Source organism: Clarias gariepinus, chromosome 7 (assembly GCF_024256425.1).
Source record: "Clarias gariepinus isolate MV-2021 ecotype Netherlands chromosome 7, CGAR_prim_01v2, whole genome shotgun sequence".
Taxonomy (NCBI): domain Eukaryota; kingdom Metazoa; phylum Chordata; class Actinopteri; order Siluriformes; family Clariidae; genus Clarias; species Clarias gariepinus.
The window spans coordinates 6,771,769-6,843,857 of record NC_071106.1 but is presented as its reverse complement, the minus strand read 5'-3'; the positions used below and the strand labels follow the sequence as shown (position 1 = coordinate 6,843,857).

Sequence of the window (72,089 nt, the reverse complement as noted above, 5' to 3'; positions counted from 1 at the left end):
GGTATATCATTCTTCCTGAAAAGCTATTACTTACTTTCAAGCTGTGTAGACTTTTTATCTTCCCTGGAGGGAAAAGCTTTTTAGGCAGCAGGTCAGGTTGGTGCTCCATTGCACACCATGGCGGTTTTGCACGCCTACCAGGCTGACCTGCTGAGAGACTTGAGTACTGGCGGGGCTCTTTAAGGTAGGGGGTATTGGATTTATGCCAGACCACAGACATGTCTCTTCGTGCAACAAAGCAGACGGCTCGTGCTATCGGCCGTTTTATGGCTGTGATGGTTTCCGTGGAGAGGCACTTGTGGTTGAATCTCAGGGGCATCAAGGAGAAGGATCGTGCATTCCTCCTTTATGCCCCCATCTCGCCTCCTGGCCTACTTGGCTATGTCATTAACATAGGTCGCCACTAAGTTCATGAGGCGAAGTTATATAACAAGCCTACGGGAAATTCCTTCCCCGCCGTGCTCAAGAGTCAGGACTTTTTCCTGCCATGTTTCGGGATGCCAAACATCTAACATTCCCCCGTTTAACCAAGCCGCAGAGACTTTGCCCCTTTCTGAGAAACCGGCAGCGTGGAAGCTACTGCCAAGTATATCTCCTTGGGTACTAAGCACTGTAGAGAGAAACTACAGGATTCAGTTCTCACATCACCCTCCGCGTTTCAATGGCGTGGTCTCCACTTCCATGAAACCGGAAAGTACACATCTGCTGACAGAAGTTGCTGGGAAATGAGGCCATGTAACATGTTTACATTTACATTTACATTTGGGCATTTGGCAAACGCTCTTATCCAGAGCGACTTACATTTTTATCTTATTATACATCTAAGCAGTTGAGGGTTAAGGGCCTTGCTCAAGGGCCCAACAGGGCCCAACAGTGGTTGTGGGGTTTGAACCTGGGATCTTCCGAACCGTAGTCCAATGCCTTAACCACTGTGCTACCCCTCCCCTACCAGACAGAGAGTCAGGCTACTACATTCTGTATTTCTTGGTTCCCAAGAGGAATGGGGGGCTGCGTCCAATTTTTAGACTTTGCGGGCTTTACCGCTATCTAAAAATAAATCAATAGAAATATTGCCACAACACAGAAAGTTCCTGAGGTTCGCTTTCGGGGGCGAAGCTTATCAGTATCGGGTCCTTCCATTTGGTCTAGCTAACCTGCACATTAGACGACTAGCTATGCTAGTCTACCCACTAGGGTAGTCTTGTACATAATTGCTGGGGCAAACTGTGCTTGCGCCACTTGAATGAGCTAGCGCACCAGTTTCTGCTTTGGGCACATGGCGAGTCCCTGTCCCTCAGGGCGATTTACACTTCAGGGCATATGGAGGTGGAAGCCTTGGTAAATTCAACGCATTAGAAGAACGTATGCCCTCAAGGAGAGGGTATTTAAAAGTGGTGCATGGCGGAACATGTAGACCCAGTCCACTGCCGAATTGTTTTAGTGCTGGAGTTCTGCAAGAAGTTCCTCGGGCTTATGCCCTAGTACCCTCGGGATGTACGTAGCCACTATTTCGAGATGCTATTGCTCTAGCCTACGAGGCGCGTGGTCTCACTGTGCCTCGAGGAATCAGGACTCATCCGACCAGGGGGATTGCCTCATCTTTTGTGCTGGCAAGAGGGTTTCCCCTGCAGCAAGTGTGTCATGTCATGTGGCAGGTTGGTCCTCTCCGCACACATTTGTAAGATTCTATAGTCTGGATGTTCATGCTACTCCGGGCTCACAGGTCCTCGAGTCAGCCTGCCAGAGATAGTTCTGAGACCTCCTCGGCCTTTGTGCGCACACGCTTCAAAACCTTGGGGTCCAGAAACTTGCAGTGTAGTTTACTTGCAGTGTACTTTGCTGTAACCCTGTTCCCTAAAAAGGCGGAAACGAGATGCTGCGCTATAACCTGCAGGTGCGCTTCATCAGATGATGTCATCTGACCAAGGTTATATATGCTAAATTTGGCGTGTTTGATACACACATGCTTCACAACTGGCAACACAGAAAGATGTTCCCATAGCGTTTTCACTCAGCATCTTGTTCCTGCCTTTTCAGGGAATAGGGTTACAGCAAAGTAACCTGAGATGTTCCTCTAACAAGTTTCCTTAGCTGCAAGGTCTTTCTTGTTACGCATAGTAGCAGAGCAGCTATGCTCATATATACATAGAAATAGCATATATCAACTGTATCAGTCAGGATTTAGGCCTCATCACAACACAGAGAGATAGCACTCGTTAACACTAGAAGCGCCGAGCAGCGGTCATTTGACCGCAAGGGGGTAAAAAAAAAATAATACTTCACACTCGTTCAATTTCCAGGACCCTCCTTCCATGACTTTTCCTAGATCTGTGAGCTTAATCACCCTGTATGCTTAAATTTTCAAAATCGCACCAGTAAAAGCCAGTATAAAGCTATTTTGCTCTTATTTACGTGAAATCGCTGACAGCTGCGCGCCGGTCATGACGTTTCCTGTCTTTTCCAACCTGCGATTCTCATTTCTCTCAGCAGATGGCGCAAGGAATCGCGCATACTATCTATGCGTCATTCAGTGTGTAACTGTCTCAGGTTTCATTCCATATATGCAGTTTATTATTTATATATATATATATATATATTGTGGCGTGGGCGGGGTTTTGGGACTAGTAACCATCATGCTTTGCGGGAGGGGTTGTTAGGTGTTCACCCTGTTGGGGAAAGGTGGTTGGATTAGTGGCTTCGGCCAGGGTGTGTGTGTGTGAGTTAGAAGTTTGTCTTGTGCTTATGTGACTTGTTGAATGTGCCGTTTCTGTGCTATGCCGAATAAAATACTCCCAGCCATTTGCATTGGGCAGCAAGGAAGCTCACTCGTCTCTCCTAATCCCTTCGTGGCGGTGAAAAACGCTACAATATATATATATATATATCCGTGAAATATTGACAATTCGCCATTCATTCTGGCGTTGGAAGTCAGCGATATTTTATAAGGAGATTTAGAGGATTTAGCTTTACTTTATTTTATAACGTTTCGAGAAAATTCATTAGTTTGTTCATTCTGTTTAAAGATTTCTGTTGCAATTATCTCTAAAAAATGCAATGACCCATCCTGAGGATATAAAGCTTTATTAATGTGTTTGAATAAATCAGATCTACCACAGCAGATAATAAACTATGCTATGTCATAACCGAATCAAACACCACGACTATGCCTCGTTTCGTTCGTCGGGAACGTGGTTCACTTGGCCGCGGTGTATTATAAACCTGCGGAATGTTTCACTGTTTATGCCCACATAAGATTCATGTAATAAAAGCGAGTGAAATGTGGAAGTGGCCACTCAATGAGAACTAAATCAAAGATTTCGGTAACTACACTGAGTGTATAGTGATACTAAACAGCTGAACAACTTTATCGTTTACCTCTGAGAAAAAAAGCTGTATTTTGTTTGTTTATATTTAGAATTTTTATAACAGTACAAGCAGACACACACACACACACACACCTCCCCTGAGCCCTCGGTAAACATCCAATCACCGTCGGTATGCAAATGAGTCAAGACGTAGCCTAACGTGGTGTCGTGTCTGATTTCAGCGGTCACGGAGAGGAAAGACTTTGAAACACGTTGTTTCACTGGTTATGACATAGTGACACTAAACAGCTGAACAACTTCACTTTTTTGAGAAAATAGCTGTATTTTGTTTGTTTATATGTAGAATTGAATAAATAAATGAATAACACCTTCATATCCCCTCTCAAGAGAGTGCCATAGTCTATTGTTAGTTTTAATGATTTGGCTGAAACTAATTATCACTACATAAGTACCCCAACACCATTGATCATGAGTTTCAGCTGAAACTAATTCATATGTGTGTGTAATATGTGTGTGTGTGTGTGTGAGTAATCGAGGCCGGCTCTACGCAGGGCAAGAGGGGCAGCGCACCCTCAAATATATTTGTCTGCACATGTTAATATATTCCTAAAATTTATATATTAAATATATTGTTGATATAAAGTTGCTAAACTGATCTGCAGTAGCGGAAAAATCCGCTAAAAAAGGGACAGGCTGCAGCGCACGCACGCGCGCACACACACGCGCGCACACACACACACCTCTCCTGAGCCCTTGGTAAACATCCAATTACCGTCTGTCGGATTTCAGCGGTCACGGAGTGGACCAGTTTATATATTAATCTAAGCTTGAACTTATCAGCATTGTTTCGTCCAGATTCCGCTTAAGTGTGCACACAAAAAACAGAAACGTTTCTTGTAAATCAACTGCATATGTGTTTTATTTACAGCAATTCTTTAAAAAATGAATATACATTGTACAGTACAAGGTAAACACGAGAAAGATTACAAAATGAAAAAACAAACAGTGTCTACTTTATACACAGCTTAGTATATTGTGCGTCGAGATGCTAAAATCCCTTGCATGTTGCCCCTATATTTTGTGCTTCCATTCCAAGTGAAGAGATATTTGACCGGCAGCCTAGAAACAAAAGAACTGTAGGTGTGATCACAACCCCCTCCGAACGACCGTGCCATCAATCACTGACCACCTCAGAAGTTCCCTCCAATGTATTCTGATGTTTTGCAATTTTTTTAGCACCATTCAAAGGCTTACAATTCATTTAACCTAAGTAAATGAATATAGTCAAATTTACCTCGTGTTTTCTACTATAAGATTATAAACCAATATAAACCAAATCTAAGCTAAACGTTACATTTTAAGTTACAAGTCCTTGGAATCCACTATAGTAAAAGCCTGAATTTGACTCTTTATATATATATATATATATATATATATATATATATATATATATATATAAATAAACATATGATCAGTTTTATGGCCCATCTGCTTAAAATGTAATGTATATGTAAACAATTTCTTCACCTCGTTGGGACTTGCAAACAATCTTTTGGCGAATAAAACCACTATTGTTGGCACAATGAATAAAATCAGACGAGAAATGCCCCCTTGACACAGGCACAGTCTGAACGATATTCAACCAGGTTGTTGAAGGCTGGAAAGGCCACGCTCACGATTTATCAGGCAAAACGAAAAAAAAAATGTATGCGTTCTGAGCACAATGCATCAGGCAGTTTCAACTGATAATGGCGAAAAAAAACTGCCTGAAACAATTTCCTACTACAACAGCACTAAAGTTGGCGTTGATGTTATGGATCAAACATCATGGCACGGTCGTTCGGAGGGGGTTGTGATCACACCTACAGTTCTTTTGTTTTTAGGCTGCCGGTCAAATATCTCTTCACTTGGAATTGAAGCACAAAATATAGGGGCAACATGCAAGGGATTTTAGCATCTCGACGCACAATATACTAAGCTGTTTATAAAGTAGACATACTGTTTGTTTTTTTCATTTTGTAATCTTCCTCGTGTTTACCTTGTACTGTACAATGTATATTCATTTTTAAAGAATTGCTGTAAATAAAACACATATGCAGTTGATTTACCAGAAAGGACGTTTCTGTTTTTTTGTGTGCTAAACTAAACTTCAGGGTCAAGTAATACGGATTTTATTTGTTATATAATATATATAAATACACATATATATAATATGTGTATAATAGTTTGACACAAAAATGTGGGGAAAGATTAAGAAACACACTGAAGCGGAATCTGAACGAAACAATGATGATAAGTTCAAGCTTAGATTAATATATTAATATTAAGATTAATATATAAACTGGTCCACTCCGTGGACGCTTCTTTAATATATAAATTTTAGGAATATATTAACATGTGCAGACAAATATATTTGAGGGTGCGCTGCCCCTCTTGCCCTGCGTAGAGCCGGCCTCCATTACTCACACACACACACACATTACACACACATATTACACACACATATGAATTAGTTTCAGCTGAAACTCATGATCAATGGTGTTGGGGTACTTATGTAGTGATAATTAGTTTCAGCCAAATCATTAAAACTAACAATAGACTATGGCACTCTCTTGAGAGGGGATATGAAGGTGTTATTCATTTATTTATTCAATTCTACATATAAACAAACAAAATACAGCTATTTTTCCCAAAAAAGTGAAGTTGTTCAGCTGTTTAGTGTCACTATGTCATAACCAGTGAAACAACGTGTTTCAAAGTCTTTCCTCTCCGTGACCGCTGAAATCAGACACGACACCACGTTAGGCTACGTCTTGACTCATTTGCATACCGACGGTGATTGGATGTTTACCGAGGGCTCAGGGGAGGTGTGTGTGTGTGTGTGTGTGTCTGCTTGTACTGTTATAAAAATTCTAAATATAAACAAACAAAATACAGCTTTTTTTCTCAGAGGTAAACGATAAAGTTGTTCAGCTGTTTAGTATCACTATACACTCAGTGTAGTTACCGAAATCTTTGATTTAGTTCTCATTGAGTGGCCACTTCCACATTTCACTCGCTTTTATTACATGAATCTTATGTGGGCATAAACAGTGAAACATTCCGCAGGTTTATAATACACCGCGGCCAAGTGAACCACGTTCCCGACGAACGAAACGAGGCATAGTCGTGGTGTTTGATTCGTTATGACATAGCATAGTTTATTATCTGCTGTGGTAGATCTGATTTATTCAAACATATTATTGTTTTAGCGATAATTTCACGGAAGCGAGTTCAGAACTAAATCGCTGCTCCTGCTCCATCCAAGACGTTCAGAAGTTTCAAATAGAATGAAAAAACGAATAAATGTTCTCCATACGATATAAAATTAAGTAGAGCTTTTCTCAGTTGAATATGAAAAAAGATATCACTGATTATCAACGCGAGAATGAATGGCGCATTGTCCAAGTGCAAGTTGATCTTGGAGCTAAACTATTTGCTTTGTGTGAAAGCGCCATCTAGCGATCATTGTGTGTCAGCAACAGCTTCCCATTCAAAACAATAGGCGGTCAAAAGACCGCTGAACCGCGCTTTTAGTAGGTGACACTGGCGCGGCGCTTCTAGTGTTAAAGTAGTAAATGACCTCCTATTGGCCTCTGACCAGAGTTGCATCATTATGCTTGCTTTACTCAACCTCAGTGCAGCTTTTGACACCATTGATCATAGTATGGTAGGAATTAAGGGAACAGCCCTCTCCTGTTTAGAACCTATTTGACTGATTGTTATCAGTATGTAGATTTAAATGGTGATTCTGCATGTTCTCCAGTGGAGTTTGGTGTTTTACAGGGTTCAGTTTTAGGGACACTGCTTTTTTTCTCCTTTACATGCTTCCTTTGGGCAACATAATCTGTAAGCATGGTATTAGTTTTTTATTGTTATGCTGACAACACACAATTATATGTCTCAGCAAAACTGAGAAGTTACACATGTCGTTCCTGAGCTGCCAGTGATCCAGAGTCCCTTTGCCCTATGGACCTGTCTGACTCATCCTGGTGCCCCGCTTCTGGTTGGAGATCTCGTCACATGGATGCCCTGGTGTCTCTTTGGGATGCGTCTGGTGTCTGGGGATGTTTTCACGCTACCATGAAGACGGTTCTGGTCTCGACAGTAGCTGTTTCTCTGAGGACTTGACTTGGCTGCAGTCGCTAGATAGTTTAGACTGAAATTTCTGAAAGTCTACCTGAAGTGGAGTACCTGGACTCCATATTAACATTAATGAACATTAACTGTTATGCTGAACTGCTTGCCACCTAACACACAGTATAAATGCAGATCAATTCCTGCTTTCTGTTTCACCCAAATAAGGATGTGTTCCCTGTTGAGTCCAGTTCCTCCCAAGCTATTGCCATCTCAGGGAGTTTTTCCTTGCCCCTGTCACCCTCGGCTTGCTCATCAGAGACTCTCTGACCATTTTTATTCATACACATTCACATTCCATACAAACCTAAATAATTCTTTTGATTGTGTAAAGCTGCTTTGTGAATTTAATTGAATTGAATTTGAGTGCCTGGCTCTCTGCACTCTTTCCTGTAAGGTTAACCCTACTGCTGCTGCACGTGGGTGCATGCTTTAAATGGCCGCACCAGTACTCACCATAGATCAAAAGCACACAGCTAATAAGTACACAAACCATGATGAATCAATGTTCATTAATCGTTTCTCAGCGTCTGCGAACAGCACTTCTTCAATCACAGTGTATTAGTACCACAGACTAAAGTATAAACCAATCTGCATAAGCTGCTTGGGTTTTTTTTTTAAAAAAAAACATAATATTCAAATGCAGTTTATGATGAATCACTACTCATTAATAGTCAGTCGAATGAAGTATGTGAACAGAACTTTTCAAAGGCAAAAAGATCATGTAAACAAAAAATATGTAAATATCCATCACCCTACGTGCGTACATGCAGTAATCAGAATGAAGATATTACGTCTACTTCAAACAGTAGTCTCAAACACAAACACCTGAAAATAAGAAAAAAAAAGATAAGAAAAAAGGTAAAGTAAAATCAGACTTATTAGAAGAAATCCAATACAAACCTCAGGGACTTAAAGCGCCTGCACGAAAAGACGGATTGAAACGGCAATCTCTCCCAAGTTAATTTAGCTTAGTAGCAATCAACCTATCCGGTCTCAGATTAGGGGAGAAAGGCAAAAAGGGAAGTACTTGATCCAACCAGATGTTATATAACAGCCGGCCCCTAAAGTCTGTCACCTGAAATTGTTGTTATTCAAGATTCAAGAATTAAAGAACTTTATTAATCCCAGAGTGAAATTGCTTATACTTGGTTACAGTTGCTTACAGTCGTTTTCCAGGGAAAAAGCAAAAGAGTAATAAATAATAATTAAAAAAATAAACAAAAATGTGAATACTTAGTTGCACACTAAATATAATTCTATATACAGATATTGCACATGTGAGGGGAAAAGAAAAAGGCATTGCACAAGTTATCTGGGTAAGTCAGAGATTGCACTTGAAAGTGGTATGGCCCAAGAGCATTGTTAAATAAGTATTAGGTATTGAGAATAGGCAGAAGAATGGCGTCATTTAGAATAAGAGCGTGAGGACGGTTTAAGTGAGGTTGAAATATATCGTGGGTTTTTCAAACATATCAATGTTTTTTTGTTTAGTGATTTATCATCTCTATTTCAGAACAATATTGACGATTTCAAAACTGCGAAATAACACATATGGGATTAAGTAATTAAGTAACAACAACAGTTTTCATTTTAAGACCATAAAATTATTTGATCAGGTAACAGACACAGCTCAAATGACTGTTCAAATGACATTATTGCATACTTCAGAATTGTTCCATAAGGTAGAAAAAAATAAAAAAATAAAGAAACACCATGGAATTTTAAGATGTGTCCATGTATTTAATTTAAAATTCACCAGAGGAAAAATTCTAAACCCATTAAATGCTGGAAGCATTGGAGATAGAAAGCAGTCAATAGCTCATTCACATTTATTATTTAAGCAATTGGGTATTGGGAGAAGTAGTTAATAAGAGGAGATTATTATTTTTTTTTTTCAAATTTAAATGGCCATCAAAACAGGCACGAGATAATGATCAACATCCAGAGATATCTCAAAAATAGTTATTAGGAAATAAACAAACATAAACAACAAAAGACAAAGAATAAATTAATAATTATCTTGAGGTGACCAAAAAAAAAAGAGCTAAAAAAGCAGCCTAGTTATTTAGTCACACCTCTCTGGTCCCACCAGTGTAATGTTTCTATAGAGATTTTTTTTCCCATTTCTATAAATCCCACAAAACATTCTGATTTAACACGCTAAGACAACAGCCCTAGCAGCCATAATTCACATCACGATTATATATCTAAATAGGTAAATGGAGCCTTTACTCTTTACATTTTTACACATGGTAATGTCCATAATCAATTTTTCCAGAGGTAATGGGACAACCTGTATACTGCAAGGAGATCCTGCATATCCACAGATATGGAAGGATGGCGATATCATAATTGGAGGGGCTTTCCCTTTTCATAGTAATTGGGAGACCACAGACTTGTCTTATTTGGTAATGCCACAACAAATGAAGTGTGTGAGGTAAGAACTTTATGATGTGAGGTCTGACACAGTTCATCTATAATATATAACAGCATTATATAATTAGAATTGAGATAGTGGTGCATGTGTTCATGTCTCATTTTAAAAACAGTATTCTAATTTTCTTTAGATTAATTTATTAATTTATTAATTTATCTTTTTATGTATAAAGTCTTGATTTCAGAGCCTTTCAGTATTCACAATCCTTGATCTTTGCAATTGAAGAGATTAACAACAGTTCGTCTTTACTTCCTGCAATATCATTGGGTTACAAGATCTATGACACCTGTAGTTCACCAACATTGGGAGCAAAAGTATCTATGGCACTTGTTAATGGAAATGAGAACTCTGTTATGGATGAGATCTGTACAAAGCCAGCAGAGGTGCAAGCAATAATCGGCGAGACATACTCTTCAGTGTCCATGGCTATTGCAAAAAGTATAGGACCTTTAAGCATTCCCATAGTAAGATTTTTGCTATATATTTTTTAAATGTAAAAAACTGTAATAATAAAAATAGTAGTAATAAATAATAATAAACAATCAGTTTAAAAATAAAAATGTTAAAACACCTGGTACAATTATTGAGATATTTTGTGCCATGAAATGGGCATAATTTTAAGGCATACAAATATTATTAATCATAATCCCTGTGTTTTTTGTAAATATAATTTTAGATCAGTCATTACTCTACCTGTGAATGTCTCAGTGACAAAAGGAAATATCCCTCATTTTTGCGCACTATTCCTAGTGACTTGCACCAGTCAAGAGCTTTGGCAGAGATGGTCAAACACTTTGGCTGGACCTGGGTTGGAGCAATAAGAAGAGATGATGACTATGGAAACAATGGAATGGCTGCATTCACTGAAGCAGCAACACAGATGGGCATCTGTTTAGAATATTCCCTTCCATATTTTAAAACTTACTCAAATGAAAAAGTTCTGAAAATCATACAGCAAATCAAAAGCTCCACTGCTCGAGTGATAGTGGCATTTCTTGCTCATGGGGACTTGGAAATCTTGCTGCATGACTTTTTTTATTACAACATCACTGGATACCAGTGGGTGGGAACTGAGGGTTGGATCTCTGATTCAGAACTACCCACAAAAGATACTCATCATATACTTCAAGGAGCCATAGGACTAGCTATCCCTAAAACGACAGTGGCAGGTCTAAAGGATTTCATTCTAAATATAAAACCTCTGAAATCTGTTAGTAGGCCCATTTTTACTAAATTTTGGGAAGCATTGTTTAAGTGTAAATATGAAATGCAAAATGACTCCAGTGGCTTCCAGCTGTGTACGGGTGATGAGAAACTCTCTGAGATGGAAAACACCTTCACTGACATGTCTCTGATGCCTATTTTTAGTAATGTGTATAAAGCAGTATATGCTGTTGCTCATACATTGCATGAACTTCTTGGTTGCAAACAAATCTGTCCTACAAAGAAGCAGCCTGATCCTTTCACAGTGAGTTTATAGTGCATCTCAAACACAATGTTATCATTTTACCTAAATCAAGTATTCAAATGCTACTCTTTAAGTAAGAATATACTTGCAATACTGTACTTTTAATATAAAATAGTTATTTCAATTTTTTCAGTTCCTAGAAAATCTTAAAAGAGTTCATTTTAAAACCAAGGAAGGTGAAGAAGTGTTTTTTGATAAATATGGTGACCCTGCAGCAAAGTATGACATAATTAACTGGCAGGTGAATAAAGAACTTAAATTAGTTACTGTTGGATTTTATGACTCATCCATAACTGGTCATCATCGATTATCAGTAAATATGACCTCTATTTCATGGGCACAAAATACCAACAAGGTGAAGGCAGTGCATTTGCCTCAATAAATATTATTAATACATAAAAGCACTGAAATAAAATACAGAATAACCTAAATGCCATTCTCAATCACAGGTGCCAAAATCAATCTGCAGTGAGAGCTGTCCTCCTGGCACAAGGAAAGCTGTACAAAAAGGAAAACCTATCTGTTGTTTTGACTGCATACCATGTGCTGAAGGAGAGATCAGTAATTTGACAGGTAAGGTACATCTTTTGAAAACTCTTAAGACTAAGCTTCATACTAGGGAATGCTCTCCCTGAGTATCTGAGGCCGCCACAGACTGTTGATGCTTTTAAATCTGGTCTTAAAACTTATCTTTTTATTGTAGCACTTTAAGATTTGCTTCAAATATAAAGTGCATTATACATAAAATGTATTATTATTATTATTATTATTATTATTATTATTATTATTAATAATATTATTATTATTATTATTATTATTATTATTATTAAGACTTATAAAAAGGCAAACAAACTACAAAATCATTTCTGCTGTGAATGTTCTAACAGATATGCTCGATCACAAAAAATCTACATTGTGTACAATATGTTTTGTTGTTTACAAATAAGGCAAATAGAATGTATATTTGTGACAGTCTTCTTTATAGAATTGTATTTGTATTATTTCATGCAGCCGATTACTGCAGCATGTTTCTAAACCTACTTTTTGTCATATATTTTTTCCTTGTGACAGATTCCATTGAATGTAATCAATGTTATCCAGAATACTGGTCGAATCATCAAAGAGATCAATGTATTAAAAAGGAAATTGAATACTTGTCCTATCAGGAAACTATGGGAATTTTGCTGACATCTGTTTCTATTTTTGGTGCATTTATGACAACGGTAATCACAATCATATTATTTAGACATAAAAATACACCCATAGTCAAGGCTAACAACTCTGAGCTGAGCTTCTTGCTGCTCTTCTCTCTGACTCTGTGTTTCCTTTGTTCACTGACTTTTATTGGTCAACCCTCTAGTTGGTCCTGTATGCTGCAACAGACAGCATTTGGGATCACCTTCGTTCTTTGCATCTCCTGTGTACTGGGGAAAACAATAGTGGTGTTAATGGCTTTCAGGGCTACACTTCCAGGCAGTAATGTCATGAAATGGTTTGGGCCTCCACAGCAAAGGCTTAGTGTTATAACTTTTACTCTTATACAAGTATTAATTTGTGTGCTTTGGTTGACAGTATCTCCTCCTTTCCCCTTTAAAAACCTAAAGAGCTACAAGGAAAAGATAATTTTAGAATGTAATGTGGGCTCACCTATTGGTTTCTGGGCTGTGCTGGGCTATATAGGGTTTTTGGCTATTTTATGCTTTGTTTTGGCTTTCCTGGCACGGAAGTTGCCTGATAATTTTAATGAAGCCAAGTTTATCACATTCAGCATGCTCATATTTTGTGCAGTTTGGATCACATTTATTCCAGCTTATGTCAGCTCTCCTGGAAAATTCACTGTAGCTGTGGAGATATTTGCAATTTTAGCATCAAGCTTTGGCTTGCTATTCTGTATATTTTTTCCAAAGTGTTACATAATAATACTCAAACCTGAGAAGAACACTAAAAAACAACTCATGGGGAAAATGTAATTTCCCCAAACTAGTAACCTGTATTATTATATCGGACCATGCTTCGCTTCTTCTTGATCTGACTTTTTCGAATTTGCCCTCCCCTAGGAGGAACTGGCGTTTTAATATTTCACTTTTGGCGGATGAGAACTTTGTTTCCTTTGTCGCTGACCAGATTTTTTTTCCCTAAGCATCAATAAATCGCCGGAGGTCTCAGACTCAGTAGTGTGGGAGACTCTTAAGGCATATATAAGAGGTCAAATTATTTCATATGCCACTACTAAAAGAAAACTTTCCAAAGAAAAACAAATATCCCTGGCTAATGAGATTTCTAAATTCGATTAACAAAATGCCAGGTCTCCGACACCAGATCTGTATAATAGGCGTCATAAATTGAAGTCTGAGCTCAATTTACTTTCGAGCAATGAGATAGAGGGTCTTTTGAGAAGAACTAGGACTGTTTTTTAGGAAAGCATGAAGAAATCGGGCAAATTATTGGCTAATCAGTTGCGTGGGCTCCAGGCAAAACAAATTATAAGCGGTCTTCGTCTAGATAATGGGGAGATCACAACAGATCAAAATATTATTCATGAAAAATTTAGAGATTTTTACTCCACTTTGTACACTGCTGACCCCTTCTCGCAGAAGGATACTAAACAATTTCTTGATCAATTAAATGTCCCCATACTATGTTCTGATGCCCGTAATCTTTAAGAAAAGCCAATTTTGGGGGAGGAGGTAATAGCTGCCATTATTTCCTTACAATCTGGGAAATCCCCAAGACCCGACGGTTTTCCGTCAGATTTTTATAAAAAATTCTCTGCACAGCTTGCTCCCTTTCTGTTTTTTCAGAGTACTTTAAGACCGGTATTCTTCCATGCTAAATCAAGCATGCATCTCCTTATTGCTTTAAAAGGATAAGGACCCTTTGGATTATGCTTCATATAGGCCTATTTCCCTACTTAATTGTGACGTAAACATTTTAGCTAAGGTGCTTGCCTGAAGACTTGAAGGTGTTCTCCCCACCATCATATCATTCATCAACTCCTCAAAGTACTCCTTACATTTACATTTACATTTAGGCATTTGGCAGACGCTCTTATCCAGAGCTGCATAATTATGCAACATTTGCTTGTCTGTCACCCTGCATATATAAAGATAATTGTGTGACATGACTATTCTAATCGTGATAAGCATTGTTTATTCACTTACTGTGAGAGAATTAGGCTGATGCTTTGTTGGACATGTTTTATTGCAGCCAAGAATTTTGTGTAGAGTATGTGCAATGGCATAAACTCATTTATACACATTATTAAAAAAGGACATCAGCGACATGTCAGTGAATGTGTTTTGCACATCAGACAGCTTCTCCTCTCCTGTGCACACTGGCACACCCTCTGAATCATTCTGCACTGTATATTTACAGTTAAACATAGCCTTCCAGAATTCAGGGAAAATAGCACTGCCTAAAAATTTCAATGGTTTTACATCCAGAATGAAATCCTCCAGACCTGTCACCTTCGCTTTACATTTAGGCATTTGGCAGACGCTCTTATCCAGAGCGACTTACATTTTTATCTCATTATACATCTGATTCTCTGTTGAGGGTTAAGGGCCTTGCTCAAGGGCCCAACAGTGGCAACTTGGTGGTTGTGGGGTTTGAACCTGGGATCTTCCGAACCGTAGTCCAATGCCTTAACCACTGAGCTACCTCTATCTTCTGATCAAACAGAATTTATAAAGAACCGTCAGTCTTTTTTTAACATTCGCTGTTTACCTAATGTGGTATATTCTCAGCATCACTCTGTCCCAGAATGTGTTGTCTCTTTGGATGCTGAGAAGGCGTTTGATAAAGTAGGGTGGGAATACCTTTTTTTAGGTTTGGGAAAATTTGGGTTCGGTCCGGCCTATCTTTCTTGGATCAAATTACTTTATAGTGCTCCAACCGCTGTAGTTTTGACCAATGGCCTGTCTCTAGCTCTCTGGCTATAAACTCAATCTGCATAAAAGTGAATGTTTTCCAATTAGTAAACATGCAGTTACAGTACTCCAACATACCACTGAAGATAGTCAAAAATAAATTCATTTATCTTGGTATCTGTATTACCCGCCAACATAATCATCTTTTCAAACATAATTTTGGTATTCTCTTTTGAACAAATCAAGAAAGATCTTTCCAAATGGTCCCCCTTTAAGATTTCTCTCATTGGGCGCATTACCTCCATTAAGATGATGGTGCTTCCTAAATTTCTCTATCTCTTTCAGTGTTTACCTCTGTTCATTCCTTTATCAATTTTTACATTTTTGGACTCTGTCCTCTCTTCTTTTATTTGGAATGGTAAACACCCTTTTCTGCGTAAAGTATACCTTCAGAGGTCTAAACGAGATGGTGGTATGTCCCTACCTAATTTTAAGTTTTATTACTGGGCAGCTAACATATGAAATATACTATATTGGTGGCATTATCACCTTCTACCTAATAAACCATACTGGGTGGACATGGAGATGCATGCACATAAGCAACTTTCCCTTCCTGCACTTCTTGCAACCAAACTATGGCTAGTTTCTTATAATTTTTCCGACTGCCCAGTGGTAAAACACTCGCTGAGGATTTGGACTCTATTTAGGAAATCATTTGGTCTTAAAGATCCTTCTTTTCTTAGCCCTGTTGCACATAATCACTTTTTCTTGCCTTCAATGGCAGATGAGTCATTTAGGAGCTGGTTTAACAAAGGAATAAAATGCTTTAAAGATTTATTTATTTATTTGTTTTCTTTGAACAGTTAGTGTCACAATTTGGTCTTACTAAATCTGATTTCTTTAGAGTGTTGCAAGTTAGAGACTATGGTACAGTTGTTACTCATGCGGAATGTCTATGACTGCCACACACTCTGTCGTGGCAAATGGCAACAGCCAAAATAAATCAGTCGCAACTCATAGTAATTTGTAAAATGACCGCCAGGTGGCGCAAGGGGACATTTTGCAAACAGCTGCAATTAATTTTGTTTAGACAGACTCTGTTTCTCTCTGTCTACTGTTATTTTTATTATTAAAGAAAATAGCACAAACAACAGCTCAAGGGCTTGTAAAAACATTTTTATTTTTAACGGTAAAAATGTAAATTTTGAAGTCAGTGGTCCGAGCACAACGTAATAATCCTTCGTATGATAAAATTACTCGTGGCATGAATCAACACGGAGCAGTTTCAATATAATCATTCAATAACATGATAATAATAATCAAAAGTAAAATAATATTGTCCTTTTTGCTGTTTATGTCCACCATTTAATAATTTTTTAATTATCAATAATTAAAGCTGCTCATATCGCGCACGCTTTCACTTTAAATCGTGTCGGCTCATATCGGAAGCATTTTGATCAAAGGGGAGATTAGAAGTGGAAAGGTAAAAGTGTGTACAAACAACATAGCACAATGCATGTGTGTGAATGGCCTAAATGTGGTTGTGAATTAATCTTTTAGTGAATGTAAAATGTTCGCGTGAACCCACGATATGAGAGATTTATAAGAGATTTCTCTTTCCCAGAAATACAACAAACACACATTTATACGTGTAAAATAAGCACTGTCTTTGCGGCGCTGTGTGAAACGCACGCCGATGTGATCCGCCTTCCTATCTCAGTCATAATATACAGTACAAATATGTTTTTGCTGTGTAGTGGACCACGCGCGCACAACCTATCACAGGCGAGACTCTAAATACACTTTTTTAACAGGGGTGGGGATAAGAAACACCGCACCGGCAGAACTAGACTAATGATTATGAATGCGTCGGGGAAAACAGCAAGGAAACTAATTGGCCATTTTAATAATTCATTGATAAATTGATGTCTTTTCGTGTGAGTGGATGCGCTGTAGTAATCCACGTTTCATACGAATTACATAAGCTGATTTTTTTCCCCATTAGTTTATATAAAAGCAGACATTTTGCTTTCTGTAAGTATATATTTTTCACGTCTGTGAGGCGAGTATACACGGAGTTCCAGTTTATTTTCTGACGCGCTTAAGTTCACAGAAACAGATATAACAGAATAGCGCTGTATCCCTGTTTGCTTTCATTATTTTACAACATCATAATGTCGTCATTGTGCTTGCACTTAAATAAAGGTAAAGTCTTATAAAGGCTGTGTAGCTTATATAGGTTTATTATATAGTTTTTGCCCATTAATCTGACGACCCCTGTGACTCACCCAGGTTTTCTGATAAACACACCCAGAGTTTTCTGGCTATGCGAGTGTTACACATGATAAAATATAAAGGCTCACTGTGTTAACATTTACTTTGCTTAAATTTAATGGAAATAAGAAACCCCTATATTTAAGTTCTAAATTTGTACTGTAATTTTAGTACTGTGATGATAAATTCGTTTGATGTTTCACTTGTATTTTATATTTTTACCCCAGCGCTGGGATGTGAAAATGTAATTTGTTAAAATGTTTTTATTATTTATTAAAGAACATTATCATGATCATAACAGCCTACTGCATTTAATTATTATAATAACGCAAAAACACATCGACATCTGCTGACGCAGTAGCATGGCCTGACAATGTTTTAATTTTTATAGTAATTAATTTTCGTTTATTTTAATTAATAAATCTACTACAAATTTAAAGAACACAAAATATAAGATGACGAAAAACATACATGCGTAGCTTTTCTAATTACACATGATAAAATCTAAAGACTTACTGTGTTAACGTTTACTTTGCTTAAATTCGATCCTAATAAGATTTAATTTAATTTAAATTCTACATTTGTACTGTAATTTTAATACTGTGATTATGAATTCGTTTAACTACAACGTTTCACTTGATTTTATCCGCTACTATGTGCAGCTCTAACGGAGCGCGGCTCATTAATTCTTGAGAGAATGAACTGATGCCCGAGGCGTCAGTCTAAAGTTATATAGCGCCACTCAGCGGTAGAAGCCAGCAAACGCACAAACCCAAATGTCGCCACCGTGAGGCGTGACGATAAAACCAGAATACCGCATGAGTAACATCTGTATTACAAATAAATATATATTTTTAGATCTTCTTCTGTTACAGCCTGCTGGAGCTAAATCTGTCTGGAAACCCTGCTTACTGGAGCTTTATAGCAATGGAGTCACTAAGCAACCGTAAAAAGTGAATAACTAAGACTCAACCGTTTGTTTACAGAAGAATACACAAGATTACAGAGAAATACCTCACAGAACATTTAACATATTACACTGTTAGGCTGCAGTATGGATTATTTGTTTATTAATTTGTTTGTTTAATTGATTAATAAATATTTCAATGTACATTTTTAAATAAATGATTACACAGACAATTCTTGTGGCAAGAAACAGATAATTTGTTAAATGAGAGTTAGGGTGTTTCTTTATTATTAAAATCATAATAATTGTGAAGATATAAGATACAGCGCTATTATAAGATACAGCGCTATTCTGTATCGGTTTCTGTGAACTTGAGCGCGTCAGAAAATAAACCGAAACTCCGTGTATACTCGCCTCACAGACGTGAAAAATATATACTTACAGAAAGCAAAATGTCTGCTTTTATATAAACTAATGGGAAAAAAATCAGCTTATGTAATTCGTATGAAACGTGGATTACTACAGCGCATCCACTCACAGCCACGAAAAGACATCAACTTATCAATGAATTATTAAAATGGCAAATCAGTTTCCTTGCTGTTTTCCCCAACGCATTCATAATCATTAGTCTAGTTCTGCCGGTGCGTTGTTTCTTATCCCCATCCCCGTTAAAACAGTGTATTCAGAGGCTCGCCTGCGAGAGGTTGTGCGTGCGCGGTCCACTACACAGCAAAAACATGTTTGTATATTATGACTGAGATAGGAAGGCGGATCACATCAGCGTGTGTTTCACACAGTGTCGCAAAGACAGCACTTATTTTACACATATAAATGTGTGTTTGTTATATTTTTGGGAAAGAGAAATCTCTTATAAATCTCTCATATCGCGGGTTCACGCGAACATTTTACATTCACTAAAAGATTAATTCACAACCACATTTAGGCCATTCACACACATGCATTGTGCTATGTTGTTTGTACACACTTTTACCTTTCCACTTCTAATCTCCCCTTTGATCAAAATGCTTCCGATATGAGCCGACATGATTTAAAGTGAAAGCGCGCGGTATGAGCAGCTTAAATTATTGATAATTAAAAAATTATTAAATGGTGGACATAAACAGCAAAAAGGACAATATTATTTCACTTTTGATTATTATTATCATGTTATTGAATGATTATTTGAAACTGAAGCGCTCCGTGTAGATTCATGCCACGAGTCATTTTATCATACGAAGGATTATTACGTTGTGTTCGTACCACTGACTCCAAAATTGACATTTTGACCGTTAAAAATAAAAATGTTTTACAAGCCCTTGAGCTGTTGTTTGTGTTATTTTCTTTAATAATAACAATAACACTAGACAGAGAGAAACAGAGTCTGTCTAAACAAAATTAATTGCAGCCGTTTGAAAAATGTCCCCTTGTGCCACCTGGCGGTCATTTCACAAATTACTTTGATTTGCGACTGATTTATTTTGGCTGTTGCCGTTTGCCGTGACAGAGTGGGTGGCAGTCATAGACATTCCGCGTGAGTAACCACTGTAGCTTCTCTGTCTACTTTAGAGTAAGAAAATATGTGATTTGTCATTTCCGTGTGTTTATTTCTTGATAAACAAATAAGATCAAATCTCGGTTCACCTCCATTGCTCAAATTTCCCCCTCTTGGTTGGCGACTGCGAGTAACGTCACTCCCCACACAATCCCGCCCCTCACGCTGACTGACAGGTTTCCGTGTAACATGTTGAAAATGCAATTGCAAATGGATTAGAGATTGCGTTTGAATTTTGGTCGGCTTGACGCAGAGAAGGTGAAAAAGCAAACATGGTCATTAATTTTGCTGTTTAAATATGACAGGTTTATGACTTGTAAGACATCAGAAATACAAATGGACTTTTCATTTGAAATTTGGCAGTCAGTGTGCGTTCACGAAGGCGAAACAGCAAACGGTAATGCAAAGTTTGCAATTGCATTTGAATTATGGCACACTTTGTGCATCCACATATGGGAAACGCAATTGCAAATATAATTTGCAATTCGTTTTAAATATTGTCCGGGATATCGCTCAATAGATCCCCTTTCGCAGGGTCACTTTGTCAGATGTCACACCCCCTTCATTGCTTTGAGGTGTCAGCTGTTTATTAACATTCCATTTTGGTACTAATTAGTCTATTAACAGAAAACAGCAATAAAGCATGTAAGCATATTGTTTTATATGAAAGCTAGATGTTTTGTTTCATATAATATGGAGTACAACTAGGGACATACTGCAATAAGCCATGCTCAGCATTTATTTAAGCACATGCTAAATAAATAATACTAAAGTAAAACATTCTTTTTTTCAGTTTGTGGAAATATCTGTAATGTAAAGTCTTGCTTGGACATGTGACATGTACAGGATGGGGAATCCTGAAAAAATATCATTCTGGTACCTGTGAACTAAGGACAGAAAACCAAAAAAAAAAGAGGATGCATTTTTTTCATACCATTATTATATAATTAATTTAATATTTTTAAATAATACGTCTGGCATTTGTCCTTAGATTTATTGCCAAATTATTTATTTTTGTTTCAGAACTGTTCATTTCTGTATTTCTTCTTTGAATTGTGGAGTGTGATACCTCCACCGTGGCAGAAGCTTACAGTAAAGCATAGGGATCTGAGAGACTCCTTATTGTGAGGGCTAGAAAGCTCGATTAGAGCATCTTCAAAATGCAGGTTTTCTGGAATGTTTCTGGTATGCAGCGCTTAGTACCTAACAAAGGTAGTCCTTGGAAGTTGTGGGCATCAAGGCTCATTATACGGGAAGCAATGGCTGGCCTGTTTAGGTCAATCCTACAGATCCAGCTGTAGCACTATGGATCAATTCTACAGATCCAGATAGCACAAATATAAAAAAGGTTACATTTCATAGAATATGATAGGAAGGTGACAGGACCCACATTGAAGCTTGCTGTGAATGGGGCTGCATAACTACAGACTTGTCAGAGTGCCCATGGTGACCCCTGTCCACTGCTGAAAGCTCTTAGAATGGGCATGTGAATGTCAAAACCGTATCTGGATTATGGAGAAACCTGTCGGATCCAGCTAGTTCCTTTCAAGGTTTCTTCCTACTGTCATCTCAAGGAGTTTTTCTTTTCCACCCACGCCCCTGTTTTGCTCATCATAAACAAACTGATACTGCAATTATGATTTATATATTTTTTTCTTTTATTTTCCTATTTGACTTCCATACTTTTTATTTTGTTTAAAAAAGCTTCTTTGCAACAATGAGCAGTTGTTACTATCATTAGTTGTTACTATTTTTCCCCCAATCAGGGTAACTCTCAGTCGTTGTTTTCGTTCATGTTTTAGAAATAATCTTAGTTAGTGACTGATATGAACTGTTTCTTTTTACTCTATTGTTTTACAGCCTCTTGACTATGGAGTAAAAAAAAGATTTGTGTGTAATTCTGTCTTTTGTCTGAGTTGGATTCCAAAAGTCTATGCCACGACTCTGACCATTTACAGACACAAAACTCATTTTTACAACTCCCCTGTGTTATGGATGAATTGCGAAATTACGCCCACGAGTGCTGTGTGTTAAACCACTGTCAAAAATACGTCATAAAGGCCACATGCACAGGCATTACTATCCGAGAGAAGAGGAATCGATTCGGCGCATGCGCCCCGCCACCTTTTAAAATCTTACCTACTATTGTTAAAACATCTCTGTAATTTTACTTCTCTTAAACATGTCCGAATCTGTGGAAAAAAAAAAAAAAAATTCTGATCTGGCATTTTGGCGCCATTGGTTTAAAAACGTGGCGGGAGCATGCGCTGAATCGATTCCTCTTCCCTCGGATAGTAATGCCTGTGCATGTGACTTTGATGACGTATTTTTGACAGTGGTTTAACACACAGCATTCGTGGGCGTAATTTAGCAATTCGTCTGTGTAACAGAGGAGTTGTAAAAATGGGTTTTGTGTCTGCAAACGGTCAGAGTTGTAAATTTCAGAGTTGTATTGTAACAAATTTCAAATGTAAGACTTTTCCTCCAAATACTGCTGCAGGAAAACACACATTACACATTATCATGAATTCACTTGCAAGGCCTTCTTGTCACACTTCCACAAGAATCAGATATGTCCTAACCCCACCCTTAATCCCAGATAAACCATTATTTGTCTTTTGCAGTGTCACTTGCAACTACAGCTCACTAATTTACTGTATCTGGGAAGCAACAATTACAGGATTTTTTATAGTATGTACTAAAATCTTACCTGAACTTAACTTAAAAAATCTACTCCAACATTGCAGAACTTTTGCTTGCACATATTTCTTGATTTTAATTCAATGCCTGCAGCATTAATTGTGTAGGAGTATAGATTTACATTTAGGCATTTGGCAGACGCTCTTATTACATTTTTTTTTTTTTAACTCATTACACATCTGAGCAGTTGAGGGTTAAGGGCCTTGCTCAAGGGCCCCACAGTGGCAGCTTGTTGGTCGTGGGGTTTGAACCTGGGATCTTTCGAACCGTAGTCCAATGCCTTAACCACTGAGCTACCCCTGGCCCGATAAGGAGTATTGATGGTTTTTCACAGGTATGGGCACAATTTATTGTTTTCTGTTGAAAAATAATTAGTGGATCACTTTAGATATATTGGTTATGGTAGTAGTTGTTGGGATTCAAATGTATGTTTATTTATTTATTTATTTATTAGTTATTATTATAGATGCAAGCAACCACAAACTTGGACTAACTTACATATTACACATCTTACACACATCTTCTCTCTAAACATCTAGCCAATGCTGCCATCCCAAGGTAAAAAAAAAAAAATCTCCTAGCCCCAAAACACACTGTTGTTCACAATTAATTTGTAGTGAGAAGCATTTCTTTACCAACAGAATTTTTAATGTTCTAATATGACTTCTTCAAGGATGAATTGTCCGGAAAATTTCCAGGACACTGTGGCTTGCTACCATGGTTATCACAGATATTCCAGCTCATGCCCAAACTTATTGTGAGATGCACATTGTCCTGTTTACTGTCAAACCTACACTTAATGCAAAATAGCTCATATATATGTGTGTGTGTGTGTGTGTGTGTGTGTGTGTGTGTGTGTGTGTACTTAAAAATAAATGTGAACAATCAGAGAATCCAAATAATAACAATTCTTGATATTACAAGAATACCTTAAGTAAATTTTCAGAAATAAAGTAAGATTAATAAAAAAACATAATCAAAAATATATTGTCTCCTATTTATATAATCTTAGGTTTAATGTTCTTGAAAGAAAGGAAGGAGATAGGGAGGGAGGGAGGGCTGAAAGGAAGAAAGGAAGGAATATTGTACAAATTGTTCATATTGGACTGTCAGATAATTATAAGCATGCATTATAACTGCATATAATAAAATAGCTTAAGAAAAATAAATAGTACAAGTAAAGCTTATTTTTATGTTTTGGGGTTAAGTGTAATTACTTTTTAAACTTTTTGGTCGTATTGTTTTGCATTCCCGCTTAGGAAAGATGGACCATTCAGTGCTTTAACATGAGTCCCAGTCATTAGATTTGTGAAAAATAAACAAGCAATATTTAGCTGATTTTCAATTATAATATTATTGCTTTAACATATATGCATTTACTTTAAAAAGACTATAGTTCAAAGGACTTTGCACATAATTTGCTTTTTAGTATTCTTTTCAGGCTTTAGTATTATTATGTAACACTTTGGAAGGAATATACAAAATAATAAGCCAAAGCTTGATGCTAAAATGGCAAATATCTCCACAGCTACAGTAAATTTTCCAGGAGAGCTGACGTAAGCAGGAATAAAAGTAAGCCAAACTGCACAGAAAATCAGCATACTAAATGTGATAAATTTAGCTTCATTAAAATTATCAGGCAATTTCCGTGCCAGGAAAGCCAAAAGAAAACATAAAAGAGCCAAAAATCCTATATAACCTAACACAGCCCAGAAACCTAGGTTTGAGCCCAAATGGCATTCTAGAATGATCTTTTCCTTGTAGCTTTTTAGGTTTTTAAAGGGGAAAGGAGGGGATATTGTCAACCAAAGCACGCAAATAAGGACCTGTATGAGAGTGAAGGCAAATACACTGAGTCTCTGCTGTGGAGGCCCAAACCATTTCATGACATTACTGCCTGGAAGTGTAGCCCTGAAAGCCATTAACACCACTAATGTTTTTCCCAGTACACAGGAGATGCAGATGACGAAGGTGATCCCAAAGGCTGTGTGACGGAGCATACAGGACCACTCAGACGGCTGACCAATAAAAGTAAGTGAACAGAGGAAACACAGAGTCAGAGAAAAGAGCAGCAAGAAGCTCAGCTCAGAGTTGTTGGCTTTGACGATTGGGGTATTTTTATGTCTAAAGAATATGATTGCTATTACCATTGTCATAAATACACCAGTAATAGAAATAACTGTAAGCAAAATTCCCATAGTTTCTTTATAGGATAAATATTCAAGTTCTTTCTTCACACATTTATCTCTCTGAGAATTAGACCAGTAATCCTGGTAGCATTGTTGACATTCAATGGAATCTGTCACAAAATATAAGACAAAATATAGAACAGAATGACATTAAATACTTGACATACGGAGAAAAAAAATCAACAGGCATTACAAAAAAAATTGAGGAAAATTGCTGGTGTTACAAGAATTACTGTAAATAAATAGTCCCTTTTATATTTAAGAATCACATATCTTATAGAATATGAAGTGATAAAAGGAATAAGTTTTAGTACCCGTCATATTACTGATCTCTCCTTCAGCACATTGTATGCAGTCAAAACAGCAGATGGGCTTTCCTTTCTGTGCAGCCTTCCTTGTTCCAGGAGGACAGCTCTCGCTGCACACATATATTGGCACCTACAGTATAGTCAAGAAACATATTTAATAATGTAAACTGATTATTTGGCTGCAACCTTTCAGTACCTTCATAAAATCTGTATATATTTATGGAAAATGTGTATAATTTGTTTTTAGTACCTTGTTTGTTTTTTGTGCCCACATAAGAGAGGTTACGTTCACAAATAAATGTTCTTGACCGGTTACCGATGAGTCATAATGCCCAACAGTGACAAACTCATGCTGATTGTCTTTATTTAAATGCCAGTTTATTATCTCATACTTTGCTGGAGGGTCACCATTTTGGTCAAAAAATACATTTTCACCATCTTTGGTTTTGAAATGTATTGCCTTAAGATGTTGCAGAAACTTAATAAATAAATAAATAAATAAATACCACAATAAAATGTGTACACAGTTGAGTACACAGTAAGGAATAGTAAATTCTTTAATCAAGCATTTTTATTGATTTAATAGCACTGTTAACTCACTGTGACAGGATCAGGCTGTTTATTTGTAGGACATGTTTGCTTGCAGCCGAGAAGTTCATGTAAGGTATGAGCAACCGCATATACACCTTTATAGACGTTGTTGAATATTGGCATTAGGGTCATATCAGTAAAAGTGTTTTCTACCTCCGACAGCTTCTCATTACCAGTACAAACTGTAATTTCCTCTGAATTATTTTGTATTGCATATTTACAGTTAAACAAAGCCTCCCAGAATTCTGTAAAAATTGCACGACCTACAGATTTCAGTGGATGTATATCTAAAATAAAGTCCCGTAGACCTGTCACCTTTGATTTGGGGATAGCTAACCCTATAGCTCCCTGCAGTATATGATGTTTATCCATTGAAGCCAGCTCAGAATCAAAGATCCAGGCTTCGGTTCCAACCCATTGAAATCCAGTAATGTTGTGCTCAAAAAATACTGGCAATAAACTCTCTAAGTCCCAGTTATCAAGAAATCCAATAATTACTCGAGAAGTAGAGCTTTTAATTTGCTCAACAATTCCTAGCACTTTTTCTCGTGAATAGGTTCTAAAAAATGGAAGGGAATATTCTAAGCAGATGCCAAACTGTTCTGCAGCTTCAGTAAATGCAGCCATCCCACTGTTACCATAGTCATCATCGCTTCTCATTGCTCCCACCCAGGTCCAGCCAAAATGCCTAACCATTTCTGCCAGTGCTCTGCTTTGGTAATAATCACTAGGAATAGTGCGCAGAAATGATGGATATTTCCTCTTGTCACTGAGACATTCACATGTGGAATAATGACTGATCTAAAAAATTTACAAACAAAAATCTTAGGCATTGTATCCAATCATGTTGTTATTTGTAGCTACACATACCAAAGGAGATTAAAGTCATTCACATAGTAAAGCTCCAACTCTTATTTCTTTTATCAGTATTGGATACATTATATAAAATGCACACATTTTGTACATTCTTACTAAGGGAATGCTGAAAGGTCCAATACTCTGTGCAACAGCCATGGACACAGAAGAGTATGTCTCGCCAATTATGGCCTGCACCTGGGCTGGTTTCATGCACATTTCATCCAAAACTGAGTTCTCTTTTCCATTGACAAGTGTCATTGCAACTTGTGCTCCCATTGTTGATGAACTGCAGGTGTCAAATATCTTGTAGCCCAACGAGATTCCAGGCAGTAAAGTGGGACTATTGTTGATCTCTTCTATTGCAAAGATCAAGGACTGTGAATACTGAAAGGCTCTGAAATCAAGACTAATTCATAAAAATCAGAAAAAAATACAGTTTTTAAAAACAACAAAGCTGTCTAAGAATTTAGGTATCATCAATCAATGATTATATGCAAAATTTCTTACCTTATACACTTTCCTGTTTGTGGCATGACCAAATAAGACAAGTTTGTGATTTCCCAATTACTATGGAAGGGAAAGATTCCTCCAACAATTATATCGCCATCCTTCCATAGTTGTGGATATGAAGACTCTCCTTGCAGTATGCAAGAAGTCCCATTACCTTTAGAAAAAGTGATGATGGCCATTATCATTTGTAAAAGGGTAAAATTGGGCTCCATTTATCTATCCAGCTACAGAACCAGACAGGCTTGGTGTCTTCCTAATTAAAATGCTTTAGTAGTATTTATACAGATTAAATAGTAAATTCCCTATGGTAATATTACTCTGGTGAAAAAAAGGAGGTGTGATATGAAAATGTAAGTTACACTACCATGAAATATACATAAATTATAGCCTGTGTTTTCCCAGAGGATGTTGTGCAGCCTCCTTTGTAGTTTTTGTCATTTTGCTGCCTCATAACAATAATAATAATAATAATAATAATAATAATAATAATAATAATAGTATGGACAGTATGGAAATTGGCAATAGGAGGCACCATACTTTATTTTGTAGTATATTGAAAACTCTACAACAAAACTCAATTAGATTATTTTTTTTATGTGAATTAAATTCTTTGTTAAAAATATGGACTTATTTCACATATGGAGGCCACAACATCCTTTAAAAAAGTTGGGACAAAAGATTGTTTACCAGTGTGTAACATCACCATTTCTGTTGTTAACACTTTTTAAGTATTTGATCACCGACGACACTAGTTGGTCAAATTTACCTAGCAGAAGTTTCCCACATTCTTCCATTATGCGTGGCATCAGCTGCAAAATTGTTATTGATTGTCATTGATATACCACACATTCTCAGTGTTTTTCTGCATTAATGGCGCGTCACAAATACTCAATTTACCAACGCCACGGGCACTAACACATCCCATACCTTGACTGATGCTGGCTTTTTGACTGCCTTTGACTTGATGCTGATAACAGCTTGGATGGTATTTTTCCTCTTTGACCCAGAGAGTTCTTAGCAGTGGTTTCTAAAATTTTTTGAAATGTTGACACATTGGACCACAAAACACATTTCCAATTTGCCACTGTTCTCATTTGGGACAGAGCCCCAAAAAAATGTACGCCAAAAAAATAATAATCAGATGGTGTCCTTCTAAGTGTGTGTGTGTGTGTGTAGGATTGTGTTTATTAGTCCAAATGCTTTAGCTTTTCTTTCTCCAGATGGCAGGATGGTGAAGAGTGTGTGTGTGAGGGGTGTGTATAACCAGCCCCAATTCTGGTGGATTTGTGGATGCAACCTGTGGTGTAGATGTCTGTAACAGATGGAAAAATGCTTAATAAAGGGAAGAATGGGTAGAATACTAAGGGCTTTATTATTACTATTTTGTTGTTGCTGTTGTTTATTTATTTTTTATTTTATTTTATTTTTTTAGATGGGGTTAAAGTCATAGGGTAAACAAAACCTTGAGGTGTCCTTTAGGATTAGTGATGCTTTGAAAGTCACACCCCCATTTGGCTTTTTTTTGCCTCACAAATTTGTATAAAAGCAGCACATCCTCTGTACTTACTATCCATGTAACTAAAAAAAAACTGTATTGAGCATGCTTTTAAGGATTTTACTGCTGGATACATAGATGGAGCCAGTCTTTCCTATACTGCATGTTGTAATAGTTGTCCTTAATTTTTTAAGAGTGAATGCAACTGCTTGTAAACTACAAGGACAACCATTATATCCACAGCTGTGGAATGATGGCGATATCATAGTTGGGGGTATTTTCCCCTTACACAGTCACTGGGAGATCATAGATTTATCTTATTCGGTTGTGCCACCTCCAGTGAAGTGTCTGAGGTAAGCAGCTTGATAGAAGTAATACTCAAAAAATTGGTCAAATATGTATTACTTTAGAGTTTCTGCAGGGAAAATCTTATAATTTTGATTTATACACATTTACATTTCATACAAACTTAAATAATTATTTTGATTGTGTAAAGCTGCTTTGCGACAATGTTAATTGTTAAAAATGCCATAGAAATAAAACTGAATTGAATTGAATTTAAATGTTGCATGACCTTAAAAAAGGTGAATTAATGTTAAACAAATGATTTTTCTTTTGACCAGTCTTGATTTTACAGCTTTACAATCATCACTGACCCTGATTTTTGCAATAGAGGAGATCAACAACAGTTCACTGCTACTGCCAGGAGTCAGACTAGGCTACAAGGTTTATGACACATGTAGTTCTGCATTAGTTGGGGTTAAAATGGCTATGGCACTTGTGAATGGATATGAGAACATAATCTTGGATGAATCCTGTACAAAGCCAGTACAGGTGCAAGCTATAATAGGTGAAGCATACTCAACTGTGACAATGGCTATAGCAAAGAGCATAGGACCTTTTAGCGTTCCTTTGGTAAGACATTATTTATTAATAATTAATTTTATTAGAAAACAATTTAACTAAACAAAATGATTAAAAAACAAAAATGTATTTTACTCATATTATTCCATACACTATTTCAGATCAGTTACTTTTCAACCTGTGAGTGTCTCAGTGACAAAAGGAAATACCCCTCCTTTCTGCGCACTATTCCCAGTGATTATTTCCAGAGCAGAGCACTAGCAGAGATGGTCAAACACTTTGGCTGGACCTGGGTTGGAGCAATTAGAAGAGATGATGACTATGGAAACAGTGGGATGGCTGCATTTACTGAAGTTGCAAAGAAATTGGGCATCTGTTTAGAATATTCCCTTCCATTTTCCAAAACGTACTCACAAGAAAGAGTATTGAGAATTGTTGAGCAGATCAAAAGTGCCACGTCTCGAGTGATTGTGGGATTTCTTGGCACTTGGGAGCTGGAGATCTTGCTCCATGTGTTCTTCGAGCACAACATCACTGGATTCCAGTGGGTAGGAACTGAGGGTTGGATTTCTGATTCAGAATTGGCTGCACTAGATAAGAACAACATACTAAAAGGAGCCATTGGGCTAGCCATTCCTAAAACGAAGGTCACAGGCCTAAAAAACTTTTTTCTTGACCTAACATCACTAAAATCTTCAGGCAGTGGAATATTTAAAGAATTCTGGGAAACACTCTTTAAGTGTAAATATACAGTACAGAATAATTCAGAGAACATTTCAGTGTGCACAGGAGAAGAAAATTTGTCTGAGGTGGAAAACATCTTCAGTGACATCTCCTTGATGCCAATTTTCAGTAATGTTTATAAAGGAGTATATGCTATTGCCCATACCCTCCACAAGTTTCTTGGGTGTAAGAAAACCTGTCCTACAAAAAATCAGCCTGATCCTTTCACGGTGAGTAAGCACTGTTAAATATTCATGTTTTTGCACAGAGCAGTTTAGGCTGTAATGTTTGACACACACACACACACACACACACACACACACACAACACACACAACGGTAAGGCGCATATATATATATATATATATATATATATATATATATATATATATACACAGCAGTACTGTTAGTACGAACATACATAAAGAGCAGGATTTAAATAACATTAATTACAATATATACTTGCTGTGTCTTAACAGTTTTTACAGCACCTTAAAAATGTGCATTTCAAAAGCAAAGAAGGTGAAGAAGTATATTTCGATGAAAATGGTGACCCTCCTGCAAAATATGAAATAATAAACTGGCAAGTTAATGCAAAAAATCAACTTGAGTTTGTGACTGTTGGACTTTATGACTCCTCTTTAACTGTTAGTGAGCATCTAATGATAAATATGGCATATATTGTATGGGCACAAAATTATACTAAGGTGAGAAACAAATGAAAGACACAACACATGAACACAATCCTCTAATGAAATGAGTACTTGCAGTATGTATTTAAATGTTTGCAGTTTAATTTGCCATAATATGTTTAAGGCTATTAAGTGTAGTTTATTATCATAGGTACCAAAATCTGTATGCAGTGAGAGCTGTTCTCCTGGCACAAGGAAAGCTGTACAAAAAGGAAAGCCTATCTGCTGTTTTGACTGCATACCATGTGCTGAAGGAGAGATCAGTAACATGACAGGTACAAATACCCTGGAAAAAATTTATGAAGTAGAGTTTTACTACAGCTGTCACTAGACCTTTTAAAAATGTTTAGGTTTAGATATATCCAGATCTACTGCTTTCTGCTGCTATTTATTTCCCTTCTTACCTCACAGATTCTATTACATGTGAACAATGCCAGCAAGATTACTGGTCAAATCCTAAGAGAAATGAATGTGTAAAGAAAGAAATTGAATATCTTTCTTATGAGGAAACTATGGGAATTATCCTGACAGCTGCTTCTCTTATTGGTGCATTGATAACAGTGATAATGACCATAATATTATATAAATATAGAAATACTCCAATAGTCAAAGCCAACAACTCTGAGCTGAGCTTTCTGCTGCTTTTTTCATTGGTTCTGTGTTTCCTCTGTTCACTTACATTCATTGGTCAGCCCTCTGAATTGTCCTGTATGCTACGTCACACAGTCTTTGGGATCACCTTTGTCCTTTGTGTCTCTTGTGTCCTGGGGAAAACAGTAGTGGTGTTAATGGCCTTCAAAGCTACACTTCCAGGGAGCAATGTCATGAAATGGTTTGGCCCTCCACAACAGAGACTCAGTGTACTTGCATTCACTCTTATGCAAGTCCTTATTTGTATTCTTTGGTTGACAATATCCCCTCCTTTCCCCTTAAAAAATTTTAAGCGCTCCAAGGAAAAGATTATTCTAGAATGTCACTTGGGATCAGCTATAGGGTTCTGGGCTGTGCTTGGTTATATAGGATTTTTAGCATTACTATGTTTTATTTTGGCTTTTTTGGCCCGGAAGTTGCCTGACAACTTTAATGAAGCCAAGTTCATTACATTCAGTATGCTTATATTCTGTGCAGTTTGGCTCACTTTTATTCCAGCTTATATCAGCTCTCCTGGAAAATTTACGGTAGCTGTAGAGATATTTGCCATTTTAGCATCAAGCTTTGGCTTGCTATTTTGCATCTTTTTCCCAAAGTGTTACATTATAATTTTAAAACCAGAAAAAAATAATAAGAAGCAACTTATGGGTAAAATATCAGAGAGCTAAAGCAATACTATAGGTTCACTTTCATTAGTGACATAAATATGTCTTTAAAATCCAAGCTAAAATGAATGAGTTCAAACAAACAAACAAAATTAACCCAGACTAACTAATTATTATTATTATTTATTTAATATTGTACAACATTTATTTTACTAGAATTGTCCTGTATGCTACGGCACACAGTCTTTGTGATCACCTTTGTTTTTTTGGGTCTCCTGTGTCCTGGGGAAAAAAACAGTAGTGGTGTTAATGACCTTCAGAGCTACACTTACAGGGAGCAATGCCATGAAGTTCTTTGGACCTCCAAAACAAACACTCAGTGTTCTTGCTTTCGATTTTATACCAGTCCTCGTTTGTATTTGGTTGCCAATACCCCCTCTTCCCCTCCAATAATTTAAAGCGCTTCAAGGACAAGATTAATCTACAGTAGATTGCCACTCGGGATTAGCTATAGGTTTCTGGGTTGTGCTGGGTTATATAGGATGTTTAGCTTTATTTTGGTTTATTTTGGGTTTTCTGTCCCGGAAGTTGCCTGACAACTTTAATGAAACTAAGTTCAATACATTCAGCCATCACAGGGTAAAGATATAAGGGGTAAAATAAAAATATTAGTTTAGACACCTACTTAGGTTATTAATTCAGTGGTGCTGAAAATGCTGAAATGTCTTTTAATTTATCTAAGCACAAGGTCTCTCAACATTCTGTTAGTGCTCATGATTGACTATAGCTGGTAGCTTTTCTGTGTCACCATGTAAAAAAGTGTTCTGGCAGGCTCCTCTCCAAGAAAAAAACCCTGCTCCCAAGTTGACATCTGTAATCTCGATTGATGCTTGCAGCTGATGTAGTATGTACAAAGTAAAAAATCTTTGGAAGAAGGTTTTGACCACTGGTATGATTGGAGAATTAAATCTAAGGCATTTTACACTAAGAACACTGTACCATCTATTAAGCATTGTTGTAGTAGCTTGCACATAGTGGATGTAATAATAAAGAAGGAGGACTACTATGGGATTCTTCAGAATAACCTCAACCATCAGCTACATGGTTGAGACAAAATTGAATGTTTCAACAGAAAAAATTACCCTAAACACAGATAAAAGCTGGCTGTGAAATAGATAAAGCATGCTTACTTTACGAAAAAATTGTTAAAGATAATTAAAAGTTGGGTCTTTGTCACGAAAGAAAGAAACTTATTTAATATTAACATGGGACATTTAACTAAATGTTATTTTGCTGTATTTATAGTATATTTTTGACCCTGTATATATAATTCTAACTCGGTGTTGATTGCTGGAACCTGTTCACCAAATTGTTTTTTTGTTTTTTTTAACTCAACATTTTTGAGTTAATGACCAATATCTATATGGGCTGCACATTTATTGTTTATTTTATGCCTGGAATATACAACTGAGTATCACCAAAATGGTCTTGTAATTTATTGCAAACACTAACTTTAACACACTTGAACCAAGAAATCAACATGCACACTCACACACAGTGTTATCCTGAATGCAATAACTTCAATGAGAATTAAAATGTTTTCAAAAGGATCCAGGTGATCTGTCAGAATAATTCTATATTGATTTGCAGTCACCCATCACTTAACATGGGGCTACAGTGGCCCAGAAGGGCAAATCATCTTTCCCGTATATGTGTATGTGTGCTTTTTCCCTTAAAAATGTGCTTTTTTCCCCCTTGCAAATGTGTGCTTTTTCCCTTGAAAATATATACATTTTTCCTTGTAAATGTGTACTTTTTCCTGTGTAAGTGTATGATCCCTTTCAAAGGCTACACTCGATGCTGCGTGAAAACGCTATGGGAACATCTTGTCATGTTGCCGGTTGTGAAGCATGTGTGTACCAAACACGCCAAATTTTTGGCTTTTATAACCTCGGTCAGGTGACGTCATCTGATAGGACGCACCTGCAGGTTATAAATAGGAGTGAACCGGAAACATTCCTCAGATTCTTGTCTTCACCTTGTCTAGTTGTAAGCGTGTGTGTCTAACCAGCAAAAATAAGTGTTTAACTCACCGATAATGGCAGAGTTTAAACGAGATGTCCCTCCGTGTGTATAATCCATATCGGAGGGCGATCTCTACACTTTACTGCTTCGATTAAGTGCTACGCGCGCGCCTCGCATTCCTTGAGAATCTTCGAGCCGCCGCGCATTCCTGGGGCTTAAACACGTGCATCCGGCAGAGCAGTGAGAGACGGATTTAAAACTCCTTTCTTTCGCGTTCTCATCGGATCGAGAAATCCCTCTGTCCGCTCGCAAGCGCGCGCCGCGCTTCTTGTGAATGGGCAAGGATAAACATCCTCTCTTGCTTCCGCGGAGATGGTAATAGGCTCTAAGCACTTAAAAATAATAATTAAAAAAAAAAAAAAAACATAGACGGCAGGTTCTGTCGGGTGGCCGGGGGTGGAGCCTCAACGACGCTCTCTCCCCTTTTCTTAGCAATCTCCATATAAGTTAACCCTTTCATGGAGTAAGCTGTATTCATCCCGTGTTTTCCTGCCATCAACTTATTTATTTATTTAAATATAATTGAGGTAGAAACGCGGAGTTATATGATGACACCCAGATAGAAGAGACGCTTCCAGGCTATCTCTCTTCTGGGACATCATCCTTCCTGAAAAGCTATTATTTCCTTTCAAGTTGTGTAGACTTTTTATCTTCCCTGGAGGGAAAAGCTTTTCAGGCAGCAGGTCAGGTTGGCGCTTTGCACACCATGGCGGTTTTGCACGCCTACCAGGCTGACCTGCTGAGAGACTTGAGTACTGGCGGGGCTCTGCAAGGTAAGGCGTATTGGATTTACGCCGGGCCACAGACTTGTCTCTTCGTGCAACAAAGCAGACGGCTCGTGCTATCGGCCGTTTTATGGCTGCTATGGTCTCCGCGGAGAGGCACTTGTGGTTGAATCTCAGGGGCATTAAGGAGAAGGATCGTGTATTCCTCCTCGATGCCCCATCTCGCCTCCCGGCCTACTTGGCGATGTCGTTAACTCGGTCGCCACTAGGTTCATGAGGCGAAGTTTGTATAACAAGCCTTCGGGAAATTCCTTCCCCGCCTTGCTCAAGAGTCGGGACTGTCGGCCACCCAGTCTCGACCGGGATCCGCCTCAAAAGAGGTCAGACTATATTGTCTTCACAAAAAAGCCCTGAGGTTCATGTGCCCAGGACCGTGGGGGGTGGCCCCCCAATGGGGATAGGCACGCAGAATTCCTCTTAAAGAATAAAGTGTTCTCCCTGGCACCCCCAGGAGGTTGGTGTTCTTGCTCCGCCACCACTGGTGTTTCGGGCAACTCCAGTCTCCAATAAAATGTTAGTTCTTCGGGTTTTTCCTGCCGTGTTTCAGGATGCCGAACATCTAACATCCCCCCCCCCCCGTTTAACCAAGCCACTGAGCTTTGCCCCTTTCTGAGAAACTGGCAGCGTGGAAGCTACTGCCAAGTATATCTCCTTGGGCACTAAGCACTGTACAGAGAAACTACAGGATTCAGTTCTCACATCACCCTCCGCGTTTCAATGGCGTGGTCTCCACTTCCATGAAACCGGAAAGTGCAAGAGGAACGGGGGGCTGCGTCCAATTTTTTAGATTTTGCGGGCTTTACCGCTATCTAAAAATAAATCAATGGAAATATTGCCACAACACAGGAGGTTCCTGAGGTTCGCTTTCGGGGGCGAAGCTTACCAGTATCGGGTCCTTCCATTTGGTCTAGCTTTTTCACCCGCACATACACAAAATACATGGATGTATTTCTGGCTCTTACGACTCCAGAGCATCCGTATTGAATTACATGACTGGCCGGCCCAGTCTCAGTAGCTAGCGCTTCGACATCAGCATGTCGTTCTAGCTAATCTTTGTTTCCTAGGATTGAGATCCAATGCCATGAAAGCATGCTCTTTCCTGTTCAGAGGACAACATTTTTGGGTGTCACATGGAATTTGAGCGTAAGCGGGCACAGCTGTCTCCCGCTCGTGTCGAATCCATTCTCAACACCATCAAGGAAATCAAGCTAGACCAGAAAGTGACCATCACTTTCAGAGATCTTAGCTCTCATGGCAGCTGTATCCACGGTGACACCTTTGGACCTTCTGCACATGAGAGCATTTCAGTTGTGGCTAAGAACCAGGGGATTTTACTCTAGGGCCAATCCCCAATAAGGGCTACGCGCCAGGTGCTTCGTACCCTTCCTATGTGGTTCAGACCCCGGTTTCTGACTCTGGGTCCCACTCTAAGTTCGTCTTGTCGTCGCAGATGCTAACGACAGACGCTTCCCTCATGGGCTGGGGTGCGGTCTTAAATGACCATCCAGCCCAAGGGAGCTGGAGAGGCCATCTTTTTGCGCGGCACTCAATTGCCTCAAAATCATGGCTCTATTTCAGGCCCTAAAGCACTTCCTCCAGCAGTTGAGACTACCATGTCCTAGTGCGGGTGGACAACACTATGGCAGTCTCGTATATTAATCGCCAGGGCGGACTGTGCTCGCGCCGCTAAATAGCTAGCGCACCAGATTCCTGTCCCTCAGGGCGATTTACATTCTTGGAAAATCTCATGTAGCGTAGGTGGACCTCTTTGCCTCGCAAGATCAGCAAATGTCCCCTTTACTACTCTCTGACTCTAAGTCAAGCTGGTCTTCCAGCCAGCGTAATTAAGACTATTCTAAGTGGTGTTACCTCTCTAAGAGGATCGGACAACTATTGCCCTCTCCTATGAGGCGCGTGGGCTCACTTCGCCTCTAGGAATCAGGGCTCATTCAACCAGGGGAATCGCCTCATCAATTGCATTAGCAAGAGGTATTCCCTTGCAGCAAGTATGTGACACGGAGGGTTGGTCCTCTCCACACACATTTGCCAACATGCATCCTATTGTTTTTAAGCCTTCTGTCCTCCGCCTTTACAGCTTCGGAGCAGGAGAGACATCACTTACTGTGTCCAGTACATGCTCTTCAGATTTACATCCACCGCATTAGCCAGTGGCGTAAGTCAGAGCAGCTTTTACATGTTTGAAGCCGCAAGCTGCGTGAGAGATGCTATTGCCCTCTCCTATGAGGCGCGTGGGTTCACTTCGCCTCTAGGAATCAGGGTTCATTCAACCACGGGAATCGCCTCATCAATTGCACTAGCAAGAGGTATTTCTTTGCAGCAAGTCTGTGATGCGGAGAGTTGGTCCTCTCCGCACACATTTGCCAATATGCATCCTATTGTTTTGAAGCCTTCTGTCCTCCGCCTTTACAGCTTCGGAGCAGGAGAGACTTCACTTACTGTGTCCAGTACGTGCTCTTCAGATTTACGTCCACCGCATTAGCCAGTGGCGTAAGTCAGAGCAGTTTTTACATGTTTTGAAGCCGCAAGCTACGTGAGAGATGCTATTGCCCTCTCCTATGAGGTGCGTGGGTTCACTTTGCCTCTAGAAATCAGGGTTCATTCAACCAGGGGAATCGCCTTATTAATTGCACTAGCAAGAGGTATTCCTTTGCAGCAAGTCTCTAATGCGGAGGGTTGGTCCTCTCCGCACACATTTGCCAATATGCATCCTATTGTTTTGAAGCCTTCTGTCCTCCGCCTTTACAGCTTCGGAGCAGGAGAGACTTCACTTACTGTGTCCAGTACGTGCTCTTCAGATTTACGTCCACCGCATTAGCCAGTGGCGTAAGTCAGAGCAGTTTTTACATGTTTTGAGAAGAAAAAGAAAAGCCGCAAGCTACGTGAGAGATGCTATTGCCCTCTCCTATGAGGCGCGTGGGTTCACTTCGCCTCTAGGAATCAGGGTTCATTCAACCAGGGGAATCGCCTCATTAATTGCACTAGCAAGAGGCATTCCTTTGCAGCAAGTCTGTAATGCGGAGGGTTGGTCCTCTCCGCACACATTTGCAGTACGTGCTCTTCAGATTTATGTCCACCGCATTAGCCAGTGGCGTAAGTCAGAGCAGCTTTTACATGTTTTGAAGCCGCAAGCGGCGTGAGAGATGCTATTGCCCTCTCCTATGAGGCGCGTGGGCTCACTTCGCCTCTAGGAATCAGGGTTCATTCAACCAGGGGAATCGCCTCATCAATTGCACTAGCAAGAGGTATTCCCTTGCAGCAAGACTTCACTTACTTTGTCCAGTACGTGCTCTTTAGATTTACGTCCACCGCATCAGCTAGTGGCGTAAGTCAAAGCAGCTTTTACATGGCTGGGGCCGCAACGGGGGGTGGCCCCCACTACACTGGGCTTATTGCCCTCTCCTATGAGGCGCGTGGGCTCACTTCGCCTCTAGGAATCAGGGCTCATTCAACCAGGGGGATCACCTCATCTATTGCACTAGCAAGAGGTATTCCCCTGCAGCAAGTGTGTGACACGGAGGGTTGTCCTCTCCGCACACATTAATTACATTTATAGTTTGGATGTTCATGCTACTCCGGGCTCACGGGTCCTCGAGTCAGCTACCCAGACATAGTTCTGAGACCTTCTCGGCCTTGTGCGCACACGCTACACAACCTTGGAGTCCAGACACTCGCAGTGCGGCGGCGTTGGCACTCTCGTTCCCATAGCGTTTTCACGCAGCATCGAGTGTAGCCTTTGAAAGGGAACGTCTCGGGTTACTTTGCTGTAACCCTGTTCCCTGAAAAGGCGGGAACGAGATGCTGCGTCCCAATGCCGCACTGCCTATGTGACCGGACGTCCGTTCAGACAAATCAATCTGAGGAATGTTTCCGGTTCACTCCTATTTATAACCTGCAGGTGCGTCCTATCAGATGACGTCACCTGACCGAGGTTATAAAAGCCAAAAATTTGGCGTGTTTGGTACACACATGCTTCACAACCGGCAACATGACAAGATGTTCCCATAGCGTTTTCACGCAGCATCTCGTTCCCGCCTTTTCAGGGAACAGGGTTACAGCAAAGTAACCCGAGACGATTTTTCCCGTTTGTGCGCAACTACTTTTTCCCATGTGAAAACTCTCTTCCTCCCGAATTTTGCAAGCTAAAAGCTAAAGCTAATGCACAAAGGACTATGGGACTATGGGACTGAATTTTCACTAAATTTTAGACTATGGGACTGAATTTTCACTAAATTTTCAACTGGACACACTTACTAATTATATAAAATTAATTAGATATTACTGTTTAAGGCACTATTGATAACTTTGTAGCAGTGTTAATGCTATTGGAGTAAATGGCATACAGTGGCGGTTCTACACTAAATTGGTCCCTGGGCGAGACTCCCTCCTGGCTCCCCAAGCCACCTACCCCCGAAAAAAATAAAAAAAATAAAACAAAACCTGACAAAACTTCACATTTTGTACACACCACATGTTTATTGTAGTAATACTACATGTCGTTCCGTAACAGACCAATTTTGGCAAAAAATAAATAAACAACTCATAACTTAAATGAATATACTATGTACAAACAAATATTATTTAAGAAAAAAATATTTTAAATTATTAAGAATAATATACAAATATAAAAATCTTTTAGAAGTCCCTGAAACAGGACGCAGTTGAAATTGACATCAAAAGACTGTTGTCTACAATATTACTCTTAAAAATTGCAAATTGAAATAAACATGCCCTAACATGCTTATTAATCTAATCTAATCTAATCTAAGGGAGAAACAATTAGCTCCTTGGTTAATTTACTGCCTCAAATTATATGCTTTGTCACATAATAGAGTTATAACAAATAGAAAATGTCTTTTAAACTATCTACACATATTTAAATTACACTGGCTATGTAGAGTATACTGTAAATATATTGTAAATATATTGGCTATAGCCAACATTAACATAAACAATGGAAATAAATTACTGTACTTGCAACAGTTTTGTTGCAAAGCATAATTTTGTGGTTAAATTTAATTAGATCTCATGTTGTATACACCGCTGAAAAAACAATAGAACCCTGCCCTAAAATAATAGAAATTGTATTGGTTTTAATGGTTATAATAAGAATGTCTGCTGGTATATGATGGATTCTATTGGTGGGTGGAATATGGAATTTTGTAATAGTTTCACTGGAAAAAGTTAATGGTTCATAATGGTATTTAATAGAAACCATTAGAATTTCTGTGATGGTTTGTATATTAGGCTTTTATCGTGTTATTATTATTTTATTGCATAGGTAAGCATAGCAAGCATCATAAGCAAGAAGGCTAACAAACCTTAGAGTTAACGTTATACCACTAATTACCATAATGACATGAATACATTAATCATACAGAGAGAACATTGTTGCATACCTTTATGTTTTGCCCGTTTCTCCTCATTTTCTTTTCTTTTTTTTTTTCTAAATTGGGCACCTGACAGCTTTGGCCTTTTTCTCTCCATCGCTGTGTTTACTTTGTAATCGACGATTCGACAATCAAGAGATTTCTCCCAACGCTGTCACTCCTGACCAGAAGTCAAGACTAAACCAATTCACCTCCACCTCATAATCGCTTTTTATTACCTATTCTTATTAGCCATTATTTTAATATTAAATTAAATAAATTAAATAAATTAAAAAAGTGCAAATTATTGGTCTGTGCTTATAATATTTTGAATGAAATGTGCGTTATTTGTTAGAAAGTCAGGTGTCACTGACATAATTTATCCCCCCTCCTTGTCCGCTTCATTTGGGAGAGGTGAACTGTACTCTAACATCCCCTCTCCTTTCCCCTCTCCTTTAGCAGCAGGGCGGCACAGGTATCATACATAATAGAAAACCGCTTAACAGAACAGATTTTTATTTTTTCCTCCAAGTTCATGTGCCGCCCCCCACGTGTCATAAAAAAAAATACCGCCCTGGGAGGCTGCCCAGTTCGCCCATGCCTAAAACCGCCACTGATGGCATGGATTAAAAGGAATATCACCCCCTTTAGACCATTAAACACTGATGCAAACCATCAGCTCCATGACATCTCTGTAATATACATCCACATATGGATTTATAAGCAAGCTAATATCACTATGCTAATCGCCAGCGCTTAGCATAGGGAAACTAGCCTGTTCATTAATATATATTAATTGAATAGCTTATTTGGACACATCTATGTGATGAAAATGATGTCCAAATATGGATCTATAAGCAAGTTAATATCATTATGCTAAGCGCTAGCTTACTAAAAGAGCTAAGATAGTGTGACCGAGCATTCCTGCCGGGTTCGCTTAAACACTTAGTAATATAAAAATAATAAAAACGAGAGCACACAAAATCCTTGTCAACTGTTTATTCTCCTTTCTTCACATAAAACAAAACTCAAACTCCAACACCCGCGACAGTCTAGAGCAGGAGGTGCACATGCGCCTTTTTCTTGCCCTTCTACGGCAAGCCCCGAGGGAATAAAACCTCACACACACATATGCACTTCATAAGCACCTGTGCATCTAACATTAGACCAATATAACAAAATCAAATTAGGTCTGTTACATACGTCCCCCTCTCACAAAATAAACGTCCCTGTTTATGTACCCAAACATAGTCAGGAACAGTACCATCAGTGAACAATATGACACTAAAAGTACAGAACACATTTCAACTGACTTTTTTTTTTAAACAACAGCAACATAGCAAATAGTAATTAATCCTGACATTATCCTTTTAATAAAGAACAAAATCCTTCAAATGGCCAGGAGGCCTATGAATTCTCTCAGTCCTACTCACACTAGGCTCAGATTCTCTTATGGCGCTTTTCCACTGCATAGTACGGCACGGTACGGTTCAGTACAGCTCACTTTTGGGGGGTTTTCCACTGGGCACAGTACCTGGTACCTGGTCCTTTTTTTAATACCACCTCAGCCGAGGTTCCAAGCGCGCCGAACCATTACCAAAACGTGACGTGTAAACTCTGCTGGTCACTGATTGGCCGGAAAAAATCGTCATTACCGCGTCACTGAACTTGCGACACGAGACACAACAGACCCGCTAGTATTATTATTAGCATAGCCAGCAAAGGACTACAGAAGTATAAAGGACCACAACAGCCGGAGTGGTTCAAACAGGCGGTCGTGGAAGTGGTTCAACCAAATGGACGCAATCTACGGAGGCGGACCAACGAGCAATGGAAGGGAGGGTGCCCTGGACTCGGCCACGCCATTGTTGTTGGAGAACACGATCTAGGATGGTACGTTGTGTTTTTATAACGCTTGAAATCCTAACTTTACTGGTTTTATTGACCGTCGATTCTTATTTTATATCGCAATTTGACTGTAAAATCATGGCCTAATGAAGCACGAACTCCTAGTAGCTAACGTGTATCAGTGGTAGTGCTATTGTTCATGATGTTCATGGTTTTTTGTTGTTGTTGTGTTGCAGTAATTTGTGCATTCCCAACCGATTAGACAAACTTTGCGTTTCAGACTCATTGTCCACGATCGATTCACTTGCACTTTCTACATGCAATGACAGCGACTCCTTTTCCTAAGCGGTGCTAGCAGCGTCTCCACCACGCCCGCCAACACCATCGGCCTCCAGCTGCACTGGCAGCGACACTGCAGCGTGTGTTAACGGGTACAATACACATTTGATACTTCATATATCATACTATGTACAAATAGGATATCACAATATGGGATATATATCCTTATATAGCGTTTCTCGTGAATTACTGTTGCTTACCATAAATAGTATAATACCATAAATAATAATACTATACAATACCATAGATACTGTAAATGTAATTGAGTAAAATCAAATGAAAAATAATTTCTCCCATTTTCACTTCAATTTGCAACGCTTTGGTCCAGGCAAGAGGAAACGGAGCCTGCACCATCAGGAACATCTTTATGCATTAAGAGAGATGCAGGTGGCAGACATTGAGCAGCAGGAGCTGAACCGTGCCCAGAGGGAGCGCCACTTGCAGATGGCACTGGAAGAGGCCAAACAAGCGAGGGAGCAGGAAGCGGCCTTGAGGGCAGAGGAACACTCTCAGACGGCTGCTTTCAATCAAGCATTCCTCAATGTTATGTTTTAGTGTTTTCTGGTCATATTTTTACCTGTAAAATTGTGTTGTGCTTCAATAAAAACAATCTGATCAAATACGTGTAGCCCAAGACTATATTGAAGATTTATTATTGTTTAAGCAGGTAAAGTACCTCCTGATAAAGACAAATGGTTAATGCCGCCACAATACTAACCAAAAAAAAATAGGAATACATTGTAAAGTTTAAAATGGTGTTTAAAAATTTTTTGATAATACACTTTACAGAACATGCTACGTGAATAGTTAGCTACTCAAGTAACGCATCAGACCTGCACGGACATCCCTGCCCTCCTCCTCTACAGCCTGTGGCACTGCCACCACAGTCTCTGCTGCTGGGGGTAAATCCCAAGCATTCTCATAGGCCTCACCATGACTCTCACAAAGGTTATGTAGAGCACAACATGTCAGCACCATGGACTACACAAGGTTGACAGCACAGTCATTTTTCATAATGCATCGCCATCTTCCTTTTAATCGACCGAAGGCATTTTCAACAACTACGCGTGCTCTGCAGATTTTCATGTTGTAGACCTGCTGTTCTGCTGTCAGGTGTCCAGTGTCAATGAATGGTTTTAAAAGCCAGTTCTGCAGGGAATAGGCAGAGTCTCCTAGAATGTAGTAGCCAGCAGTCACCCCACCTATGTTTCCGGTGTTAGTTAGTATGTGGTTTCCACGGTTTGCCAACTCCCACAGTGTTGACAGTCTCAAAACCCGAGCATCATGCAGGCTTCCAGGCAGTCCTGTGAAAACATTCCAGAAAAGTCCCTTTCCATCCACAACACCTTGAAGGATGATGGAGTGCCAGCCTTTACGGTTGAAATAGTCAGAGTGATATTCCTCTGGTGCTATGATGGGGATGTGTGATCCATCAATAGCACCAATACAGTGTGGGAGCCCCCACCTGTTCTTAATGTAGGCAGCCATTTCTTTAAACTTTTCCTGATCTGGATAACGAATTAGCTCTGGGACCAACAGGGTTTCTGCTGCTGCACAGAACTCCTGAACACACCGACACACAGTTGTTGTGCTTACACCAAAAAGATGTCCAACACTTCTGTACTCAGCACCGGTTGAAAGCTTCCACAGTGCGATGGCTATTCTTTTCTTTAAAGGTACACACACACGGAAGTTTGTGTCCCGTCGCTCCATCGCTGGACGCAGTTTGTTGCATAAGTGGATGAATGTTTCTTCAGACATTCTAAAGTTCTCCAGCCACTGAGTGTTTGTAAAACCGGGAACAATCACATCCCACCACTCTGAAGCACGGTTAAATGTCCAAACAGATGGTCTGTTGCGGCGACTTTTTTGCAAAATGTGGAAGATCTGTAATATACAGAATCTGCATTTTAATTTTACACTGGCAGTTAAGTTTATTATATGCTTAGCAACAGTGATAAAAGTTAACTAATGATGTGCTTTTTTTAGATGCTTACCCTTGCGCGTCGTCGAGCTAACAAGTTGTCGGTGTCTTTGTGTTGTTGTAAAAGTTCCCAAACTCTCTTGTCTTTTTTAGCTGTGTTTTCTTTGGCTGCCATCAGCTTCTTTTGAAACAAACTCCTTCGTCTTGCTGTTAAAAACATCCACATGCTGAGAATGAAGAACACCATTCCGTCTATATGCTCCATTGTTGTATGTTTGTTGTGGCGCGTTTAGATAATGTCACGGCAGTAGAAGCGGCGCAACTATGACGACACGTGAATAATCACGGCCACTCTAAAGCGGTACTAAACTGCAGTGGAAACGTAAACTGAGTCGAACTGAGCCGTGCGGTGCCGTAACGAGTTGTGCCGAGCCGAGTCGTACCACGCAGTGGAAAAGCGCCATTACTGAACATTGTAGAGTCTCGGAGAGACAGATTGGGCTCCACTGGAAACTCCAGATCCCATGGGTCAAGAAGAAAGGTGTGAAACGAGTGCTGGAGTGAGTCATCGTGTTATAGGCGAATGCCACATGTTTTACATACTCGTCCCATTCTCCACTATAAATCAACAGTGTCTTAGCTAGTTGATCAATCAGAGTCCGATTAAAACGTTCAATCATGCCATCTGACTGAGGATGGTAGGGCGTGGTGCGAGTATTCTTAATGGAAAGGAGACGGCAGAGGATCTGAACCACTTTAGCCTCAAACGGACGACCCTGGTCTGAATGCAAAGTCTCTGGAACACCATGAAGCAGAACATAGTCCTCAAAGAGACAATGTGCTACTGTTTGTGCAGACTGATTAGGCAGGGGATATAAATTGACAAATTTTGTGAAATAGTCTTTAACAACCAGCACATACCGATTTCCTTTCGAAGTCACAGGCAGCTCTAAGATGTCCATAGCCACCCTTTCAAATGGCCGTACTGGCTGGGATCCACCCATCGGTGCACGTTGGGCTGGAACAGGACTGCGCCGTGTCTGGCATGCCTTGCACTGCTCACACCAGTCCTTAATGTCCCTGTACATGGAAGGCCAATAACAAAATTGCCTCGCCCATTCCCACACGTGCTCTGAAGAGAAATGGGCAGAAGCTGGTGCTCCATGCAACTGCAAAAGTATGTCAGAAATCAGCGCAGAGGGTACAACTATTTGGATTACAGGTTTACTTGTCAAGGGGCAGCAAAGGAGGAGTGGCACAACAGTCCATCAATGATAAATAAAATAAAATATTTATATTAAATAAATAAATAATTATTTAAATAAATAAATAATTTTTTTATTATATAAATAAATAATTTCTTATTATATAAATAAAAAATCCAGTATGTCAAAATATTAGAATATTTCACTTTGATCATGGGGAAGACAGCTGACCTAACAAGTTTTCCAGAAGATGATCGTCTACACCTTCACCTTCTGAATGCTTCAAGTGTGATCTACAAACATAACCAGGGTGTCATGTTCAACAGCTTAATGCAACGGGTTACATAAAAACACCAACTATTTAAAAACATGTAGCCTTATGAATAGTAGCAACTTATATCTATGTACTGTGAATGGAATGTTCAAGAATAAGAGTATCATAAATTGCCAAATAATTAAAATGCACATGTAAATTTTCAAATTAGGGGAAAAAAAACAAACACACTCACAAGGGAAACTGCATACACATAAAAAGGAAAAAAAATCATTGACCACAAGGGAAAAAATATACATTCACAAGGGAAAAATCATACACTCACAGGGTAAAAAAAATCATACACTCACAAAGGAAAAATCATACACTCACAAAGTAAAAAGGATTTCTGGATTTTTCAGGATAACCTCAAAGCATTAACTACATGGTTGAAACTAAGACAAAATTGACCCAAACAAAAAAGCTGGCATTAAAAAAGATAAAGCATGCTTTACTTTTCCGAACAGATATTTTAGAAGTTAAAACCTGCTAGAAGATATATAACTAAATGCTATTTGCGCTGTGTGTTTATTTTTTGCCCTGTATGTACAATTGTGACCTTGTGTTGATTACACGAAGCTGTTCACCACATTCATGGAGGATTTTTTTTTCCATTTAAACTTTCAAAGTATGTTTTTATATTGTACCAACAGAGCAATACCTTTATGGGCTGCACATAATTTTTTTATGTTATACTGTACCTGGAATATGCATGTGCAACTGAGGTATGTCACAATGGTCTTGTAATTTATTGCAAACTAAAACACTAAATTGAACACAATTTAAACCAAGAAATTAACATGCACACTCACAAACACAGTGTTATTCTATAATAAAAATGTAATTGCTGTTAAACGCAAACAAGTGATCAGTCAGAATAATTGTACAGTATATTGATTTGCAGGAACCAAAATGTTAAACAAAATACCCAGATAGAATGAAACCAGAGTTTGTTTTCATTCATTCCATAAATATGTTTTTTGAGACGCCCCCAAAACCCTCATTTTAGGGATGGGCATTATTTACTAACTTTTTTCATTTTAGACCCTGTACCTGTTTCAGAGAAATGTCTTTTGGTTGTTAAGCCACACAGCTGCAGATGATGCTGAGTGGATGCTGAGTGGTTGGAACAGACTAGAGGGGAAAAGAAGTTGCTGCTCATAATTTAATTTATTATAAAGAAATGAGGAGTGGTGCAGGATTTGCACAGCACTGTACATAGTCATAACGTTCAAACCATTTACAGTAAAATTACCTAAGAAATAGGTTCCCCTTATGCTGCAGGGCAGTTCTGGGCCCTTGGATCTAGAGGACTGTTGGATGTGTGCTGTAATGTCTGGCACCAGGGTGGCAGATCCTTTGGATGGGTTGTGGGTGGGGAAGATCCTTTAGATGGGTTGTGGGTGGGGCTTCCATGGATTAGACTTGGCACATTCCATGGCTGCCATTGTAGGCCAGGTCAAAAACTTTCAACTCTTTGCCTGAACTTAGTTTATTTAGGCCATAGAACACAATGTGTAACAAGTTAAAACTATTGCCAACAATCAAATGTGGTGTTTTTGATGCCAGTTTGAAAACTACATTAAGTTACAATTTTTAAGTTTACATTAATTTCAGGTAAAGATTTTTGTCAACCCTCTATCTAATACCCTAGGGGTTTGGTTTTTGGTTCAAATTTAATTAAATTCAATTAAATTCAATTTTATTTGTATAGCGCTTTTAACAATTTACATTGTCATAAAGCAGCTTTACACAATCAAAAGAATTAAGTTTGTATGAAATATGAATATGTATGTCCTCTCAGTGTGAAGACACACTGCAGATCAATATGAATACATTTATTCTATGATAAAACATTTTACCCTGATGAGATTGGTCTTTTCTAGTATGCCAGCCCCCTCATTCACAAGGCACAAGAGGTCACTGTTGCTTTGCTGTTGAGTTTCTTGTTCTCCTCATAAAGCAATATTAGCACTGTGTGGTTCCATTTTTTGAAGATAACTGTTAAAGCAATATAAGTGATTCTTTTGCTAACACAATGAGCAATTTTAGAACCTTGAGCAATTCACATCTCTAAAAAAAAGAACAATATCTGTGCTGGTTAGGGATGTTAAAAACCCTCAAGAAGATTGTTGTAGACCCAGAAGAAATCTGTCCAAGTCATCTAGAACATACAGAAGTAGGAAGGAAGGATGTTTACACTCAACATCCACTCAACACCTGTCCACACACACACACACATCTGGAGCTATCCAACATTATGTGGCATGAGTGCAGTGTACAAAACTAAGCATTTTATTGCATATCGTACTGTGTATGACTGTGTATGTGACAAATAACCTTGTTATTTGTCACATACACATAATACCAGTTATTAACCTAGTTAACCCAGTGTAAGTATGTATCCAATTATGTAAACATTAAAGCACTTTTTGTAAGTCGCTCTGGATAAGAGCGTCTGCCAAATGCCTAAATGTAAATGTAAATGTAAATAAAATTTGAATTTGAATTTGAACTAGCCAGATACGAGTGGAAAGCCTAAGCTAACATTCACATCAATCATCTATGACTGAACCTGTGAGCAGATGTTGGACCAACATGACACCTTCTTCTCCCAGGTTGAAAAGAACAGTCAGACAATGAAAATGAAGAGGCATGGAAGTGTATTTTGGATATTTTTGACATGTTATCCAGCTGTACAGTACATAACACACCACAAGTTTATCACAATAATTGTGGTTTATAATAATGACATATATATATACAAGAATAACTAACTATGTCACACTTGATCTTACACTTTTCCCAGCAAAGAGTAACAGGTACCTACTGGTATTAATAAGATAACAAAAATACAGAGACATCTAAATTATGTATTCATACAGTACTAACCATATTTATCTATTTATATAGATAAAGTATACTGCAGTTTAGTAGTTTTTATTGATTAAAATGCTCTGTGAAAAGTTTATAACTTGTGGCCCAATACCAGAACCTGATCATCTTTTCAAGCTGTGATATAAAATACATCCTCAATGAGATTCATTTCATTTTAATATTTATATATATTATTATTTATTTAACACTTTCTGATTGTCAAACCCAAAGCCCATGGGTAAAATAGGAGGCTAAACTGTCACACCTCCATTAAGTGCCCACTAGTGTAACATTACATTAGAGGATTTGTATTTCCAACTGTATAAATACCAGAAATTTTTCCAGTTCAGATGGCTGAATATTGTTTGACTCCTAGCTGCTGCTCTCTAAATCTCCTACCTAAACACTTATAGATGCATGGAGCCTGTTTTTACTTTTATACATATGATAATAGCCTTGCTTAACTTTTCCACAGGTAATGAGAGTGCCTGTAACTTACAAGGAGACCCTGTATCTCCACAGTTATGGAAAAACGGTGATATTATTGTTGGTGGGATTTTCCCTTTTCATAGCAGCTGGGAAATTCATGATTTATCCTATATGTCAATGCCATCTCCACTAAAATGCATGAGGTAAGCTGCATGAGTGTTTTTCATCTGTGACATTACTAAAACAAAGAGCAACAATGTCTAAAATTCTGTCTTATATTTTCTGAGCTTTTTAGTCTTGATTTTAGAGGCTTCCAGTATTCACAGGCTCTGATATTTGCAGTAGAAGAGATAAACAACAGCTCTACATTATTGCCTGGAGTTTCTCTGGGTTACAGAATCTATGATACATGTAGCTCCATGGCAAGGGGGGTAAAAGTAGCAATGGAACTTATTAATGGAAATGAAAAATCAGAATTAAAGGAGATATGTACAAAGCCATCACAGGTACAAGCCATAATAGGAGACACAGCCTCCTCACCAAGCATGTCCATTGCAAAAAGTATTGGCCCTTTTAACATTCCTATTGTAAGTATTTTAAGTCCTTTTAGGCTATTTATTAATTAATTAATTATGCTTTTAATGCCTCATCTTGAAGGCAAACGCTCTGAATATATACACTACCGTTCAAAAGTTTGGGGTCACTTGCAAATTTCTTTGTTTTTGTTTAGTGATTTATTTTCTACATTCTACAACAATTCTAAGGATTTCAAAACTATAAAATAACACATATGAAATTTAGTAAATTATGTAACAACAAGAAAAACAACAGTTAGTTGTTATTTTAAGACACAGAGGTCAGTCTTTCTGTACCAATTAACAGCACCTCAGATTAGAGGCATTACGAAGTCTTTTCAGAGCATAAGTCTCACCATTAACTGTTCAAAGGAGATTAATGCATTTTTTGGATGCCTTCAGCATTCCTTTACAATATAGAAAGTAATAAAAATTAAGGAACAATCATGGAGTTAGAGAGTGACCCCAAACTTTTGAACTGTAGTGTATATAATACCTAATTTACCTCTCATTCTAGATCAGTCACTATGCCACTTGTGAGTGTCTCAGTGACAAAAAGAAATACCCCTCATTTCTACGCACTATTCCAAGTGATTATCATCAGAGCAGAGCACTGGCAGAGCTGGTCAAACACTTGGGTTGGACTTGGGTGGGAGCATTAAGAACTGATGATGATTACGGGAACAGTGGGATGGCAACTTTCTCTAAAGTTGCAGATCAGCTGGGTGTCTGTTTAGAATACTCTCTCCCATTTTTTAGAACCTACTCACAAGAGAAAGTGCTGAGAATCGTGGAGCAAATCAAAACCTCCACTTCTCGGGTTATAGTGGCTTTTCTTGCTCATTGGGACTTGGAGATCTTGCTTCATGTGTTCTTTGAGCACAATATAACTGGCTATCAGTGGGTAGGAACTGAGGGCTGGATCTCTGATTCTGTTGTAGCCACCCAGGACAAGCACAATATTCTTCAAGGAGCCATAGGACTAGCTATTCCAAAAACAAAGGTGGTGGGTCTGAAGGACTTTATTCTAGATATAAATCCACTGAAATCTGCAGGAAGTGAAATCTTTATTACATTCTGGGAGGCTATGTTTAAGTGTAAATATCCTACTCAAAATCATTCAGTGGATATAAAAGTTTGCACAGGCAATGAGAAACTCTCTGACATAGAAAACACATTTACAGACATGTCACTGCTGCCTATTTTTAATAATGTCTATAAAGGTGTATATGCTGTTGCTCATACCCTACATGGCCTTCTTGATTGCAAGAAAATGTGTCCCACAAGGAAGCAACCTGATCCTCTTACAGTGAGTCTCTTTCGTAATCAATAGGCCAAACCTACATGTCACACTCATAGCACTGTTGACAATATGCAAAAGAACAATGGCTCATTCCTATAGCCCAATTTTTATATAAATTTTTAACCCAATTCATCAGTTTCTAGAACACCTCAAAAGAGTGCATTTTGCAACTAGTGAAGGAGAAGAAGTTTATTTTGATATAAATGGGGATCCTGCTGCAAAATATGAAGTAATAAACTGGAAAATGAGTAAGGACCACCAACATGAATTTGCCACTGTTGGCCTCTATGACTCATCTTTACCTGTTCATGAACGATTAAATGTGAACATGACCTTAATTACATGGGCACAAGATAAAAAAACGGTGTGTACAGGCAATAAACGGGCTATGGGATAATCAAAATAACATTTCTCTTTGTAGTCATTTCTATAAAGGATGCATTTGAAAATTAACATTGTTTCATTCTGGATCATACTGTAGATGCCAATTTCTGTGTGCAGTGAGAGCTGTCATCCTGGCACAAGGAAGGCTGTACAGAAAGGGAAGCCTGTTTGCTGTTTTGACTGCATACCATGTGCTGAAGGAGAGATTAGTAACATGACAGGTACAAATGTGAATAGGGAAAATATGTAATATATATACCTGTACATGGTCACAACTTCAAATTTTTTTAATTTTGTTTTTGGTGATAGTAGTAGAACTTTTTAATTGTCTATTAATGATGCCCGATTTGTTCTTTTGTGCCCTAACTCTGTTACAGATTCCATAGCATGTGATCAATGTGAACAAGAGTACTGGTCAAATCCACACAGGACTCAGTGCGTAAAGAAAGAAATTGAATATCTGTCGTATGATGAAATTATGGGAATTTTACTATCAACAGTTTCTGCTATTGGTACATTATTGACTATAATAATCGCGGTAATATTTTTCAGATATAAAAATACCCCAATAGTCAAGGCCAACAACTCTGAGCTGAGCTTTCTGTTGCTCCTCTCATTGGCTCTGTGTTTCCTTTGTTCACTTACCTTCATTGGTCAACCTTCTGATTGGTCCTGTATGCTGCGCCACACAGTGTTTGGGATCACCTTTGTCCTTTGCATCTCCTGTGTTCTTGGAAAAACTTTAGTGGTATTAATGGCATTCAGGGCTACACTTCCAGGCAGTAATGTCATGAAATGGTTTGGGCCTCCACAACAGAGACTTAGTGTACTTGCTTTCACTCTAATACAGGTGCTCATTTGTTTGCTTTGGTTGACAATGTCACCTCCTTTTCCCTTTAAAAATTTAAAGCACTACAAGGAAAAGATCATTCTTGAATGTGATTTGGGTTCAAACATAGGTTTCTGGGCCGTTTTGGGTTATATAGGAATTTTGGCACTTTTATGTTTTATTTTGGCCTTCTTAGCAAGGAAATTGCCTGATAATTTCAATGAAGCCAAATTCATTACATTCAGTATGCTCATATTCTGTGCAGTTTGGATCACTTTTATTCCAGCATATGTCAGCTCTCCTGGAAAATTTACTGTAGCTGTGGAGATATTTGCTATTTTGGCCTCAAGCTTTGCTTTACTATTTTGCATATTTCTTCCAAAATGTTATATAATTTTACTGAAACCAGAGAAGAATTCTAAAAAGCATATGATGGGGAAGAATGCTTTAAATTCATAGTACAATTTATTAATTTATTTATTTGTAAAGAGCCTTTTTACATTAACATCAACATTTTCAGTAGAGTAGTAGTTACCACTGTGGCCTCGCACCTCCAGCGTTGAGCGTTCAATTCCCACCTTGGTTCTGTGTGCATGGAGGTGCATAATCTCTCTATCCTTGTGTGACTTAAGTGTGAACTGACTCATAGTACCCATGCCAAGAACCCAATGCCAATTTAGTGGAGTGCAACAAAAAAGTTAACTTTTTCTGTGTTTAAAAAAGCTTTACAACACAGAACTTCAACATCAGAAATTTGCATTTAGGCATTTGGCAGACGCTCTTATACAGAGCGACTTACAAAAGTGAAAAAAGTTTTTTTTCTGTATTTTAAAAATGTCTTTTGGGATCAATGAAGTATCCATCCATCCATCCATCTATCCATCCATCTATCTATCTATCTATCTATCTATCTATCTATCTATCTATCTATCTATCTATCTATCTATCTATCTATCTATCTATCTCAACAGAATTAGTCACTGAAAAAAGCACTGTTGTTTTGTTCATGAAGTAAAATAAAATAAAAACACAGTTAACAATACTTGTAATATGCCAAGTATTTTAAAAGTATAATTAAAGGGATACAGCTACTATAGCAACATAAATAAAGAAATAAATAAAGAAATAAAGAAATATAAAGAAAAAATTGCCCATTAAAGGTTGTCTTGAAGTTTTTCATGGCGTTATTTTGCCATCTTGTGGATGAGAGAGAGAGAATGTCTGTGCATGTGCGCTTGTGTATGTGTGGGTGTATGATATGATAAAGAATATTCGGTGTTAGTAAACTGAATAATGTTTAGACATGTGACAATATTTATTTGCATCTCAAGTGATTTTTTTTTCTTTAATGTCTGAAATTTTTAAATCATACGTTAATGCATATGTTGATGCATTGTTACTTAATTATTTTCCTTATCATTATTTTTCTGTAATACTGTTTGGAAATCTAAAATATTTTTGTATGGCTTAATAATGCAAAAGTCATAAAATATTAATTCTAACAAAATTTGTAGGTAGGTTTCCTCTGGGTACTTCGGTTTCCTTCCACAGTCCAAAGACAAGCAAATTAGGCTAACTGGTATTCCCCCAAATGTGCGTGTGTGTGTGTGTGTGTGTGTGTGTGTGTGTGTGTGTGAGAGTGAGTGTGCCCTGCGATGGACTGGCACCCTGTCCATGGTGTACCCCACCTTGTGCCCAAAGTCTCCTGGAATAGGCTCCAAAGCGCCAGTGACCCTATACAGGATATGAATTTATGAATAAACGCTCAATAAATAGGTGAAACACTTGTTAGTCTTCCTCTCATTAGACCCTAATAATGTCCTATAAATGATAGGTTTCTTACTGGTATTATTATTTAATACACCCACAAAATATATATATATATATTTTTACAAACTTTATAGTTATTTGCAGTTTGACCCTGGTCAACATGGCAATTTCAGTTTTTTTTTTTTTTATATATATTATATATTATATTTGGTATTTTATTTTGGCTACCACCAAATAAATCAGTAATATTGGTAATTCTGGTGATTAAATTTAATTATTCAAACTCCAGGTAATTAAGGTTCTTTGGAGGTTTAATAGTTGCCAATATTTGCTAACATTTTAGCCAGAATTGTTGTTGCATAAATCACAGGTTCCAAACCCTTGTTCTGGGGGATGCTCTATCCTGTTAGTTGCTGTTTAGTGTTTTCCCAAGCTCCAAACACACCAGGATTGACAGCTTTTCCTGAATAGAAGTGGGTAAGATAAGGTTAAAAAAAACAAAAAAAAAACGAAAATGTGTTGAACAGGGGTGCGTTTCCCATACAACGATGTAGCTCTTTACTTAACCACCGTTGTACGATGCAACGTTGAAGAAAATAACTAACTAGTCACAACTGTTTCCCAACACCATAGTACCTGTGTCGCACTTCCATCGTTAAAACCATGTTGGTTTAATCTGTCGTTCTTCTTCTTCTTCGATACAATGGCGGAGTAGTGCCATAGGCACATATCGCCCCCTACTCTCTTTGGCTCCCATTCAATGCACTTACACGGTGACGTTACGTAGAAGTGGTGTAATAATGTCACGAACACAACATTCATTATTTGTACAATAAAACATATATAGGCATACACATTTTTCATTAGAACTCATTTTTATTTGGTATTGATACATAAGTACAATTTAAATAAAAAGAAATTACGGGTTTTGAAAATGCTGGGATTGTGTTGTGAACACCTGTTACCTATTTTGCTCAAGATAATTTCCTATATAAGTCCCTTTACATAAAGCCATGTTTTAATGAGAGTGGATGGGAAAAAAAATGACACAGAAACCACAATTTACTACAAAAGGGCTTGCAGTTCTTTTAGAGAAGGTGGGAAACAATCAAATCTTGCTTTTCTCCGAATTAAAAAACACAGTTACAAATTCTGAAAAAAAAAAAAAAAAACATGGAATGAAATCGCACAAAAAATTAATGCTTCTGGAAATGGGTATGAGAGAAGCCCAGAGGAAGTCAGAAACAAGTGGAGGGACTTTGCAAGTGTGACCAAAAAAGCAAGTCCAGTGGTGGCCTGAAACTGAACCCCTCCAAAAGCTGCTATGTAATTGTAGTTACTGCAATTCTCCACAACATATATATATATATATATATATATATATATATATATATATATATATATATATATATATATATTTTATTTTATTTTATTTTATTTTATTTTTAACCTATGAATAGTCCATATTCTACTTCTACTTCTGAGAGCACAACAAAAAAACTCACTTAAAAACTCACCTTTTCTTCGCACAATCGAAACCAAGGCTGTGTTCCAACCGGAACATAAATAATGCTTTCGTAGGGCACTTCGAAGGGGGAATAATTGCGATGGTATCGCTGTTATATTGTTTCAAAGTCAATTTGTAATTAAAATAACCGAAAAATGAATAACCTAATATCTGAGCACCAAAACATTAAGTTGTCCAAATCGCTCAAAGTGGTTGGGAAAATATTTAGAAACTTATAGTGCGTAGGGTCATGAACTGTGAATAGAACACACCCAGCCGCGGCAGGGAACTATGCTTCTAACCACAGGTCGAAGGCTGTAGTTCCAACCACGTAAGTTTGCGACGCTGCTACTATGGTTTGCGACTATGGTTTCGAGAAACACCGAATTGTTGAACTATGTTGGTAACGACGAAACTTGCGACCATAGTTGGCTAACGATGCTTTTCGTGTGGTCAGATAAGCATTGATCTTTTCACTTTAACATTTTACTACAAGCTAGGACAAATTCTATAGCAGCAATATTACCCATTTATAACTCTATCCAACCAAGCCTAGACAAACAATGAAGAGACTATTCTTCCAGCATCATTTGGATGACATCCTTAGCTAAAGAAATAACCAAAAAATAAATTAATTCCTCTATTCAACACCCTGATTCACTGGCTTCAACATTTTAAAGTACAGAAAAGCTGTCCACAGAACAAAAGAAAAGAAAAAAAAAAAAAAGCATACATTGGCACATTGTTCGAATGGCCGATTTTTGTGGAATTCCTATTCTTGTGTGAAAACAATTTCTTATGCTCACAGAACCATTATTTTGGAATTTAAGTCCTGCAATATGTCTGCCTATTAGGGAACAAAAAACTAAAAGTTGACAATTTCAGGTTTTAATAATGTTTAACCCAATTCCAGCTATTTCAAATCCCCTTAATTGTTTTTTTTTTTTTTTTCATGCAGGCCAATAATTTGACCATTTTTTTTTTGACCAGGCAGAACAAAATGATTACTATACAGTTTTCAGTGATCAGCAACAGGGTCCTTTCTTTGACCAGAATTAGTCGTGTCTCTCTGCTAGATCTTGGTGACCACAAATCGCTTTTGTCAATAGGATGCGTTTTTTTTTTTCTTAAGATAGCTTAAAGATAGGATCCTAATGATAAAGAAGCTTATAACTGTGTTATATGTTATGTCTAGCTATATAAGTAAACTCATGGGGTGGTCAGATCAGCTAATCCACAAAAAGTTCAAACTAAGATAAAAGGATAAGTTAACATTAGAACTAAGAGAAAATAAACGTTTCATTGTGAGAATGAAGGGGCGAGTGTGGACGCAACGGCTCGGAGCTCTCAGACATACAGCAGCATTTTTTTTTTTTTTTTAGTTAAGTTAAGTTTACTTTCTCAGGCACTAAGTATTGCTTATATTTTGTTTATTCTTTAGTTTATTCTTATGTTTATTATTGTTGCTGGTCTCTGAGAGTTACCAAATAAATTTTGTTGTATCACTACAATGACAAATGAGTCTCTTTATCTTTATCTTTATGGAAGCAGTTTCCTGCTAATTTACAGCACCAGATAATCTGACCCCCATCATCTGGGAATATCCTGCACCAAGCCCTCTGTCCAATGCGTCAGTCTGTAGTTGAAGAGGAGAGAAGTGTCAGATGGATGTGTCAGCATGCCGTTCATAATAGCCAGGCGGCCTAGGAACTGACTCACACTTTAGTCACAGGCAGGCCAAAATCGCTACCCTTATACTGTAATAATAAAGATAGATAAACTATAGTATCTGAGTTGCATTCGGGTATGGTACCCATGCCAAATTTAGTGGAGTGCAATTCAAAACTTTACTTTATCTGTGTTTACAAAAGATTTACAGTATAAAAATGGCAAAAGTGATGTTTTTTCCCCTTTGGGATCAATAAAGTTTTATCTATCTATCTATCTATCTATCTATCTATCTATCTATCTATCTATCTATAATTACTGGAATACAGTTACTACAGCAAAATAAATGAATAAATAAATAAATATGAAGACATATATAGTCAAATTTGCCCATAAGAGTTTATTTTTAAGTATGTTATGGAGTTATTTTGCCATCTTGTGGATAAGAGAGAGAATGTCTATGCCAGTGCGCTTGTGTGTGTGGGTGTGGGTGTGTGACATGATAAAAAATAGTCAACAGTAGTAAACTAAATAATGCTTAGACATTTGACAATATTGAGTTGCATCTCGATTAATTTTTTTCCTTAATGTCTGTGAAAATTTATGAATTACATTTTGATACATAACATGTTATTTTTTCATTTTCTTAACATTATTTTTCTTTAATACTGTTTGAAAATCTAAAAAAAATTTGCTTAATGATACAAAAGTCATAAAAATATTAATTATAATAAAATTTGTAGAAAAGATCAAGTGGCATATAATATATAACAAAATGTTTACACATTATTTTAAGTGGCAGTAAATGAAGTATATGGATTAAATAGATTAGTAACTTTTATTAGTAACTTCAGCCATATTCTCAGTCTCTTAAGGGAGTAGTAACATGTGGGCTGGCATACTATTTAAATTACTTTCTGAGATTCTCATTGTGCATAAATTCTTTGGCCTGTTAAGCAAAGAAACCATTCCATAAGCGGTCATGCTTCTTTTTCTACTGCTCTTAATGGTTTTGTTATCCCAGGCACAAGAGCCTGAGTGCATGCTACACAGTACCATGGAGCAGCCTGAACTTCAGGTAGATGGAGATCTTATCATTGGAGGTATTTTCTCATTTAGAACTGGACAGGATGGCTACATAGACAAATTTAGAAGCATACCAGAAGCACGCCCATGCAGGGAGTATGTCCATTTTTATACTTTCAGTAAAAAGTATGATACTTTTGCCATCGTTTCAAAATTCAGTGGAGATAAAAATATTATTTGTTACTTGCATGCTTTCTTTTGACTTATAAAAAACTTATAATGATCAAAATTCCTAATTAACCAATTGTTTTAAGTTTTGATTTTAGAGAATTCCAGTTCGCACAGACATTAATATTTGCTGTGGAGGAAATAAACAAAAATCCCAACATTTTGCCTGGAGTTTCCCTGGGATTCAGAATATACAATCACTGCGGATCTATGGATATACTTAGATCTTCATTGGCTTTGTTAAATGCTAATTTAAGTTCAACAACAAATGAAAAATGCAAAACCCAATCAGCCCAAGCCATTATTGGACATTCTGGGTCAACACCAACAATAGCCATTGCAAGGACTGTTGGGCAGTTCCATATTCCTGTAGTAAGTTATTATTATTATTATTATTATTATTATTATTATTATTATTATTATTATCCACAACAATGACGATGAGGACAAAATTAATTAAGAACAATATATTATGGTTCTGTATTTTGAAGAAATATATAATGCAGTTTTGTGTTACAACAGATCAGTCACTTTGCAACCTGTGCTTGCCTAAGTGACAGAAAACATTTCCCCTCCTTCTTCAGAACAATCCCTAGTGATTATTACCAAAGCAGAGCACTGGCTCAGCTGGTAAAAAACTTTGGCTGGACCTGGGTAGGAGCCATAAGCAATGGAAATGACTATGGCCTGAATGGCATTGCCATGTTCATAATGGCGGCCCATGAAGAGGGAGTGTGTATTGAGTATTCAGCAGCTTTTGAGATCACTAGTCCCCACCACAAAATACTCCAAGTAGTAGACATTATCAAACAGTCCACATCAAAAGTAATAATAGCCTACATGTCTCACAGAGAGATTAAGATTTTGGTGGAGGAGTTATACAAACAGAGCATTACAGGACTGCAGTGGATTGGAAGTGATGCATGGATCTCAGATAACTCTCTTACAGAAAGCATAGGACACATGTCTTTAATTGGCTCAATTGGGTTTACTGTGCCCAGCGTCACAATTCCTGAATTAGGCAATTTTTTAGAGAATGTGAATCCTTTACAATTCCCCAACAGCATGTTTCTTAAAGACTTTTGGGAAAGTATATTTAACTGCTCATTGAGTAACAGGGAAGGCATAAGGAGTTGTAATGGCTCTGAGCACTTAAAAGATGTAAAAAACTCCTTTACTGATGTTTCAGATCTAAGAGTCACTAACAATGTCTATAAGGCTGTATATGCAATTGGACATGCAGTACACAATTTACTTTCATGTAAGCAGAGCAACAGCACAATTTTTAATTCAAAATGTATAGATCATTCGAAAATACAGCCTGGGGAGGTAAGGCATTGCACAATAACCTATTTTAAATATAAACAGAACATAAAATTTATAGAACAATTTATTGGTAATATACTGTATATTACCAATTAAATGTATATATGTGTGTGTGTGTGTGTGTGTGTGTGTGTGTGTGTGTGTGTGTGTGTAAAACAGTAATGGTTTGGTACAACTTGTGTTTTTAAGGTTTTAAATTACTTGCAAAATGTAAATTTTACTACACGCCATGGAGAAAATGTATTTTTCAGTAACAATGGTGATTTACCAGCAAAATATGAGTTAATTAATTTGCAAAAGTTCTCTGAAGACACCACAAAAGTAGTAACAGTAGGCTACTATGATGCATCCTTGCCTAAAGACCGACAACTTACTTTGAATGGAGTTAAAATTTTATGGAATGGAGGAAGCAGAATGGTATTTTCTGTCACACACATAAACATGTTTTACAATGTTGATTATCTTGCAATTAGCTGTCTAGAAATGTTAAGCATATTTCCTCTTACCTGTGCTATGAAGGTACCGGTGTCTGTTTGCAGTGAGAGATGTCCCCCAGGCACCAGAAGAGCTGTACAGAAAGGGAGGCCTGTCTGTTGCTTTGACTGCATACAATGTGCACCAGGAGAAATAAGTAACACAACAGGTAAACTATATAGGCAAATACAGTAATCATGCAACATGACCATTTAATAGATAATTATAATGATGACAGAACACTATGAATGTTTTTAAAATGTTTGTATATTTTCCAATTAGATTCACCTAACTGCTGGAAATGCCCAGTGCAATATTGGTCAAACACAAGAGGAGATGCCTGCATTCCAAAAGAAGTTGAATTTTTATCATACACAGATATAATGGGAATATTGCTTGCATTTTTTTGTTTAATTGGGGTGTTGTTTACTATTATAACTATATTTATTTTCTACTACAATAAAAATACTCCTATTGTTAGGGCCAACAACTCTGGGCTAAGCTTTTTGCTCCTTTTCTCTCTGACACTGTGTTTTCTTTCTTCACTTACTTTCATTGGTCGGCCATCTGAGTGGTCCTGTATGCTGCGTCACACAGCATTTGGTATTACCTTTGTTCTCTGCATCTCATGTGTTTTAGGGAAAACAATAGTGGTGTTAATGGCCTTCAGGGCCACACGTCCAGGAAGCAATGTTATGAAATGGTTTGGGCCTCTACAGCAGAGACTCAGTGTTCTTGCCTTTACCATCATACAGATTCTAATTTGTTTGTTTTGGTTAACATCATCACCTCCATTTCCTTATATGAATATGAATTATTACCAAGAAAAAATCTTGTTAGAGTGCAATGTGGGTTCAGCTGTAGGTTTCTGGGCCGTATTGGGATATATAAGCTTGCTTGCCAGTTTATGCTTTGTTTTGGCTTTTGTGGCTCGAAAACTGCCTGATCATTTTAATGAGGCAAAATTTATCACATTCAGTATGCTGATTTTTTGTGCAGTTTGGATTACCTTTATCCCAGCTTATGTCAGCTCTCCTGGAAAATTCACTGTAGCTGTAGAAATATTTGCCATTTTAGCATCAAGTTACAGTTTGCTATTCTGTATTTTTGCACCAAAATGTTATGTAATTTTATTGAAGCCTGAAAGGAACACTAAAAGGCAAATAATGGGAAATACTAAATGAGCAACATTTTTTTTTCCTCTTTGTAAATAAACACTACTAAATTGTACTCCCAGTCTCTTTTTACATGATGTAATAGAAGAGGAGGCTCCCTCATTGAGAAAATGGAGGACCATTCTTCCTAAAAATGATACAAGTAAAACAAAAAAAAAATCAAGCTAAAATAATACTGATAAATATTTGTCTTAAAGTTATACAGTAATTTTTAAAAGTCACATTTAAAAATGACTGTACAGAGATCAAAGCTTGATCGATCCCCCAGACCTGGTCAACGCCCAATCAGGGATATTGAAGGAGGTCCATTTTGACCAATGTAGAGCTCCACATGCACCTATCAGAGCTCCCCAAAGCTTCCCCACTGTTTTTATTTACTCTATTTACTTTGATTTACAACATTTACCTAATTACGACAACATTTATGTTGAATTGAATGCTTGTTTGTGGATCATCTGATTGCAATAGTTAATTTTGAGTGGTATGGTCCCAGGACCTGGCTTTACTAGAGATGACCAGATTTTTACACACACTACCTTATTTTTGTGTCTCTAGTTGCTATGAACATACTGCCTGGTGATGTTATCAATATGCAAATTAGCATAATTTAGTTACATCTAGCAACCTTTCTAGCACTCTTTGGCTACTTTTTACTTTAAATAGCTGCCAACACTGACCACACCATCAGTTATCATTCAAATGTAAAAATGAGTTATTAGTAGTCAATAAAGCTAAAATGGAAACAGGTAATCGTCCATGTTTTAATACATCATCCACACATCGGTAGGTCACTATGTTTAGTTAACTTCCTCAAAGTGGACTCTAAAAGTCAACTTATCACCTGGCACATAGTGAAAGTAAATGTGCTAAAGTTGCTTTATATCGACTCGTTCACTACACATTCAAAATTCACTATTCATTTTCTCAATAAATAAACACACAAAGAGGATGATTCGTGTATTTTATTTCTCTGACGAGGCCTAATTTAACATATTAAAAAGTTCCTTTCCTGCTGAATCTAACTTCTTAGAAGTAAGCAATAAGTAGAATTCCTCTGTGTCGCGTTTTATTCTTTGATGGGAATCCTTAAAATTCTGTATTGCACCTCACTACATGTTCACAGGATAAAGCAATACAGATTGTGAAAAACTCCACATGGATATTACATTTAAAAATTTCAGAACTGTTGCAAAATGACCTCTGTGACCAACTAGTAATTTGTTTTTAAGTGTGTCTGATAAATTGCAACCCAGAATATTTTTTACAGTACAAAATGTAAAATTCAGGTGAATCTTTAAACATTAGACATGTTCAGTGTTATGGTTTAAATGCATATTTTGTTGCAACATGATTAAAGTAAGCAAATTTTGCATTAGTATGATGCTGAAACTCCTTGTTTTTAACCTCCCATACACTTTCTTATTAAAAACAACCACTGCCCACTGCATGGATTGTTTAAAGCAAATTATGTGTCCTGGCATGTTTCAGTTTATGTCAGGGATATCAATGCGTCCTAAGGTAATTAGTCAATAATTAGGTAATTAGTCAATACCAGTAAGTCTACTTTTAATATGTTTACTGCTATATTTTAGTTAGACTATCTTAATAATACAACAGTGAATCAACTAACAGCAGCATGGTAGTGTAGAGGTTAGCACAGTGGCCTCATACCTCAATGGTTGAGAGTTTAATTTCTCTCTCTCTCTCTGTGTGTGTGTGTGTGTGTGTGTGTGTGTGTGTGTGTGTGTGTGTGTATATGTGTGTGTGTGTGTGTGTGTGTGTGTGTGTGTGTATATGTGTGTGTGTGTGTATATGTGTGTGTGTGTGTGTGTGTGTGTGTGTGTGTGTGTGTGTGTGTGTGTGTGTGTGTGTGCCCGCGTGTGCGGAGGTTGCATGTTCTCCCCATGCTTAGTGGGGTAAATAAACAAAGTAGTCATAAAGTATTCTTTAATTGTCAATTAGTTGGTGACATCTTAATGTGCTAGTCAATAAATGACATTAAAACTATGTTTGGAAAGCCTCCTGCAGTTGTCTGATCAGGCAAACAAATAAACTTTTTTCCCTATTTTTAAAAGGCCATTTATGATTCTGTCAACCATTTAGAGTCTGTTTATTATTTGTTGACAAATCAGTGTCTGCATTTCTTATTGTGGGGCAGTGCTAATCTCAAATGCCTAAAAATTTTACAGCTGCTGTCATCAGGAGAGCAAAGAAAAAAAAACTAAAATAATAAATACATAAATAAATTAACTTTAACTTCTTTTCATTTTAAGTGGTTTTTACTTTTTATTGCTGCCAAATTGCTTATTTTTTGTTTTGGATTTTATTTTAAAATATATTGTATTAGCAAGAAATTTAATTGGTAGATGCTTTTTGAATGAAGTATTCGTCCTAATTGTTTAAATTGTTAGCTAAAACATGTTTAAAACAACATTAAGATAAATAAAAAAAGCTAAATAGTCAATTTGTACTATTGATTTATCGTAAACACATGAATCAACTTTGTACACTTTATTGTAGACTCAGTGTTAAACAAATATGTAAATAGAATAGAAATCTGTAAATCTTTAATAGGCAGTCAAACCTAATGTGATAATCCAACTGCATAGTTAAAGCCCTCCCCCTAATTATAGGGCATTTGTGAGCCAAAAAATATTATAAATGAACAGAGGGCAATGTGTTTTCTAAAGGTTGACAATGAATTTTCGGTTCACATGGCTTTTGCTATCTGTGGTAAGAAGTGCTGATCCTCCATGCAGCTTAAGAGGGCTACGCAGTCCTCCTCAGGTCATCAGAAATGGGGATGTAATGATTGGTGGAATATTCTCCTTTCACAACAGCTGGGAACAGACAGTACATGCATTCACATCAGGCCCACAGCAGTCCAATTGCAAAAGGTGAGCTAAAAAAGGGAGAAAAATTCAGAAAGTTTAAATACAGAAACCTTTACAAGTTTTAAGGTAGAAAATAATATTTATAATATATGTGATGCCAGGTCTACCTAGAAAATAATCTACATGTATTTATTCATATAAAATACATTTCTTTTTTTTTTTTACTTATTAACTTGCTTGCTTATTTACTGTAGTTTGAGCCTTCGGGAATTCCAAAATGCACAAACAATGGTGTTTGCCATTGAGGAAATTAACAACAGAAGTGATATTCTTCCTGGTGTTAAATTGGGTTATAAAATATATGATTCCTGTGGATCAGTAGAAATGGCAATAAGAGCCTCGCTGTCTTTAGTTAATGGCCATGGAGAAAATACAACTTTAGTGTCGTGCTCTGATCCTGAAACTGTTAAAGCAATCATAGCAGAAACATCATCCACCCCAACAATTGCCATCTCTGCTACCATGGGACCTTTGCACATACCTGTGGTACAGTAAATCATCCATCCATCCATCCATCCATCTATCTATCTATTGTCTCTCTGCCTGCCTGACTGTTTGCCTGTCTAGTGAAAAACAACTGTAAAATAAAAAATAAAAACTTTGCATTATCCTATTAGTTTATCATTTTAAAATCAGAAACAAAATAATCTAATACTAAAATTAATGTATTTGCCATGTCTATTAATAGATGTAAGGTAAAATGAGCTACAATTACATACAATTGTAGCTCAAAGGGTAATGATTTTTTTTGTTATTTGTTTTCTTGTTTGTTTCTAACGAAATATATGTTGTACAGATTAGTCACTTTGCAACATGTGCATGCCTAAGTGACAAGAGGAAATACCCATCTTTCTTCAGAACGGTTCCCAGTGATCACTATCAAAGCAGAGCCTTGGCTAAGTTGGTCAAGCATTTTAGTTGGACATGGGTAGGAGCCATATGCAGTGATAATGACTATGGGAACAACGGTATGAACACCTTTATTAATGCAGCCAAAGAAGAGGGAGTTTGTGTTGAATTTTCTGAAGCATTCTTTAGAACAGACCCCAGAGAAAAGATTCTGAGAATAGTTGAGATGATTAAGACTGCAACCTCCAAAGTTATTGTAGCTTTTATCTCATACTCTGATATGGAGGTTCTTCTAAAAGAAATGGCCTTGCAGAACATCACTGGGTTTCAGTGGATTGGAAGTGAGTCTTGGATCTCTGACATGAACATTGCTACGGCTGAATGGCAGCCTATTCTGAAAGGATCCATGGGTTTTGCTATCCCGAAAGCACAAATCAATGGCCTTGGGGAATTTCTGACCAAACTCAATTCAGCTTCTAATGTTGAGCTTTACAAAAGGTTGTGGGAGACAATATTTGAATGCAAACTACCCATACAAGAAAATGTAGAGATTAAAGAAATGTGTAAAGGCAACGAAAAATTAAGTGAAGTGCAGAATCCATTTACAGATGTTTCAGAGTTACAAATTGCAAATAATGTATATAAGGCTGTGTATGCTGTGGCTTATGCTCTGCATAACAGTTATGGCTGTTCAAAGAGGGACAGTAAAAAAGGAGGAACTACTGTGTGCACTAACCTAGGAGATACCCAACAACCATGGCAGGTAAGTATAAAGATATGGCCTGATTAAAAAAATAAAATAAAAATAAAAAATCAGGCAAAAACAAATGGGCAAAAACAATTCCCTACCTACTTTCCTAACTACCTAAATAAATAAACAAACTTACAGTGTATGTTGCAATGCTTTGTTTAGATTGTCAATGAGTTAAAGAAACTCCATTTCACCACTACATCAGGAGAGGATGTATTTTTTGATGAGAAAGGAGACCCAGCAGCAAGGTATGATTTGTTGAACTGGCAGCAAGCTAAGGATGGTAAAACAGTATTTGCTAAAGTGGGCTTTTATGATGCTTCTTTACAAACACATCTTCAACTGTCATTTAACAATATCAGTATAGCCTGGGCCCACAGTAAACCACAGGTACAGCAATGCAATATCACGAGATTATGTACAATACATATAATAGTATCTGGTCAATAAATAAATACAAGAAACTGGGGTTTTCAGGTCCCAGTCTCCGTGTGCAGTAAAAGTTGTTTCCCTGGCACCAGGAAGGCAATGCAAAAAGGCAGACCGATCTGCTGCTATGACTGCATTCCATGCACAGAGGGGGAAATCAGCAATACAACAGGTATAATGAAAAATACTCTGTTTTATTACTCTGAATTAAATGGCATCCATTTTAGAAGAAGGAAACCAAACCTAAAAAAGCAAACAAACAAAATGATTACCATCATAGTTACAGTATTTTATATGTAATTTCTTTTTCTTTAGATTCTGTTACATGCATCACGTGTCCACCAGAACTGTGGTCTAATGACAAGAAAGATAATTGTGTCTTAAAGTTGGTGGAATTTCTGTCATTTGAGGAAATAATGGGAATCATTCTTGTGTTGTTTTCTTTGGTAGGAGTATCTTTCACCATCGCCATTGCTTTAATTTTCTTTACGTACAAGGACACACCAATTGTTAAAGCAAATAATTCAGAATTAAGCTTCCTATTGCTATTTTCTCTGACTTTGTGTTTCCTTTGTTCGCTGACTTTCATTGGACGGCCCTCTCAGTGGTCCTGCATGTTGCGCCACACAGTATTTGGGATCACTTTTGTCCTTTGCATCTCCTGTGTCCTGGGGAAAACTGTAGTGGTGTTAATGGCCTTCAGGACTACACTTCCAGGAAGTAATGTCATGAAATGGTTTGGGCCTCCACAACAGAGACTCAGTGTTCTTGCATTCACTCTTATACAAGTCCTTATTTGTGTAATTTGGTTAATAATATCTCCTCCTTTCCCCTACAAGAACATGAACTACTACAAGGAAAAGATTGTATTAGAATGTAATGTAGGTTCAGCTATAGGTTTTTGGGCTGTGCTGGGTTATATAGGATTTTTGGCACTTTTATGTTTTATTTTGGCTTTTCTGGCCCGGACGCTGCCTGATAATTTCAATGAAGCCAAATTTATAACATTCAGCATGCTTATATTCTGTGCAGTTTGGATCACCTTTATTCCAGCTTATGTCAGCTCTCCTGGTAAATTTACTGTAGCTGTGGAGATCTTTGCTATCTTAGCCTCTAGTTTTGGTTTACTATTCTGCATATTTCTCCCAAAGTGTTATGTAATTATATTGAAACCAGAGAAGAACACTAAAAAGCAACTCATAGGGAAAGTACCTACTACGTGACTTAGCTTATTTAAAACAAGTTTCATCTGAATTTCTGTAATAGCTTATTTAAAAAAAAAATCTTTATAAAGAAACTTTGTGTTACAGATATTTTTTATTTTATTTCTTAGAACATATTATTCCTAAATAAATGAGGATTCACTGCTTTATTTTTTGCAATGGTCAATCCTTTGCAAGATATTATACCTGTTAAATGTAGTCATCAACTAATATAAGGCACACTGAAATAATGACAGACGTTTGTTATAAATATAGTCAAAACCTTTAGCCAGGAGCAGGGGCCCAGATTAATAGAGTTCAATTTTGAATGCATTTATCCTTTGGCTGACCATACACAGATCAGCCATAATATTAGCACCACATAACATTAATACATTAACATTCACTATCAATTATATACCAATAAAGTTGTGACATGATCATGGGCACCAAAGGGTAATCAAAGCCATTTGGGAACAAAGGCCCGTTTATCCATTCCAATCCCACAGAACAGCCAATGCAACACAAATTATTGAAAAAAATAATGCTGGCCACAATCAAAAGGCAACTGACCACAAATTGTACCACAACTTTCCATGCGTGAAACCCAGCAGTCAAAAAGCCTAAGATTGCCGATTTTTGCCTCCAAACTTGATATAATTCATTCCAATCAAGCACCCATGGGATAGAACAATATAAAGACACTGAATGCTGTTTTCTCACAAAAACAAACTTTCATTTGATGATAGGAACTCCAACATATAGATTGCATACCATTTAAGTGAAGTGTAAGAATACCAAAGAATATTGTAGGTGCAATAAGTAAAGAAATGTTTCAATATAAAATGTAATCAAATTAATTTAATAATAATAATAATAATAATAATAATAATAATAATACATTTAGTGAAAAGAAAAGTAAAATATCTGACCTTATAATGATTTTGCATTAATCAGGATTACATAATGTTATGGTAGGACAACCTTTATTTTGCAAAAGGTCATTCACAGGATAACCTGACTTTTTTATTTTTATTTTTTGCTTAATCTGGGCCCTTGGGCAGGAGATATATAAAAATATATATTTATTCATTAAACCCCTGATCTGATCTTAATTCTCAAGTGAATCTTTAACAGACAGTAATTTCACAAAGCAACACCTGAACATGTAAAAACATGTCACATTACAGTTTATTGTACACACACAAGTTTCCATTCATGTGTGACAGCTGCTCTTGTGGCAGCTGTTTTAAAAGCAGTCTCTAAGGTATAACAAATGTTGTTTGGAACAGAAGCCTGACAGCTGTTATTCCTGCACATTAGTCCCAGCAGGACCAATTAGCAATATGCTTACACTTACTATGCCATTGGTAAATAGAAACATGGGTATAAGGCAAATTAAATCCCAAATATGATTTTTCTATTGAGACCTAATTAAATGTCTTAGGTTTCATTTTCCCATTGCATTCAACGAAACTGAATGTGGTACATGTAAAGTAAACTTCAAAACATGACTAATTATTTCATTTAAATGTTTCCAAATTAACCAAATTGCCACATAAAAATGCCATTTAAAAAGAGTAATATTTCCCAGGTGTATAATATTAATAATAATAATAATAATAATAATAATAATAATAATAATAATATGTGGTTCTCTATTTGTTTCTCTGGTCAGGTGCTTACAGTGCTCACTTGTATATTGTATGGCAGAATTTCTTAATTCTAGTTCTAAAGGCCCACAGGCCTGTAGAGTCTCTTTCTCTCTTTTTATTTGGCTCAGTGGTAGGTTTCTTGCCAGCCATGTGGAAGGCCCAGGTCCGATACTCAGCCACTGCATGCAGTGTCAGTCTCAGGAATAGATCAAATGGAAGGATTGCGTCAGCAGGGGTGGATCAAGTTGTTGTGCCGATCAGATGGTCTGCTGTGGCTACCCCTTGATAGACAAACAACAAACAACGTACTCACCTCTAATGTCAGCAAAAATTGTAGTATATCTTCTCAAAGGACTATACTATATAAATGAAACAGGGACCGTACATAAGCAAGAAAAATGCTAGGAAGCACCTGTGATGCGGCTTTATCCTTAGCTTAGCCTGAAGTTCTATGTGTTTTCCCTATTTTTGTTTACGGCCCCTGCATGGACGCCAGCGCGGGCTGAAAATTAGAATTATTTAAAAAAAATAAGTCGCCCACTTTTATCACCACCAGGCCTCAGTCAGTGCGGATCGGGAACTGCACCTCCAGCACCACCACACTGAGTACTGCGCCCCCCAGGGTTGTGTACTAAGTCCCCTGCTGTTCACACTGCTGACTCAAGACTGTGTAGTCTGCCAAGACACAGTTCCAATGACATTAAGTTTGCTGATGAGCAAGAATGATGAGTCAGCATATAGAGAAGAAGGGTAGAGGCTAATGGACTGGTGTAAAGACAACAACCTGTCTCTGAAAGTTGCAAAAACAAAAGAGATGTTTGTTGACTATCAGGAAGACACGGAGCGACCACTCTCCTCTGAGCATCAATGGCTCCTCTACTGTCATCAACAGAACGAAATTCCTGGGTGTCCACCTGGAGGAGAACCTCACCTGGTCCCTCAACACCAGTCCCTTTTTGTTGAGGAGACAGGTGGCTTGTGGAAAGAAGCTGTTGCACAGTCTAGGTGTGAAGGCCCGGAAAATTTGGTACCTTTTTTCAGATGGCAGAAGGGTGAAGAGTGAGTGTGATTGGTGTGTCCTGTATATAGTTAAAATGACAATAAAAGCCTACTTAAACTAGAATTTTAGCTTAAAATATACAGTTTTTGTGAGTTTTGGTTAATTTTTGATGCTCTCAAGTTCACAGAAAACAATACAGGATAACACACTCTGTTTGCTTTCATTATTTTACAGATTAATAAAGTTTTTTCAACATTGTATGTGCACTTAAATATAAGTAGAGTCTTATGTAGGTTATGTGGCTGATATAGTTTTTGCACAATAATCTGACAATAAACGTGGCAAACCCACTTTATCTGATTCATGCCCAGAGTCTGTTTTCTGGCTACGCTAGTGTTAAACATGATAAAATCTAAAGGTGTTAACATTTACTGTGCTTAAGTTGAATACAAATAAGAAGTTCCTACATTTAATTTCAAATCTAAATTTATAAATCATTTTAGTACTGTGATTATGAAACCATTTCATTACAATGTTTCACTTAAATTTATCTTCAACCATTAATCCTTGAGAAAATGAACTAAGGCTAAAGTCTATAGTTATAGCGCCACCATGGCATTAAGGCTGGTCTAGAGCAGGCTAACTGCGCAGAATAAATCTTTATGGTAATTTATGCCCCACTGCTTTTGTAAAACTGCATCATGGGTACATTTAGTCAGGATAACTAGAAAATCATCCCTTAATCTGCTATCTAGGTTTTGTGAAATAGCCCTTAAGATGCTAAACAAGAATGAAGCTAAAATAATATAACTAATCAGACACCCATGACACATGACCAACTATGACACATGTGACCCCGAATAGAAAGTATGACAGTGGGACACAAACTAATCTTTAGTGTCATACACACACATACACACACACACACACACAAAATAATAATAAAAAAAAAAAGTCCACAGGCACAAAACACCCTCCAGGGGTTATCAACTGGCCTTTCCACCTGGGTCCAGAGAAGAGGAAATAAAATGAGGAAGCTCCACTGCTCTAAAACCTCACATGAACTCTAAAACTGAGATGAGCAGGGTTTCTCTGGTTATGTTTGCTCTTCTCATAAGAGCACCAGCTTTTTGCCATGAATATCCACATGATGCGATTTTAGTGGACAAAAGTCTTAACTTCTGTAAAAATGAAAACAGAGATAAAAATTGGTGGTAAGCAAAATTATTTTTTTAAATATTAGTATAAAATGTTTCATTATTTTTCACTTTAAATAACACTTGTCCACATGAATGAAAGGAAATATTACATTTACTCAGTTGAAAGCAATTGAATTGCCTATTTGTATTCATTAATTTCATGCTTTATCTTTTTGCAGCTATCTAACAGAACATAATATGCTATTCTGTCTGGATGTGCTGAAAGTGAATATACTTCTTATCTCACTCGCTTTTTCTGAATACCAATGTCTCTACATTTGTATAGTTGCCTCCCGAAACTGTCAGGCTTTGAATGGTTACCTCACATCACATTATGTAAAAACGCTCATGTATTTACAAATGGTATGAATCAATAATTCTTGAAATTCTCAAGATGAAAAAAAAAAGATTATTTTAAAATGCTTTGTAATGAAAATAAACCTTTCGAATTTAGAG

The 72,089-nt window shown here is 37.5% G+C and overlaps 6 protein-coding genes across 6 annotated transcripts; 5 read left to right on the top strand and 1 right to left on the bottom strand.

Moving 5' to 3' along the window:
* Positions 1-11,216: 11,216 nt before the first annotated feature.
* LOC128528191 (extracellular calcium-sensing receptor-like) lies at positions 11,217-13,380 on the top strand. The gene is made up of 3 exons (XM_053500947.1): positions 11,217-11,240; positions 11,860-11,983; positions 12,512-13,380. The coding sequence occupies exons 1-3, from the start codon at positions 11,217-11,219 to the stop codon at positions 13,378-13,380; spliced, it is 1,017 nt and encodes a 338-aa protein (XP_053356922.1).
* Positions 13,381-24,109: 10,729 nt separating this feature from the next.
* On the bottom strand, positions 24,110-26,460 carry LOC128528190 (extracellular calcium-sensing receptor-like). The gene is made up of 4 exons (XM_053500945.1): positions 26,439-26,460; positions 25,460-25,647; positions 25,240-25,339; positions 24,110-25,014 (listed from the first exon to the last, which is right to left on the bottom strand). The coding sequence occupies exons 1-4, from the start codon at positions 26,458-26,460 to the stop codon at positions 24,110-24,112; spliced, it is 1,215 nt and encodes a 404-aa protein (XP_053356920.1).
* Positions 26,461-27,339: 879 nt separating this feature from the next.
* Positions 27,340-32,260, top strand: LOC128528188 (extracellular calcium-sensing receptor-like). Its single transcript, XM_053500943.1, has 7 exons — positions 27,340-27,363; positions 28,907-29,016; positions 29,287-29,578; positions 29,689-30,480; positions 30,729-30,836; positions 31,093-31,216; positions 31,353-32,260. The coding sequence occupies exons 1-7, from the start codon at positions 27,340-27,342 to the stop codon at positions 32,258-32,260; spliced, it is 2,358 nt and encodes a 785-aa protein (XP_053356918.1).
* A 19,488-nt stretch (positions 32,261-51,748) lies between these two features.
* On the top strand, positions 51,749-52,939 carry LOC128528186 (extracellular calcium-sensing receptor-like). Its single transcript, XM_053500942.1, has 2 exons — positions 51,749-51,872; positions 52,059-52,939. Exons 1-2 carry the CDS (start codon positions 51,749-51,751, stop codon positions 52,937-52,939), a joined length of 1,005 nt encoding a protein of 334 aa, XP_053356917.1.
* Positions 52,940-56,195: 3,256 nt separating this feature from the next.
* Positions 56,196-61,663, top strand: LOC128528185 (extracellular calcium-sensing receptor-like). The gene is made up of 6 exons (XM_053500941.1): positions 56,196-56,209; positions 58,766-59,048; positions 59,202-60,008; positions 60,195-60,422; positions 60,525-60,648; positions 60,762-61,663. The coding sequence occupies exons 1-6, from the start codon at positions 56,196-56,198 to the stop codon at positions 61,661-61,663; spliced, it is 2,358 nt and encodes a 785-aa protein (XP_053356916.1).
* Positions 61,664-64,749: 3,086 nt separating this feature from the next.
* On the top strand, positions 64,750-67,800 carry LOC128528184 (extracellular calcium-sensing receptor-like). Its single transcript, XM_053500940.1, has 6 exons — positions 64,750-65,034; positions 65,345-66,101; positions 66,138-66,160; positions 66,311-66,538; positions 66,626-66,749; positions 66,893-67,800. Exons 1-6 carry the CDS (start codon positions 64,777-64,779, stop codon positions 67,798-67,800), a joined length of 2,298 nt encoding a protein of 765 aa, XP_053356915.1. The 5' UTR covers positions 64,750-64,776.
* Positions 67,801-72,089: the final 4,289 nt, after the last annotated feature.

Bases quoted from the DNA above. Each gene is read 5' to 3' on its own strand.
- LOC128528191 (XM_053500947.1), top strand. From the start codon at position 11,217: ATGACTCCAGTGGCTTCCAGCTGT. The intron at 11,241-11,859 runs GTACGGGTGATG...TCTCAATCACAG, and splicing joins CTCCAGTGGCTTCCAGCTGT to GTGCCAAAATCAATCTGCAG. The intron at 11,984-12,511 runs GTAAGGTACATC...AATGTTATCCAG, and splicing joins AGAGATCAGTAATTTGACAG to AATACTGGTCGAATCATCAA.
- LOC128528190 (XM_053500945.1), bottom strand. From the start codon at position 26,460: ATGAGAAGCGATGATGACTATG. The intron at 25,340-25,459 runs GTACTAAAAACA...ACTATACTGTAG, and splicing joins GGGCACAAAAAACAAACAAG to GTGCCAATATATGTGTGCAG. The intron at 25,015-25,239 runs AAGGAGAGATCA...TATATTTTGTGA, and splicing joins TGACTGCATACAATGTGCTG to CAGATTCCATTGAATGTCAA.
- LOC128528188 (XM_053500943.1), top strand. From the start codon at position 27,340: ATGGCCATTATCATTTGTAAAAGG. The intron at 30,481-30,728 runs GTGAGTAAGCAC...GTGTCTTAACAG, and splicing joins ATCAGCCTGATCCTTTCACG to TTTTTACAGCACCTTAAAAA. The intron at 31,217-31,352 runs GTACAAATACCC...CTTACCTCACAG, and splicing joins AGAGATCAGTAACATGACAG to ATTCTATTACATGTGAACAA.
- LOC128528186 (XM_053500942.1), top strand. From the start codon at position 51,749: ATGCCAATTTCTGTGTGCAGTGAGAGCTGTCATCCTGGCACAAGGAAG. The intron at 51,873-52,058 runs GTACAAATGTGA...AATGTGAACAAG, and splicing joins AGAGATTAGTAACATGACAG to AGTACTGGTCAAATCCACAC.
- LOC128528185 (XM_053500941.1), top strand. The intron at 60,009-60,194 runs GTAAGGCATTGC...TGTGTTTTTAAG, and splicing joins CGAAAATACAGCCTGGGGAG to GTTTTAAATTACTTGCAAAA. The intron at 60,649-60,761 runs GTAAACTATATA...TTTTCCAATTAG, and splicing joins AGAAATAAGTAACACAACAG to ATTCACCTAACTGCTGGAAA.
- LOC128528184 (XM_053500940.1), top strand. From the start codon at position 64,777: ATGGTGTTTGCCATTGAGGAAATTAACAACAGAAGTGATATTCTTCCT. The intron at 66,161-66,310 runs GTAAGTATAAAG...TGCTTTGTTTAG, and splicing joins ATACCCAACAACCATGGCAG to ATTGTCAATGAGTTAAAGAA. The intron at 66,750-66,892 runs GTATAATGAAAA...CTTTTTCTTTAG, and splicing joins GGAAATCAGCAATACAACAG to ATTCTGTTACATGCATCACG.